The sequence below is a fragment of the Sphaeramia orbicularis genome, chromosome 12, assembly GCF_902148855.1.
Source record: "Sphaeramia orbicularis chromosome 12, fSphaOr1.1, whole genome shotgun sequence".
NCBI classification, from domain to species: domain Eukaryota; kingdom Metazoa; phylum Chordata; class Actinopteri; order Kurtiformes; family Apogonidae; genus Sphaeramia; species Sphaeramia orbicularis.
This window is the reverse complement of record NC_043968.1, coordinates 15,127,102-15,196,278: the sequence shown is the minus strand read 5'-3', so window position 1 is coordinate 15,196,278 and position 69,177 is coordinate 15,127,102. Positions and strand designations below refer to the sequence as shown.

General features: G+C 37.4%; 1 protein-coding gene across 5 annotated transcripts; it reads left to right on the top strand.

Moving 5' to 3' along the window:
• Positions 1-9,872: 9,872 nt before the first annotated feature.
• Positions 9,873-46,344, top strand: arhgef28a (Rho guanine nucleotide exchange factor (GEF) 28a). Of its 5 annotated transcripts, none has more exons than XM_030150545.1 (28): positions 9,873-9,883; positions 13,206-13,291; positions 13,386-13,651; positions 13,741-13,924; positions 14,814-14,925; positions 15,197-15,283; positions 17,472-17,514; positions 20,693-20,794; positions 21,407-21,530; positions 22,074-22,209; positions 23,011-23,066; positions 23,186-23,240; positions 23,370-23,496; positions 23,595-23,707; positions 24,587-24,727; positions 24,846-25,096; positions 25,186-25,311; positions 25,798-25,915; positions 26,042-26,296; positions 26,423-26,499; positions 26,669-26,847; positions 26,977-27,068; positions 27,825-28,010; positions 29,470-29,705; positions 30,447-30,494; positions 31,157-31,675; positions 37,856-38,138; positions 44,131-46,344. In XM_030150545.1, the coding sequence occupies exons 2-28, from the start codon at positions 13,250-13,252 to the stop codon at positions 44,304-44,306; spliced, it is 4,134 nt and encodes a 1,377-aa protein (XP_030006405.1). In that variant the 5' UTR covers positions 9,873-9,883; positions 13,206-13,249; the 3' UTR covers positions 44,307-46,344. The 5 variants fall into 5 exon arrangements, with proteins under 5 accessions (XP_030006405.1, XP_030006404.1, XP_030006406.1 ...); XM_030150544.1 differs by having other exon boundaries at positions 23,592-23,707; XM_030150546.1 differs by lacking the exon at positions 15,197-15,283 and having other exon boundaries at positions 23,592-23,707.
• Positions 46,345-69,177: the final 22,833 nt, after the last annotated feature.

The window sequence follows — 69,177 nt, the reverse complement described above, 5'->3', positions numbered from 1 at the left end:
TGGTATTTATTACACATATTGTGGATTTTCTTTTTTTTTTTTGCAACTGAAGCAGAGTATACACATAAGGATTTTCTAAATTTGAAGAGATTTTTTACCTGTTACAGCCCACACATGAAGAAAAAAATCAGACATTGAACAGTTTTGATCATACTGTGTGGTGTGCTCTGATAATCTCAACACAGCACACCCCACACATAACGATTCTGTTCCACCACCGATCTAGAATCTAGTCCTCCAAGACAGAAATCTTGCGTGATCAAACATGATCTAACAAAAACGAGGAAGAAACAGCAACAACCGGAAAAACACAAACAACATGTCGTTTCAGTTGTGGTATGGCTTGGTGGAGACGTTGAATAGACATTCTTGGGTTTCCCACAGCTCCACAAGATAGTCCTCCATTTCTGAGGTCCACCGAGCTTGTTTCAGGTTGGCCATGTTTGTTTTTATTTAGCCTGCTTCCTTCTTCTTCTGTCAGCTTGCTTCTTGATTGGATACATTCCTTTCCACGTCACAATTCATGGAGTCATGACTCAGAAGTCATCAGCTTTCCCCACTATGGGTGTGAAAAAATATCGGTCGTGCAATATATAGCGATATTTTATTTCACAATACTGTATCAATGTTAAAAAGTACTGTATCAATATTTTTAGGTGTTTTTTTCAAATGCAGATATGGGGGAGGTTCATTTTTGTTTTTTTTATTGTTTATATTGTCTTTATTAGTGTTTAACTCTGTTTTATTAAATAATGGTTATTTGAAGCATCCTAAAAGCACTTTTACTGTCAACTGTAATGTCTGTAAAATATAATTTAAGTTTTAACACAGGAACATTTTGTGATATAATATTAGATCCTGTTGTGATCAATAAAAGTGTGTTTAGAATTTGTGCATATTTCTCATGTAATTCAGTTCTTCCAGGAAATAATCATTTTTAAAAAAGAAACAAAAAAAAAAATCACCTTTTTAACAGTTTCATGATATATAGTGATATATCGCATCGTGATCGTAGTATTGTGATTTGTATCGTATCACCAGATACGTTGCCAATACACACCCCTATTCCCCACACACAAAGATTTTTGGTCGTAAATATTGAACAAGTTTATATTTACAATTGTCGGCCCCAATTATCGGGACAAATTCACTCTTACCACACCTCAGACCACAGGATAATCTTATAGGATATTCTTATAGGATATAAAATAATCTAGCGTTTGCCGTCGTTGGTCAAGAAGGGGGAAAATTGGGACAAAAACAGCTCGATTACCTTTATGTGTGTACCCTGGCAAGGAACCAAATATGGTAATTTCATTGACCTTGATTTTCTACATGACAATAAAATATTTTGAAATATTTAACAAAAGTAATAAAGTCTTGTTATGTCCACCAGTAACACACTAAGACTGAAATTTGGAATTTCAGAGTATTTCTATGAGTGACCTAGTTAAAGAGGGCCCAAACAAAAGACAGAGCCCCCTTTACCTTCTCTAAATCAGTAAAGAGTGTATATAATGGGTTTGTGTGTGTGCTGTTGCTAGAGCTGGAGCTGTGCCAAGGTAATGCTGTGTCTGTGTTGTGGCAAATCTAGTTCATCCCTGAAAGTTCATGTTTAGACATTTAGAGAATAAGTCAAAGTGGACAGGGATGGTTTGTGTGACCTTATACTTGCATTGTTTATACTCCTTTATATTCAGAAGTAGTGCACTAGATGCAGTAACTGTTTCACAGCAGGTGTCAACTGAGTGAAAATCCAGTTTTTCTAGGCAGTGATATTATTGATAGGCCTTGCACAACTCCGAGCCCTTCATTCCTGCATCTGCCTGGTGTTCTGCTGCCCTAAATTCCAGTCATACGTAGAAGATGACCTGTATATTTACACACAGTCAAAGTGACGTGTGGGGAAAAGTCAAACTGAAGATTGATGGCAAGGTCCTCTGAGGGTGTTTTAAAGTCGTGCTCTGTGTGTGGTGTTAAAATGGCTTTGCAATGTGACAATGAAGTGGAAAATATTATATGATCTGATATTAACCCATAAAGACCCAAACAGCCACCGATGACCAAAACCATTTACTGATCTAAACTGTGTAATACCTGTTGATCCACTAATCCTATCAATACATGTAAATAATTGGTGTAAAATACAGTTTGTCATCTTTTCATGGTCATCAGATATGACCCATTTGGACATTCAGAGCTCCGTAGTGAACGTGGAAACACCATCATCTTCTACAACATTGATTCACCTGTAAAAAACATGGAGTTGGACCAATGACAGTAGATGGAAACACTTGGTTTATGTTCAGTTAATGATATATTTTGCTAAAAAAGACACTTTTGCTTCAGTTTTCTCTGTTTTTGATAAAATAACCGTCAGCTTTAATCCGAGCTTTTATGAACATCCACGTGATCAGTAAACTAAATATAGGAAAATACCTGATGTTCACTGAAAAAACGCAAAATACAGATAATAATGTTGTAATAAATGGTGATAAATCACTTAAGAAAAGTTAAAAATAGAGAAAGAGAAAAAAATCAATCATTTGGGAACTGCCACAGAAGTAGCACTGGGTCTGTATGGGTTAATCTTACCTTGTACATATCCTATATTTCCTGTAATATACTTATTTGTTGTACATATCTCTCATCTTTAGTATAGAGTTAGCTTTTGTATAGTTCACCAGTTCTAGTAGTGCATTTGTAGTATATGCGTATTTAATATTTTATTGTGGAACTTTATGCACATGCCTACAATTTTCTTTAGTATTTTTTATTAAATACAGGAAAATACCAGATTTTCACTGAAAAAATGCAAAATACAGTCGGTAATGGTGTACTAAATGGTGATAAATCACTTAAGAAAAGTTAAATATAGAGGAAAAAAATACTTTGGAACTGTCGCACAAGTAGCACTGGGTCTTTACAGGTTAAAATGCAAATTCAACAGTTATCACAGTGTCATACTCTTCTCTCTGCAGTAACCTGCATCTTCATAAATCCTTTTTTTCTTTCTCTTTAGCTGCTGACCTCCAGCCCAGAGAAACTTTCCTTCACCTTACTGTGCGTCTGGGTTTGGTCCATCTCTCTCGTTTCCTGATTCACCAACCGAGAGGTCAAAGGGCACTGACTTTACCCAATGAGGATGGAGACACGCCCCTGCAGCTCGCTCAGAAGGATGGACACCACGCCATGTTTAGAGCGCTAACAACGTAAGGCTGTTGATTTCTGTTGTTGTTTTGTTCCATTGTTAGTTTCAGTATTTCATGTATAATGTGATTCACAGAACTTTTGTTTGTTAAAGGCCACATGTGGCTCAAAGCCATTTAATCATGTACATCATGTTCCATTTTCATGTGCCCAACCCACACCATAGCTCATTAATTAGCACCTGGAACTAAATCAAAAATTTAAAACATGAAACACTGTAAAAAGAAAACTACCCTGATTTTACCTGCTTAAGTTTGTGCAGTTTTTTATTTGCTCTCTTAAAAGCAAAGAGTTAAGTTCCATGCAGTTTATGGTACAAGCAGATATGTATGGAGTAGGTTACAACTTGAATGTACAAAAATGTTGAATAGAAGAGAATAGAATAGAATAGAATAGAATATAATAGAATAGAATAGAATAGAATAGAATAGAATAGAATAGATCTTCACTGTCCATGGAACAATGAAAATCAGTTTAGCTGCTCGTTTCTGTTTAGCAGCAAAACACGTGGACTGTGGTAAAATATCAAACAAAATACTAAAGAAAAAATATAGGCATTGGCAAAAAGCGCCAGAATAAATATTAAATACACTATGCTACAAAAGTACTACTAGAACTACTGAAATATACAAAGCTTTGTACAACAAATAAGGATATATACAGGAATAAAGGATAAGTGCAAGGTAAAATTAATCCATAAAGACCCAGTACTACTTTTGTGGCAGTTCCCAAATGATTGTTTTCTCTATCTCTATATTAACCTTTCTCAAGTGATTTATCACCATGTATTGTCATATTATCTTCTTTACTTTGCATTTTTTCAGTGAAAATCTGGTATTTTCCTGGATTTAATTTGCTGATAATGTAGAAGATTTTCATAAAAGCTTAGACTAAAGTTAAGGGTTATTATATCAAACAGGGAAAACTGAAGAAAATTGGACTTTTTCAGCAAAGATCTCAAAAACTTGATGTAAAAACATGCCTCTCCATCCATGTCGTTGATCCAACTCCATGGGTTTACTGGTGAATCAATGTTGTAGAAGATGACGGTGTTTCCACGTTATTACTGAGCCTCTGAACGTCCAAATGGGTCATATCTGATGACCATGAAAAGGATGACAAACTGTATTTTTCACCAATTATTTGCATGTATTGATAGGATTAGTGGATCAATAGGTATTAAACAGTTCAGATCAGTAGATGGTTGTGGTCACTGGAGGATGTTTGGGTCTTTATGGGTTAAGGAAGCTCTTTTTTTGCCCTCATTAGTTTCCTGTCCATAACCTCTTAGAACTTCATTGTTGTTCTGCTTACTTCAGCTTTGTTCTACTCTCCTCACCAGTCCTCCAGGTCTGCGGTCAGCCCTGTCCAGGTGTGTGGTGTGTGTGGTCCAACAGCTCCAGCATGCTGAGGTTCAGTCCCGGGACAAACTCTCTGACCCTCACAGTGAGACAGACTCCCGAAGGTTCCCACCAGGACGCCATCATGGCCTTCCGAGACAGACTGGAAGGACCACAGCAGCCCGGACTGGTGAGAACAGACCACAGGCAACCCCATTATTTACAACAAAATGAGAGTAAATCTTCTCATGCATTCTGTGTATGATTTAATGTGTTGCGGCTGTCAAGATAGTCCATTTGCACAGGGTTTTCTTGGGTTTGTTGTCAACAGTAAAACTTGACTCTCACGCCTTTTACTGTGCAATCAGACATTTCTGATAAGAGTTAAACACGTAAGAGGGATACTACCAGCAGGAGTTGCAAATATAATCTGAGGCCTTTAGAGAGTCAGAGTGCAGTGACTTTATCTTGTGTGGACACTGAACTCAAAACCAGGACCAGTTTTAAAGCCCACAGCTGTGCTACTACAGTCTTAGTTCCATGACTCTGTCTAATATAAGAATCCTCTGATTTTGTCATTTAGTTACATAATTAAATAAATGCAGTGCGTAATAGTAGATGTGTTTTTGTTCTAGATCAGTGTCCTTAACCTAACAGTGAAATAGACCATCCAGAAAAAGAACGACATCCTAGTGACAAAGGTAAGTTTGCATTAAATTAATGTATTACTGTATAAAACATCTAAACCAGGTGTGTCAAACATATAGTCTGTGGGCCAAAGTCAGCCCACCAAAGGGTCCAATCTGGCCCGTGAGATGATTTGTGAAATTACACTGAAGATATTACAATCAGTGGAGTCAAAATCATTTTAATTTGGGGGCCACATTGGAGCAATATGATCTAAAGTGGGTCAGACCAGTAACATAATCTATAAATTAATGTCAACTCCAAACATTTCTCTTTGTTTTTATGTAAAAAGGTAAAATTACATGTAAATTTTTACATTGACAAACTATTCTTTTCACAAAAAATTTGACTAACCTGCTCAAATATGAACATGAAATGTCCTTAAGTTAAATAAGTATTATTAAATAGTTTAGCAATTTTAACAATATTATGCCTGTTACTAAATGTGTTGTGTATTTGTAGACCATTGTGATCTGTAAGCTGTAATGCACATGTGTAAAAAAGAAGCCTTTTTTCTCAAGAAATGTCCGGATGTTCATTTATTTCACTTTTTTTTAAAGGGTAGTTTGTATATGTAAACATTTTCACAACATAATTTTACTTTTTTCACTCAAAAACACAGAGAAAAGCTGTAGTAGGTCATTATTTATAGGTTACTATGTTATTATTTTACTGCTCTGGCCCACTTGAGGTCACATTGTGCTGAATGGGCCCCTGAACTAAAATAAGTTTGACACCCTGATCCAAACAGTATCTATATGCAGTGCCCAGATGTTAGCTTCAACATTAGCCCATATACAGTAACAATACAGTGTGTAATATGTAGTGGTTTCTAGTGGTGGATGTGCAGATTACACACTGTGTCCACCCCTGACCTGTACCTACAGTGGCTGCTAAGACACTCAAGTTCCTCTTACAGCTGACATTTGTTTTGTCCATTCTGGGATATCAAGTCTGGTTGGTAAAGTGATAGTATTGTACCTTAACACTTGATGCCACTTGCTCTCAAGTGGAAAAAAGTAGAACTTGGAAGTCTGACTGAACTACTGTAGAACACATGGCATATTCTGTGAAAGGTGACCTGCTCCTTCTGTTGATATAAATAGGTCAATCTCAAGTAAAAAAACAAAACAAAAACTCCATGATGGTTCATATTTTCATCATGAGTTCTGATAATTCCTTTCTATTTCTGTCATTAGATCCTTCATAATTCCTCTAAATTTCATGCTCAGGACCTTTAAATTTTAGCACTAAAAAAAATTACCACTAGTAAGTAGTTTTGTTTCATCGTTCTGTTTACCCTTGATACAGCTGTATTCTGTATCCATCATGTACCACACCTAACCTGTCACATGCATGTGTCAACTGTGTAACAAGACCTGGAATAAGCTAAATGTCACATGCAGAGCCAGACACGTGGACTCACAAGAAGAAGACACTCTTCCAACTCTTCCACATACATTTGCCTCTCAATACCTGTGAAGACTCTTGAAACATAGTGCATTTAATTCCTTATCCCTTTATAGGGCACTCATAGAAACACTCTGAAATTCAAAATTTCAACCTTAGTGTGTTATTGGAGGACCTAACCCAACTTCATTACTACTGTGAAATTTTTCAAAATTTTTTATTGCTATGTAGAAAATCAAGGTTAAGGAAGTTACCATATTTGGTTCCTTGCCCTTAAGTGGCAAAAAAAAAAAATCCAGGTAGTATATTTTAAAAAAAACAAACAAACAAAAAAAAAAAAACATGCATGTAAGGTGAAAGGAATATCTCTTTCAGAACATTAGATCAACAAAGTGCTGATCCAGACCCCTGTCCACATCCACATTATCCTTTGAACATCATTCCTTACATTAGTACCATTACTTCATGGTACCTAACAAAGCAGGTACACTCACTGTTCATGCAGAGGTGGACCTTACAGACCCTGGAGACCACATTGGACCTGAGATTGTTGCCTCACTGTCCTCACCGTCTTGTAATGTATGTGGAAATGACCAAAAATAGTCACCTGCCAATAAAGGGTCAAACTTAATTTAGCCTAAAGCATAAAACCATGTTTCATGCCTGAAGAGTCCATTAAAAAGTCAATGAGGTCAAATCATCATCATCATCATCCTTTAAAGATATAGATGTGCATAAACGGTGGCTCATGTACATCTTTAGTAATAGAACATTTGTTATAGACAATTTGGATCATTTAGACGTTTATGAAGCAACATGTCAGACAGCTGCTGTTCGTAGTTTCTTGGATAATAATTATGTATAAACAATTGCTACTCTCTAGTGTCTATTTTACTTTAAGTTGAATATATCTGACTTTTATCATTGATGAGTAAAAGACAGTTGGTGGAAATTACCTTAGACCAGGGGTCACCAACCCTGGTCCTTGAGAGCTACTATCCTGCATGTTTTAGACATTTCCCTTTCCCAGCACGTGATGGGCATTATCAGGCTTCTGCAGAGCTTGATGATAGTCTTATCATTTGAATCAGGTGTGTTGGAAGAGGGATACATTTAAAACATGAAGGATAGTAGCTCTCAAGGATCAGGGTTGGTGACCCCTGCCTTAGACTTTGGAAATGGCCTGACCTTCAGGAGTAGAATGATTGACCAGTTAACCCATAAAGGCCCAGTGCTACTTTTGTGCCAGTTCCCAAATGAGTTTTACTCTATTTAACCTTTCTTTAGTGATTTATCACCATTTATTGTAATATATCTTCTGTATTTTGTGTTTTTCAGTGTAAATCATGTATTTTCCATATATTAAATTCACTGATCATAATAGATGTTCGTGAAACTCGGAGTAAGTACAAAGGTTATTATTTTACAAGAGGGAAAACTGAAGAAAAAGTGACTTTTTCAGCAAAGATCTCAAAAACTGAATATAAAAACATGCATCTCCATCTATTGTCATTGATCCAACTCCATGGGTTTTACTGGTGAATCAATGTTGTAGAAGATGACGGTGTTTCCACGTTTATTACAGAGCCTCTGAACATCCAAATGGGTCATATCTGATGACCATGAAAAGATGACAAACTGTATTTTACACTGATTATTGACATGTATAGATAGGGTTAGGGGATCAACAGGTATTAAACATTAGAGATGTTCTCAATGTACTCATGATTAAAAAAATAGATGCAGCTCAAGTAGTGCTGTCACATTAGCTTTTGCATGGACCACCACAGATTCACTTCAGTAAACACTTAACTGGTTGGACATCCATCACCTAATGACTAAGGCGACTGAAGACATACTTCCACCACACACCATAAAAGGCTTACTGCCTTTTACTTCTGTGTTTTCTTGTTCCACTCAAAGTTCAGAGAAAACCTAAGGGACAGATTGTTTTCCTTTTTCGTTCCTTGGTGGACATGTGCAAGCTGGCGTCCAACCACACACAGAGAAAGCTCCTTGCAGACTTTTCACCCTTTTACGTCTTTCTCCTCTGTCTCATGTACATGCAAACAGCCCACTGATATTTGTGTGTGAACCTGCAGCCACGGTTTATGGTAACCATAGAGATGTCAGGCTCGTATCGACTCGTATGGGGTAGCAGGAAGTGTACCTCCGTATTGACCTTAACCCTGTCCCAGTTAAAGCAGCCGTCCATTAATTCTCTAGAAATAACAACCTCACAGTGGGGAGTATGTGCTCTTCCTCTGGACCTGCTGCTTTGGACGAACGCAGCATCTCATTGGCCAGTTTTCCATTCTGGGATATAGAGTCATAAACTGAAGACCTGATGTTGCGCTGTCCAGACCACTCTTCTAGGGAGGGAGAGGGTGTTAATGTGTCATGCATCAACTTCTGGTTTATATTCTTATTTTGCACAGGCATTAACAAGGAGCTGCATGTGGAAGAGCAAGCGTTGGTGGACAATGTGAGTAAACTATACACACTTTGGAATAACTGTAACTATGATTTTCTGCAGACATTCAGATTTTCAGTTTTTAGGACATTATTGTTTCCTTATTGTTTTTATGTTTCAGATGTTCTTTTAATGTATATGTTTCCTGTTATTGAGAAAATGTCTATTTGTGTTTGTAATTTATGGCTTTATTTGACAGGGATGATGCTTATTAATACACAGAAAAATAAGAAATGTAAATATTCCAATCAGCCAACAGGAATAATTTGTATGTTTTTTCTTGATTAGATGTTTGTTAAAAGGCCTAAAAACAGAAACAATGCAGAAAAGAAAGAAAATGTCTTAAATTATTCAAACATTAAAAAATAAAATATTGTTTTTCTTTTAGAAAACCAGAAATGTAATGTGTGGTTTTGCCGGATTTTTGCCTCATATTAAAGCACAGGAAATGCCTGATGGTTTTATCAGTCACATTTATGGCAGTTTTGGGCAGTGTATTACTTTACAGCAGTGGTCTGATGATTCCGCAGTAGTTTATTATCCATTTTTTATAGTTTTTTTTAAATTTATTTTGCTGGTCCGTCCATGCCCCTCTCTGAGTGTCTGAATTGTATATAAGTCTACAATAGTTATATTTGCCTGAAAGCCATGATTTCATTATGCTTGTTTTTTTTCTGGATTGTTTAAAGGTTTCGAAGAACAGCTTGTTCTCCTCTTTGGATGATGAAGAAGACCAAGAAGAAGTACGCGTCCTCATTATCTGGTAACGCTTCCCTTTGGCTCAGTAAACACGACAGCAATTTATTCTAACCAAAAGACTTTTCCATTTTAATATAGTAGCAACGTTGCTCGAGCATCTGGCTTAAATGATGAATGGGTTTGCCATTAAAGGAAAAAAAAACACAAAAACATATTTGTGGCTGTGCTGAGCAGCAGGGTGTGGGGACATCATCTGCTAAACTTGCTGACTGGAATGCTTTCTCTTGTGACGATGGCACAATATGCAGAGCCAGTTTCTGATTCGCATCATAGGAAAGCAATACACCTACAGCTTCACAGACAGGGGTGCTCTTTGTCTGAGGCTCTGGTGCTGTTTTATTTTGTTAAATGCATAGATTTTCTCTGTGGAGTCTCTCTCAGGTGGTGCAGGTTGGGGTCTTTACCAGTTCTTTACCAGTTCCCTCTCTGACTCCCGGAATCTACCCTGTCACTGGGACAAAGGACAGGAATGGGGTCAGGCTTGTCCCACTTACATTCTGTCTGATTTGAGAGATGCCCCCCTCCTCTGGCCTGTCGCACTGCCGTCCCCTCCCCTGGGTCGGACAGTGGGGCTCTGTACTGAAGTGAGGAGGGGAGGGGGGTGTTAACAAGCTCAAATGTCGTACGTTTCCTAAAGCTGACATTTTAGATGAGCCACATACACTCACCTTAAATTCTCTTTAAACACGTGCTGGCACGCAGGATCGTATAAGATTAGCGAGCTCAAGTACTTGTAAAAATCTTGCGGAGGATGCTAAATGTTTCAGGTGTTGCCTTGGTTACTGTGAATGTTAATTTCCTGTGTGTTGTTGTGGAGGGATGAGGAATTTGTTGTAACTCTTAAGAGACCAGACTGTGGTGCCGCTGAATGGATCTCATAAACTCTCGGAGCATAAACTGAAGTGAGTGTTAGTGTATGATAACATGTCATCTTAAACTGGTGATTCATGACAGTTCAAGGGCGTTCAACCTAATTTTTCCTACTTAAGCTGATAGTTGATTTATTTAGTGTTGCTCAAGACCTACTGTTGAACTGAATAGTTTTGCTGTGATGGGCGTTTGCTCTGAGGTCTGTGTGGTACAAAGTTGTCACAAAGAGTTACTGTTTTTTCCAGATCTGTAGAAAGGTTTTTTTTTTTGGTTCTGTTGCCAAAATGCTACGGCGGTTATTGTTGGAAGCATCTGCTTGGAGCGATTAGTCTACCAGCTGAGACTGTACTGCATTAATCTGTTAATGTCCTCTAAATAAAGCACAGACTTTGTATGTGCATGTGTGTATGTGGGAAGCTGCATTTAACCTGGCGGCCTGTTTTGACAAAAGAGAATAAGATAAGTTGAGAGGAGCCAGACGGAGACATAAAGAAAACAAGTAAATCACAATGAAAGAGCTTTGGAAGTCTGTCTGGCAAGACTCAGCTCCATGCTGATGTCTTCACTGTGTGAGAGCAGCAGAGAGGAAATGCCTCTGCAATGCCCAGGATTTCCCTTACATTAGTGCAGGCATGGCTGGACCAGACATCAAAGTCTGAGTGGAAAGTGCACCCAGTGCTATGAAAATGGCATCTCATCAAGGAGGGTAATTTTCCACATTGTTATACCATCCCCCGTTCTACTGTAGACATCACACTGGTGCAAGGATTTAAACCTCTGCTTCATTACATTTCATCCCAGACCTTTGTGCACATGTAGCTGTTGCAGATTACTATTTTAGATGCACAACTTAAGATCTGCTAACAATATAAGGAACAATTCATGTAACGGTCATTTGAACTGTCAGTTAAACTCTTATGTTACTTGTTTGGTCTGTAAAATGTAAGAAATTGTCAGAACTGACTATCAAGACATCTTTGATATCTTGTTTAGTCCAAAACCCAAATATGTACAGTTTACTGACCCAGAGCAGCAAAGAAACCAGAAAAATATTCACATTTAAGAAGCCTCAAATAATGTCAAATATATATATAATCCATCAAAAATAGTGGATTTTTCGGCATTTTCCCTCTGCTTACATACATGATAACATGTATATGCGTAACATAATATGGGTTTGCTTTGCATAGGCTTGCCTTTATGGCATTTAGTTTAGAAAATTTTTTTTTAAAAAAAGTACTAAATCAAGTACATATCAACATAAATGAAGAAAATAATCAATCAGATGAACCAAAATTAAATCAACGAGTAAAACCAATCAAAAACTGAAAATTATCGATAAAATTAACAAAATAATCATCAAAATTCACAAAGGATACTGAAATTAAGAAAATACTTCACAGAATTCATGAAAATTATTTAAAAAAAAAATAAACAAAATAGCAGCAAAATGAACAGAAATTATGAAAAAATTAACAAAATACCAACACAATTGACTAGCATCATAGAAAGAATAAAGTAATCATCAACCTCCAACGTTTTGGTAGACCACAGTGTCTAAAAGTCAACTATCTTATGGGAAAATCCACATATTTCTGAGCTGAATTTATGAGCTGATGTTTAAGACCCCAATAACCCTTTGATCTGGAATCGGAAAATATTGACTCATTTTATAATTAATTATCAGCACAAGTGGTTTTGACAACTAATCAACTGTTGCTGCCATTATGCAGCCATATAATGGAGTGGGCTCAGCTTTTACATATGACAGCATGATGTTTCTGCTTCTAAGATTAAAAAAATAAATACTTTTATCATTAAATATCAATACATAATGTGTAGGAAGAGGCAGTAAAGCAGCTTCAGACTATAAATCATATTCATTAAATACAGTTGTCTTTTTTGTGGCCATTACAGAATATTTGCACATAAACTTTTTCAAGTAAGATATAGTAAATAAAACAAAGTCTGACTAAGTAAATCACTTTCCCCCAAAGAACAGAACGCCTGCTGGTAAGGATGATTTGTGGAGGGCTCTATGAAAACAAACCTTTAAAGGTCAAAAGGGAGTAGGTATGCAGCGTCTCATCACATTTTCCTTTCTTCTCTCTAAGCTTTGACATTTACGCAATGAGAAATCATTGAATTATGGAAAACGCTCTGATGTTAACAGAACCAAGCAGCACAGAAGGCTTATCACAACTACATAAATATGACTTAACACTCTGATATAATGTCATGTTTGGCAACCTATGCTTTGTCTTTCCTGCGTATACTTGTTTGGGAAAGTGATAATAGCTGTTTTAGGTTAGATGGTAAATTAGTTTTGAGGCTCTCTGTACTTGATGAACATCTGGACAGTGTTGGGAGGAGTCATGCTAATGATAAATAGCTTGTCACCGTATCTCCTCCTAGTAAATCATTAATGATGCCTTGTGACTGGGTGTTTGTTGCAGTAAATGGACATTTGGTGCAGTCCAGTCCAGACCCTCCTCTCTCCATGAGCAGCAGCAGTGATCCGCCGGTCACACAGCAGACACAGGTTCCACATTTTCTTCTTCCTGTGAAGCCATTTAATCATTTGCTTTCTGCTGCTTGGTACATTAACCGCACATTTCCTTCTGTTTCTGCCCCAGGTGGCTGACGCTGACATTAAGTACAGCATCGCCGGAGTGACGAGGACCAGCACCGGGACAGACGGAGGGTCATGGAACTCGGCGGACTCAGATTACCTCCTGCTGGCTACAGATACCCCTCCCCCTCCCTGTCCAGAAGACCTCCACCCCCCCCACTCGCCCTGTCTCACACCTGCCAACCCGTCTCTTTCTGGTCTGAACCATCCCACCTCCTCTGAGCTGACCCATCAGATAGACAGTCCCCCCTCGGACACCTGTGACCTCAGGTGTTTAGTACCACAAAATGATTTATCCAATCAGAAAGCAGCATTCCTGATGTCAGTGTGTGTAACCTGTTTTTCATGTATTTGGTTAGTCCCAGTCTTGTGGCCTTGGAAGTGGACAGTGAAGACGACGGCACCGAGTCAAAGTCTCCGCTGTCCCCGCTCTCATCAGATATTGAAAGAAGTGAAGACAAACGGGACACTTTTAATCCCTCCTTTAGCCTTACCTGCACTCGTAGCCAGTCCGCCTCCTCTGCATGTGAACCCACATCAAAAGTAAAACACCTTTTCAGCTTTTCCTCATTGAAATGTCCATAAAGACATATATCTGATAATTATTATTATTATTATTATTATTGTTGTTGTTATTGTTATTATATTATTAAAATTATTGTATATAATTGTGACTATTACTATGACCACCTTATTATACTTATGCTTATGCTGTGATTATTAAACTATACATATGTGCATACATACATATATAATATACATACCATAATTGGCTTATTATTAGTATTATTATTATTATTATTAATATTAATTAAAAAAAATTATTATGTATCATTATGACTATTATTTGTTAACACCGTATTAGAACTTTTCTGCAGTGATTATTAAACTATAGATACATATGTACATACATATGTATGTATAATATACATACAACATAATTAGCTATTTATTAGTATTATATTATTATTATTATTATTATTATATTCTTCCTCTTATTATTGTTATTATTATTATTATTATTATTATATATCATTATGACTCTTACTGTTACCACCTTATAACTTTTATGCTGTTATTATTAAACTATACATAAACAACACAACAACGTAATAATAATAATAATAATAATAATAATAATAATAATAATAATAATAATGATAATAATTCTTATTATTATTACCACCACCTTGCTACTTGTTGTTTTGACTAGTACTTTAAAATGTGCAATTGCCTGTTTTTTTCAGTGCTGTTCTCTTTTTAGAGTTATCGTTTTTGCTGTTTTCTTATAGTATTTCTTGTGTGTATATCTGATGTTTTTGCTGCTGTTGGAACCTCAATTTCCTGAGGGTTTTGCCCAAAGGATCAATAAAGTTCTACCAATTCTGATCTAATCTAATCTGAAATCTCTATTCTCTTTTGTCTGGTTTAGGAACTGGGTAATGATGGCATCCGACTGCGCTCCTATTCTTACTCTTCGCCCAAAATCAGTCTACGTCCAGCTCGTTTTACCCGAGACAACCACACTTCAGACATCAGCCCTGGTCAGTAACTCCCTTAGCTCTGTCACATTCAGACTAACGCATAACTAATATTAACTAACCTGTTTGTTCTGTGTGTCACTAATCAGAGTCAGTAGAGCCCTGCTGCTAGTCTTAAGTACAGTCAACGGCCGAGAAATTTTCCCTAGATTACACAGGATTCACGTTTCTCTTCTTCACATACTCCATTACTCCATGCACCACTGCTGGAGTTGACTGTACATAGTGTGTTAGGTGATGTGTGAGCAGCCCCTCTGTCCACTGTACCCTGTAGATGCCGTGTTCCACACCGTCAGCTACAGCCGATCTCTCCTTCAGGCCCTCTCTTTGTCTAAATCTCTGTCTCTGCTCCACCCTGGTAGTAAGTACTGGACACCTGCAGCCGTCACACTGCGCTAACGCCCAGCATAGCTTGCCACGCCGCCGTCAGCCTCAAGTGCTTATGTGTGTGTCAGTCAAGGTTATTACAGCTGTAAAAACCTGCATCAGTGCAAAAAGATAGTATGCTATTCGTAGCCTGGACCTGGATTGAGTTATATGTAGTAGTGATATTACAAATTCTCAACAGCAGTGGGAAGTCACATACCAGAACACACTTAGTCTAACCAAACCACCAACAAATCAACACTATTCATACACAGACTAAATAATGATAATAGAATGAATAATAATAAAGTATAAAGCTCGTTATTCCCTCACATCTGTAATATGGTATCATCAAAAACCCATCATGCTCCATAATAGTTTACATTATAGCTCTGTTAGCTTAGCTGTGTTCTTAGACAGAAATCAGCCGCAGTAAAACAACAAATCACCTCCATTTCTGTAAAGTTTGTGTTGTCAGTTGCTGCACTAAAGATCTGTTCGATAATAACAACGCATAATAACTTTATACCTTCATAAGCCTGCACTGCAATTTCATCATCAAACTCCTTTTTTAAATGTAGAGCTGTGTTTTATTAGAGCTTTTATCACTTTGTAATTTTCTTTGATTCTAAAAGTTGTTTCTTAATGGTTCTCATCCCATTGCCTCACTTTCTGATATTTGGTCAAAGGCATTGTGGTGTTAATTTTATTCACCATGAGAGACTGGCAGCGTGACTCACTACTCCCTCTAGTGGTCACATCAATGCTGGTCAGTCTGTGTAAATGGATTCAGCTCTTTATGATGGATAGACAGACAGACAGACAGCATGGCAAACAGTAAAGATAGAGTACAAGAATGAAAATAGAATACAAAAGCAAACACACTATACATAATAAATTAGAAGAATAAAAAGAACTATAGAAAATCTTGTATTGAATTGAATTGAACTGAAAATCTTTAATGTCCTTGAAGGGCAATTTGATTTGCAACAAAAGTGTACATATCTCACAGATCACCAAAACATTCAATCTAACATTTCACAATAAATACAATAAATTCAGTAAATAGATAAGTAAGTCATCATAGTTAAGGGTGCATTGTTCCCAACAAGCTCGTCAAGAGGCTATTTAAAAAACTTAACGGCAGATGGGACGAATGATTTGAGATATCGGTTTGATTTGGCTCTGCAGGGGAAAGTATACCTTCTCTTAGGTATACTGGAGAAAAAGTAAAAGTAAGGCGCGAAAATAAAGTGTAATGTGTAAAGTAACTTTTTAAGTAATTTATTTTCAGTAATACAATACATTGGTAGACCTTCACAGCTCATAAGTCTAAACCAGGGGTGTCCAAACCTGGTCCTCGAGGGTCAGTATCCTGCATGTTTTAGATATTTCCCTCTTCCAGCTACACCTGGTTCAATTAATGATCAGCTCATCATCAAGCTCTGCAGAAGCCTGATAACAATGTCCTGGATTCCAGGTGTGATGGAAGAGGGAAATATTTAAAACATGCAGGATACCAGCCCTTTAGGACCGGGTTTGGACATCCCTAGTCTAAACCCTCTAGTGATAACTGTAGATTTTTTTTCTATTATTATTATTACTTGAAAGTACAGATATTACGTATAGCCCCTTCAAAAAAGAGAAATGAACATGAAATGAAAATTCTGCACTAACTGCTTTTCTTACCCCCTGATTTAAAATGAACTCTGAAGCTGTGAAATCTATTAACTGAAGTGAAACTTGGAATTGCAAACTGAAACTAAATCAGAACCATGAAACTGTAATAACCTTGTCATGTGTGTATGTGTGTGTGTGTGTGTGTGTGTGTGTGTGTGCATCTGCGTATGGCTTGCCTATTCGTGACAGTGTTGTAATCTACATGGCAATGGGAGAGCTACATGTAATGAAATTTGCAGTGATGCAAATTTGATTGATTGCTTTGCAGCCTGGTGAGACATAGGAGGAGTCTCAGCGGGTCAGCACATAGTGTCTGTCTGTGCAAATGTGGCAAACAGCTTCTGAAGCATGAAACCTGTCGGAGTTGTTCATTATGTTCAGCAGCTTTAGATAAAGTCTGAAGAATAAAGCAGCCTTATGTGATGTTACATGATTTTCAGGTCATTTTTACTGATGCTTTTGCTTCAGCATTTTCAACTTCTTCTATTTAATTTTATTCACAGAGCAGAGAGCCTCCAGTATTTCAGAACATTCACATGAAAAAAGGTATTATATGCTTTATTTTTACTCATTTGCTCTTTGCTTTCAGTCCTATTTCTACATGACTCATTTCTATTAACATTGGCCCTTCTGGGGTTTCACTCTTATTAAGGTGACAGTACTTTTCATCAAATATGTAATCCTCTGCTTTAAGAGGAACATATGTGTGTAGCCATGACGACCACTAGGTTGCCGGGTGACCGCGGGCCCTCTGTGAAGTTTGCTCATGTCTTTTATGAAGCCCTTTTGTCCATGTGAAGCAGAGCGGGTTTTACGTCTGTTAAGGGTGTTTTGATGTAGTCTTTTTTCACCACTGATAACAGAGGTGGTGCTGATACAGTATTTGCGTGACCCCGAGATACTTCCGGCCTTGTTTTTGTAACACACAAGGCCTGTGCTCTATGTTTTTATTGGTTACCATGTCATCGGGCTTGGTGTAGCTGGTTTCTTTTTAGTTATAGGTAGAGTTGTATTAATGCACCCATTTAACCCATAGAGACCCAAACAGCCATCAGTGACACAAACCATCTACAGATATAAACTGTTCAATACCTGTTGATCCACTAATCCTATCAATACATGGAAATAATTGGTGTGAAATACGTTATGTCACCTTTTCATGGTCATCAGATATGACCTATTTGGACATTCAGAGGCTCCGAAGTGAACGTGGAAACACCGTCATCTTCTACAACATTGATTCACCAGTAAAACCCATGGAGTTGGATCACTGACAGTGGATGGAGACACTTGGTTCTTTTCATTCAGTTAGCAATATCTTTGTTGAAAAAGTCACTTTTTCTTCATTTTTCTCTGTTTTGATATAGTTAACTTCGAATTTACTCTGAATTTACATAAACTTCTATATGATCTGTGAAATAAATATAGGAAAATTCATGATTTACACCAAAAAAAATGCAAAATACAGTAGATAATATTAACAAAAAATTGATAAATCAGTTAGAAAAAAGGTAGAAAAAGAGAAAAATTCATTTGGGAACTGCCACTAAAGTAGCATTGGGTCTTTATGGGTTAAAGCGCATATGCATGATTTGCAGCATAAAACTTTAAAGCTGAAAAGGTGTAAAATGTTTGTAGGTAATGAAAATATTGCCACAGAGTTTAGGGAGTTTTTAACATGAATGCTGTAAGATAGTGATTTTCAAAAATTGCATTACTCATAAAAACTTGTCATGAACTACTGAAACATTTACGTTTTACTGGATTTTCCTGCCGTATGGAGTTAAGTGAAGCTAAAAAAAAAAAAAACGGTATTGTTATTTGTGAGTTGAAGATGGAAAAAGTATTCAGATTGTTAACTTCATTAAAAGTCGACTACAAATACTCACTATAAACTCACTATAAATATTACAGCAATTATAAATCAAAGCCTGTAGTTTGTTAGTTCAGTGAGAGTACTCTAGTATGTTCAGAGTTTATGTAGTAAAAGGCCCATTCATTATTGCAGTTTAATATCATAATATTTATAATATTGTCATTATTATATTATTGCTGTTATTGTTTTAACCCATAAAGACCCAATGCTGCTTTTGTGTCAATTCCCAAATTAATTTTTCGGTGTCATGTAATATTTGCTCTGTTTAGCATTTTAATTGAAAATCAGGTACTTTCCTGATTTTAATGTACTGATTATGTAAGCTCAGATTAAAGTTCAAAGTTATTATATCCAAAACAGAGGAAACTGAAGAAATTTTTTTTTTTTTTTTTTTCCAGAAAACTATGTTATTACCTGAACATAAACCAAGTGTCTCCATCCACTGTCATTGATCAAACTCCATGGGTTTTACTGGTGAATCAGTGTTGTAGAAGATGACAGTGCTTCCTTGTTCACTACGGAGCCTCTGAACGTCCAAATGGGTCATATCTGATGACCATGAAAAGATGACAAACTGTATTTTACACTGATTATTGACATGTATTGATAGCGTTAGTGGATCAACAGGTTTTGAGCATTTTATATCAGTGAATGATTTTGGTCACCAGTGGATGTTTGGGTCTTTATTGGTTAATATTGTAGTTTGTCACTGTGGAGTCAATTTTAAGTTGTTTATATGGTTAGTAGTATACAGTAGTACTACATCAAACTATATATTTTATATATAAGAAGTTACAATTATTGATAAGTGTCATATAAATTAGTAAAAGTATTGTGATGGAGTAGAAGTATAGAGTCAAATGGAAATACTTCACACATCGTAGCATTTTTATGCATTTACTCTAGATTCTAGGTTCTTTGATCCATTTATGGTCCTGACTCTTTAGGAAAGGCAATATTAGATATAAGTAAAATGACCAACTCATTTTTATCTATGGGTGCTTCAATGAAACTGGAACCTAAAAACAGGACATAGGGGCTAAAAAGTCAAACCAGATGTAGACTAATCTTATGAAGCAAAAATCTGCATGTAACACTGTAAATAGGACATGGAAATTACGGCTACTATTTTTTCAAATATCTCTTTCTTCTCTCTGGTACATTTTGGAAATCAAACTAATTATGCAAGGCACAGTGTTTTACAAAAATGACTGCTGTTCCAAAATTACTTGCGATTTATTTGTGTTTAAATGGGCAGGTTCCACGTGTAATGCAAGTGGACACGATTGGTTACACACAAAACCTGGAATGAGACTGAGATTCATGGAAAAACCCTCACGTCTGGACTACAAAAACCACTAAGATCATCAAATTTAACACAGTGTCTTCATAAGAGTCTATGTAAGACCATTTCAAGACATGTGTTCCAGATCAAATGCACTGACACCTAGGTAGCTTTTCCTGTCCTGGTTTTAGTCCTATTTTTGACCCCAATATTTTATTAAAAATTCATACATTTTGGGATGGCTCAGAGCAAGAGTGTAATTTTTTTGCATTTATCTGAGGTCATCATTAGCTACATCCTGAGGGGAAATATGGCTAAATTTCTCTTTTTTTATTGAGTCTAAAAAGCTGGCAAAGTGCCAGATACCAAAATAAACCCAGTGTCATAGAAGCACCCATATAGATCCTTTGATTGTCTTGCCTCAGTAGCTCCCCCTGGTGGAACAAGGTAGCTCTACTCAGACACTATCATTTAGCAGTTGACTCTTTTTTTTTTTTTTCTGTCTTTGTGAACAACCAGGCTTCCTTCCGTATATTTGTTTTCATTTGCGGTGTTTTCTGCAGGGAGATTAGGTTCCGTAAGCGTGCCCAGTCCGCTGATGATGAGGGCAGCATGGAACTGGCTGAGTCCCTCCAACATCTCACCCTGTCTGAGTTCCTCAAAGAGTATGTGGAGGTCGAAAAACAATGCAGTAAAACAAACTGATCCCAAAACCCTACAGCATGTCTGTCACCTAACAGCAATAAAACTTTAACCTCTCCTCTCCCCTCAAGAGCAGAACAATAACGAACATGTTTTCCTTTTCAAAATGTTTTCGCATGTTTCCACAGCTTGGTAGTTTTACTAATTTTAACCCACTTCTCAGCAGAGTGAAAATAAGATCCTCATTTCTTTTGCTGTATTTTGATGACTAACAGGATTTTCTGTCAACATGTTTAACCTTAGCTGTATGTTAACTGCATAGTATTGGTTTAAACACATTGTAGGTTTTGTGTCCATGTCAGTGTCAGTTTGAACTAACTCTACTCTGATCATTAACTATGTAGAAGCCTGGATTTAAACCTATGCAAATATCTAGGTTTTCGTCTGGATTCATAACTGTCTCTTGCTTGTTTTGTTGACTTAACAAGAAAAAAAAAAAAAAAACGGGAAGCTGTGACTTTAACAACTGATATGGATCCCCAAACCAACCTTCAGTCACTATGTCTTATAAGTTACAGTTCACTGTCTATAATATAACAATAAATATCCTCTCGTTATCATTTGTTTTTCTGCAGAATTGAAGAGGAGGAGCTGGATAAATACAATATCCCAACCAAGGTGGAGTCAGAGAAATATAAAGTCTACCGTACTTTCAGTTTTCTCAAGAGCAGAATGTCCAGCACACGGAATAAAGCCAAGGTAAGCCTGAAATACAAACAGAGGAACTGCAAATGAAAAAAGAACCTCCTATCAGATTAAGTATCACTTTTGTTGAGTTTTATACACAAGTCTAAACTCCTGTATGGACAGCATGTGACTCAGTATTCGTCCATTCTGGGACAAAACCAGGAAATGTTTCTTGGAATAACTCAAGGTCAGAGTGACGGACCAAACATGATGTCCAGCCTCTTTCCTTGTAATGATTAATCCCCTGTTGTTGAGTCAGCATAGCGAATGGACGCCCTCGACGAGCTGCATATGTTGTTGTTTCTCCACTCCATTTCCTACCCAAAGATTTGCTTTCTTTTTTTTTTTTTACAGTGAGAAAAAGGCAGAGATTTTAGAGCATATGTGCCCCTACATGGAGGAGGGTATACTCTGCAAATAGAAACTAGACAAAGATCAATCCATGCTTCATGACGATATGAACAGCGTGGCGTAGTCTGAGTTGTGAAGTGTAGTTTTGTCTTTGTCTGCATGGGCTTTTTGTTTACACCTATGTCTCTGACATGGTTTCACAAGGGCAAAGGGAAAGACAGAGAGGCTAAGGACCGGCAACTGAATGGACATCGGTTTGCCACTGGATCCTGTTTGGGCCCTAATATGTGTGTGGTGTGTGACAAACCAGCAACAGGAAAGGACTTCCTGCACTGCTCTGGTAAGTTACTTTAATGATTGCACCTTTCAAACAATATTTTTATTCACATTTTCATATTGGTATTAAAAAACCTACAATCAAAATAATACAGTGAAAACTAGAAAAGCACTCGGACAGCACAGATCCCCACCAAGGCAGATCAGTAACCCCCCCCCCCCCCCGATCACCACCAAAATTTAATCATTTGTTCCTTGTATCATTATTTCCTAAAATTTCATCAAATCCGTCCATAACTTTTTCTTCGTCATAGAATATCTGTTGAACTATGCCATCCATAACTGTTTGAGTTATCTTGCTAACAGACAAACAAACAAACAAAAAATCCTCCCCCACCCCCTCACCCCCTCGATCACCACCAAAATGTAATAATTTGTTCCTTGTGCCAGTATCAACATTTCTTGAAAATTTCATCCAAATCCGTCCATAACTTTTGAGTTATCTTGCTAACAGACAAACAAACAGACAAAAAACAGACAATCCCAGATGAAAACATAACCTCTGCCGTTCCTTGGCGGAGGTAATAAATGAGTAGAAAAAAGCAACAATAAAAAAAGACAAAGCTTCTTTTGCATCACTACCGTGTTACATTCATTACCAGTTGCTCAATAAACAGGCGCATACCCATTGTGGTTTGTGTTTCAAGCTAGAGAATGAAAACGAGCAAGATAATCTACAAATGGCTGCCAAATATTATAGAGTTTATTAAGTTTGTCCATCATGCCATAATGCATTTTTTGGGATAAAATTCCTTATTTCAATGAAGCTACTATTTTTGCTAAAAATTTATGTTTTTCATCTCAGGTTGCACTGCCATCGTCCATAAAGGCTGTAAGGAATCTGTCCCCCCATGTTTAAAAGTGAGTCCTGTCTTCTTCTATGCAACTAAAAACTCTACTCCTCCTTCTCTCCATTGCAGCTTGTCCTTATGTCAGCTGTTTATATTCTTTAACCAGCTTCTGTCATTTGTATTACTTAGAAGCTTCAGGATAAGTACGCTGTTACCAAGAACAGGACAGCATCCCTCCCACAGAGTGAGTTTACACCCCGAGGTCAACCATCAATCATTTCACTCTCGTAACCACATTCTGCTTGAAATTTCCTCTTGATAATGTTTAAATTTTGGTCACTATGCTGATTGATTTAGTTTTTTCCCTCTGCAGATTTCACAGTGAGAGAGAGCCCAACTCCATCTGTGATCCCCCCCTCCACCTCTCTACCTGTCATGACCCCCAAAGAGAAGAAAGACCCTGGTCTACTGGCATGTCCCCTTTCTGCAAGCAGTGACAGGTCACAGAAGTCTTATAAACCTTATTGTCAGTTATATGATACCATGGGATCATGTTGATACTTAACACTGGGATGTTTTCTGCTTGATGTTACAGCAGGCTCAGTGAGAGTTCAGAGACTGAATCTGATACCTGTAAGGTGACCAGCCAATCAGAAGAGCTCCTGCCAATTCCTATGTCCTCTGCCTCCACGGACTCATCCTTTGGAGAAGGTTTGGGATTAATACTGAAAAAGAACTCAATAGTGTTGCCTTGCAGATGGTCTTTTTAGTATTTGACCAATATTATGAAGGGTTTTACCCCTCATTTTTAAGCACAGACTGTCACTACATTAAGGAAATGCTAAGCATGTTTTTACCAGTTTTGGGGGTAACACATTACAAAAGTAATGCATTACAGTAACAGATTACCTTTTGTTGTATCACAGTAGTGTAAGGCATTACTAATCAATTTTCAGTAATATTTTACTCAATACATGTTCAAGTGCTTGAGTTACAACACACTTTTCACCCATAATTTAATTGCTCAAATGAAAAAAACAAACAAACAAACAAACAAAAACAAAAAACCCAAAACAGCGAGACCTTAAGGAATAATAAATGCGGCAGGAAAGTTCTATTTCCTGTTGGTGTTCAGCCAATGGGTGCAAACGGCAGAAGACAGTCCATTGTCCACATGGACGTATGTTCGTTACTAACCCTAACCCTGCTTTACAGAAGCTAGTTAGCATGATCCCTCTGATCACCCATGACAAGTTAAGCTAACGTTTCTATGACTAGTTAGAATTCTTTATCAGTTGCAGATTTATCTGCTGGTGTTCTCGGCGTGGCACCCCCTGTTTGAACATGTAAAATGTTGAAAAAAATGCAAGCTTTCCTTTGTAATTCAAAAGTAATACAGGAGTCATGTAACACATGACAGTTCTGAGACAGTAGTATTGTAATGTAAAAAATTACTTTTAAATAATAGTAACAAGTAATCCGTAATGTATTACAGTTTGACAGTAACTTGCAAAACACTGGTTATCATGGACATTTATGAATGAAACTGAATCCCAAGTGATGGAGCGTCCTCCCTCTGTTTGCTCACAGATTGCGTGGATGCATCTATTTTCAGCGACATGTCGGCAGATGCTGTGGATTATGAGGCTGAGTCGTGGAGTCTGACAGTAGAGCATAAGTTTTGCAAGAAACAGGACAAACGAGCTGTCAAAAGGCAGGATGTAATCTATGGTAAGGACAGGGAAGTTATGAAAGAATGACTTTGGAAAATTACATTTATCTGTATATATTATAGTCTTGAGCCTTTTTTTGTGACTCACTTTGTCTTTCTGTCAAACTCTTAACACAGAGCTGATGCAGACTGAGTTACACCACCTGCAGACTCTACACATTATGGCGGAGGTTTTCCGCCGAGGTATGAAGGAGGAGGTGCAGCTGGATGCAGAAGCGGTGGAGCGGGTCTTCCCCTGTCTGGACCAGCTGCTTCTCTTCCATCATGGCTTCTTCAGTGCCATGAGGGAGCGGAGACTGAGCTCTGGGCAGCCCCAGGGACACAGGAACTACCTCATACAGCGGATCGGAGACGTCTTGCTCCAACAGGTGAGCGAAGTCCTGTGAGACGTACAGACTTTGAAACTGACGGGACGTTAAAAAAAAATAAAAATGTATTTAACGTGCTGTTTCTGCAGTTTTCAGAGGAGAATGGAAAGAAAATGAAGCGGGTCTATGGAGAATTCTGCAGTCATCACAATGAAGCAGTCAGTTTCTTCAAAGAACTTCAGCAACACAACAAAAGATTTCAGAACTTTATTAAGGTACCAAACCTCTGTTCTGTGTGTTTTTTCCAAATTCAGTTCAACCTGTTGTGAAATAAAAGCTCTTCTAGATTAGATAGAACTTTATTGATCCTTTGGGCAGAGCCCTCAGGAAATTGAGGCTTCAGAAGCAGCACAACACTGAATATACACACAAGAAATACCACAAGAAAAAAGCAATAAAAAAGCTATACAATAACTATAAAAACACTAGTGAAAAATTACAGTTGCACATTGGAAAATACTGGTAGAAACAAGTGACAAAGTAGCAGTAGTAGTAATAATAATGGTTAAAAAAAAAAAAAAATAATAATAATGATAATAATAAGCAGCGGTAAGAACTAAATTACCAACAGCAAGAAAACAAAGATTGCACACTGGAATAAACATTAAACAAACATTGCGTCACAGAGTTGTATAGAATTCTAGCAGAATTCTAGAGAAGTTCTCAGAAAATGTACCTTTTTTTTTTTTTTTTTTTTCAAGCAACAAGGAAATAATTACTTAGTTCGCCGGCGGGAAATCCCAGAGTGCATCTTGCTGGTAACCCAAAGGATAACCAAGTATCCGGTGCTGCTGGAGAGGATTCTACAGTATACTCAAAGTTAGTGTTCTGCCGCCCCCTGCTGGATGCCGTCACGTTGTAAAAACCAAGTGCCTACAAGTTTCATTTCTAAGTCATGGGAACATATTCATAGTCTTATCACACTTTCCATTTCTCCTCATTCAGGTGAAACAGAAGAGCACACCGACCTATCGAAAGCACTTGCTCAAATTCGAGAGGTGATAGCAGCAGTAGACCTTCGGGTCAGCGAGTATGAGCGCCACCAGAGGCTGCAGGAAGTGTTCAACCGCATAGAGAATCGCAGTTCAGCCAAGCTGAAGAACGGACACACCTTCCGCAAGCAGGACATGATGAGGCCGGGACAAACACTCAAACACCAAGGCGTACTCCTGTGGAAAACCGCCACGGGGCGACTTAAAGGTGACACTGATGCTGCACAGCTCTTTTTGCGATGAACGTATTGTTTCTGTGTGTTTTTCCATCTGTTTACATGATGCAGGCAGATGATGTTGAATGTTGTCTTGTTTATTTTCCTCATTTGCGCAGATGTTCTGGCACTCCTTCTTACAGACACCCTCATCCTCCTACAAGAAAAAGATCAGAAGTATACATTTGCCACTGTGGTAGGCACATATTTTTCCTGCCATCCATATCCCATAACACCCCACTGCAACAATAATGAGCTGTGTCTCTATTCTAATGTTGCATCCCATTACTTGTTGTGATAATTCAAGTATTTTATGTTGGGCTGTCGCTGCATTATTTATTTCCACCACTTTGATTGTGCCTCAGGACCAAAAGCCTCCAGTTATCGCATTGCAGAAGTTAATTGTGCGAGAAGTAGCAAATGAAGAGAGAGGGATGTTTTTGATCAGCGCATCTGCCGCCGGGCCAGAAATGTATGAGGTTCACACGTCTTCCAAAGATGAACGCAACACCTGGATGAGGCTCATTAGAGAGGCTGTGGAGAGGTGTGTGCACGACGGAGTGTGTTTGTGTAAACTGAGTCACTGGGGGGATACAGGGAGATTAATACCTCTGATCTTGATTTATATGAATTTGTTTAATGGTATGAATTTGTTTGATTGATTTCTTCTCAGCTGTCCAGAGGAAGAAGAAGACTACACAAGTGAATCAGAAGAGGAGAAACGAGCAGCTGAGGCTCGCATCCAAAAGATTCAGAAATTACAAGGTATGTAAAATTCACAGGCAGTGGTCACATTTTTCTCTAGATGTTAAACTTTCTTTCTTATCCTTGACCGCTCTGACAATATAAGCTCGGCTTCTTCCTGCTCCTTTTTGGATGCTAGGAATAGTTAACTCTTTAAAACCTGATGTGCCATCGCTGACACACCCTGCAAAAATGCAGTTTGGATAGCTGTAACTCTTTCACTGTACAACTGGAAAAATTCCAATGGTTTCTGAAACCTGAGACGTTGTGCTTTATAGGTTTTATTGGGTCATTTTGGTAATTTTACTCATGCCTGTACTAGAAGCTGGAGAAAAAGCTTTTTAAGCAGTATTATAACATGCAGAAAATTGTAAATGATTGCTAGACTTGGTCTGGGAAAAAAAAAGTGCTCTGGAAAAATGGGCAGACTCCCTCACAGCATATTTTCTAAACTTTTAGTTAGTCAAAATAAGAAAAAAAGTCCAAGCGGACCATTTTAAGCTTAGGGTTTAATGGGTTAAAGAGTTACAATAAAATAATTATACATTTGTGATATTTATTTTCTTTTTCGGTTGATTTATTTCCATATATTGGAGTGTCCTTTTAAATCTGGAATTTCTTTTGCCTACTTATGTTTGAAATAAAATCTATTTATCTATCTATGTGCGTAATGGGGCAATGAAATGGACAGAGTTTTAGTATGTGAAACACTGTTATGAAATGCAGAGCTTATTTTTGATAGTGTTTTTTTCAAACAAACAAACTTTGTAATTTCAGAGAGTCTGATGAGCCAGGACCAGCAGATTTGCTCCAGCCTGGAGGAGAAGCTGCAGCTCTATGCAGAGCTGTCTACCATAAGTGGGAGAACAGACGCTTCACTAGTTGAACCGCGGCTGTTGGTCCATCCACAGTCAGAGGAGCTGCCTCAGGCCGCTGCGCTGCTGGCTGCAGCTCTGCAAGAGGGTAAGTCTATGTGCTGCAGACTTTAAAAGCAAACACAGGCTTCTGTTTTTATAATTCACAACCAAACACTGAAGAATAACCAGATACAGTATAATAATAGTAGTGATAATAATAATGGTTTTATTCATATGACACCTGTGCTCTGAATGAATAAATATAACACCTTTAAGAAGAGCAGGTGCTTTAATAGACAAAACAGGAAGGGTAACACGGCCAACATTACCTCAAACAATAACTAAGTCAAAGTTTAGATAAAATGAATAAATGATGACACAAGAAGAGACATGACAGAAAGCAGAATGTAAAATAACCCTATCAGTAATAAACTAGAACAGAGGAGGACAATACAATATATAATCTTAAAAAATTCTGAAACTAGTAATTTAAAATCACATGTATGCAGACTTTATGTTAGGGCTGAGTGAATAAACAACATCAAAACAGGATCATTATAAAAAAAGAGAAAAAGACACTGTAAATATTTGTGTGGCTTTGTTTTGATGTTCAGGTCTTGACAGATGGGAATGAGGATGCATTCAATGCACTTCGTAAACTCACACTGAACATAAATGTTGCTTTCAAGTGCACTTCCTCATTTTAGAAATCTATTCTCCATGGCCCAAACTGGAAATGTGATATTTTTTCTTATTCTACTGTATTAAAATACAATGTACTGCATCTATCATTACACTGAGGGGATGAAAATGTTAATATCTTAATATATTTTGATATCTTTTATCTGGGTACTCTTCAAAATGGCAACTTTATCAAATTCTCCATTGTGATGATTATTAAAAGCCTTTTAGCTTTGTGGGGTTGTAATGGGCATATGTCTACATTCTAATGAGAAATATGCAGGAGTTATGTGGACAGCACTGAAACACACAAAGAAAGAGAAATAAACAGTTTCTGCATGTAAAGTTAATATTTCATATGACCTCTGTCTGGGTTCAGTAAATCTTCAGCTCTTTTAGGTCAACTGTTTGGATGTTTTCTTATATAATCTTGTGGTATATTACACACCTTCAGAGTATTCCAAAGTCTGCCTTTTATCCTTTTCTCTGTCCAGCTAATTCCACATAGTTTATATGCGGCTTATAGCATATAGACATTGTTTTTCCTGAAATGCATAACCACACATATGGATTTCTCAGTCATTGTAATGTTATAAGTGCAACTGCAAAAAACAGCAAATATGTAAATGGTATGAAAAATCAAAATGCCTTTCAAAAACAAAAAAAATCTGTGTTTTAATGCCGTGCACATATTGCCTGCATGTTTCTTTACTCATTACAACCCTGTAAAAAAAAACAAAGCTAAAGGCTGCCTAAGAGTTTTGCATAATACTCTCTATTAATATGGGAAAAAAAAACATGGTTTTGATCCTATTATTTGCCAGATATGACAATGATGAACCCTATTTTATTGAGTCTTTACACTTGCTATTTTGGATTTCCAGCTGAAAACCTGAAAGCTGCACTTTCATCAAAGGCCAGTTCGACATTCAGCAACAGCTCCGACTCCGACACGGATTCTGTGTTTCCCATGAGCCCACTTTCACCTTCAGAGGCCCCTTCAGATCCAAAGGCCTCACTCCGAGACCCAGAACCCCGTGAACGGAGTTGGACAGAGGCCCTCGCAGATCAATCTTTAACGCGCGTACAAAAAACCGACACAAATGACATTGACTTGAAGGTACTGTGCACTCATACTATATTTACTAAAGAATTCATTCAGTTTGCTGTAACTCTTGTTTGACCTCTTGAAATAGTAAATACATGAAAGATTTTTGAGTTAAATATTAATGCAGCAATATGATGTAATGTGCTTCCCATTACTGTAGTTGTCAGTGGAGGTATGGTGGGATTGCAGAGGTATTACCCGGTCATTACAGCCTCTTACAGCTTGCATCTGAACATCGCTTCTTTCCATTTCTTTACAGATGTGTGATCGGCAACAGCTGTTTTAATAATTCATTGCAGTCTATTAGAAGCACATTTCAGTCTTAATGTGATGAATCATTAATAAGCACATAATAAAGGAAGAAGTCCATTTAGTCCCCAAAGGTATTGCGCCATAAAAAATTGGATATGGAGACTTATTGCAATTACCCTGGTGCGTTTGTGCTGACATTCGCAGCTTGTTGTTGTGACCTGTGAGGTAAATGAGTTTGAGAGGAGAGAATTGAGCTGCGGTGTGATATTTTAACTCTCCACGTTCAACAATGTGTGAGACCATATTGTGGGACCTCAAGGGGGCGCAAATGTTACATGAATGTTTTTTTTTATGAGGAAATAGTTTGAACTCTGTGACTTTAGTATGAATTATTATTTAGTAGAGAAACATGGTGCATTTACATGTGATGTTAAAAAAGCTATTCATTTGTGACATAGAGTTTATTAATGAGTATATAATTTGTGATTTGTTCATTAACAGGTTGCTCAAAGTGTCCAAAGCCTGACGCAGTTACTCTACAGTCTGCAGGTGAATACATATCTCAGTACACTGTCAGACACCAGTTACTTTTTTCTGCTCCCAGCCCTCATCTATATCATCCCCCAGTCAGTGAGAACATGTACATCCTATTCTCAGATCTCTCAGGATGAAGGCTTACTATGTGCCTTTACACCAAAGCTTGAAGAAACACAGAACCAACAATGTGCTCATGTGTTTGAAGCCAAATGTAGCGAGCTGCAGGAGTGGGGATCCTACTGATCTTTTTCTGCTGAGGGACATAGAAGGGACTTTTGTTTTACAACGCTCACAGTGTGGTTTGGTATAAAATGTAAATTTGTGTAGAGAGAAAGTATGTGTGTATTTGCATTAGGGCCTGCGCTCTGGCAACCCTGTCTTGGCTGTTTAGATTTGAGGTTGTGATCTCAATGTCATTTTCCTATTCAAAGTTTTCTGTCCCCTTTTTCATATTAACCTTGAAAACCACAGTTTTACCAGTGGGTTCAACTGCCAGTGTGTTCGATTTTTTTGTGTAACGCATACAACAAGATAGGGCAGAGTGAGATCCTAATTTCCGTCATTTTTGCCATTCAAATTACCTTCTCTTACTGATGGTTGTGAGGATGAAAATGGTGGTTGAACCTTTGCATTTGCTGGATTGACATCTCTATGGGCTTGTGTCTCCGTGCCAGGCTGCAGTGACCCTCCAGGACAGCTGCTATGAGGTCCAGAGGCTCCTCCTCCAAGAGACAGAGCGCCCTTCTCCACGCGCCCACCGGCTACACTTTCCAAGCCTTCGCGGTAACACCTTACAAGAGCAGGAAAAACAACGTAACTTTGAAAAACGTAAAGAGGAAGTGGCCGCGGCTCAGCGACTCCAGGATAGATTACGCCAGGAGAAGGAGCGATGGGAGAAGGAGTGCCAGGCCAGGGAGATCCAACATGAGGAGCAGGAGAGCAGACTGGAGATGAGGGAGAGGCAGTGCCACCTGGAGGCGGAGAGGTTAAGGCGGGAGAGGGAGGAGCTGGAGGAACAGCTGCAGGAGTACCAGCAGAACCTGGAGAGGCTCAGAGAAGGTCAGAGGAGTGTGGAGAGGGAGCGTGAGCAGCTGGAGACCCAGCAAAAGGTGCTCCGATGCTGGAAGCACAGCCGGCAGAGGAGCCTGCCCACGGTGATACCGCACATGGTCATCCCTTTGGATGGGCAGCAGGTGGGGATTGCACAGCATTTTTTTTTTTCTTGTCAGTTTGTCTTTTTCATTATAATTCACATGATCTGAGAGGAAACAAGACAAACATTCAAAAATTTCTTTTGGCCTTTTTTATTATACGTCTTATCCTTATTTATTTTTATTTATTTCGAACATGCAAAGAAACAAAATAAAACAAAATGCAGCAAATTAAGACAAAAACAAAATAACATTTAAATGAACAGAATCTAACTTCAAGTACATACAAGTCTAAATTTTGCATGGTTGAAAAGGAGTAGGAAGAAGTATAAACTTAACCCTTATTTGACCACATTTGATTGAACACTGTGCAGTTCAATTAGATACAAAAAATGATACTCAGCATGTCAATAGATAATGGGATTTAATTGAAACAAAAAGGAAGTAATAAATTAACTTAAAAATTGTTATTTAAACTCCACATACATGTCTTTCTTGTACTGTGCCTGACTATGAGAATGCACTCGGCCCTTTCAAAGTCAAAAAAGTCTCTGACAAAAGATCAAATAAGGCTATTCTTGGATCTCACTTCAAATCACTTGTTTCCTGTTCCATCATCAGTCACACTTGGCTAACGCACCTAAGCCTTGTGGCAGCCTAAAGTTTTGTTACTCACACAAGACCTGGCTGTGAGACTGAATTTTTATTTATTTATTTTTTTGTACCAATGCCAAATAATCAATTTAATCTCAAATTCAACCCAATGCACACTTTTTCAGTTGGGACACTCACATCTTGACCTTTTATGCAGATGTATCAAAACAAATCTGTAAGTCTGACTAGTTTCCAGGCCTGTGACTGAAGAATTTAGCCAATCACACATCTCTCCATGAAAGGAGAGGTAAAAAAAAACTGTGATCAGCGGTTATAATGTCAAAAGTGAACACAGCAGCTCCCGTACCCGTGACATTTTGCATTTTTCTGGTATGAAGCAGTGTCATGTCATTTATCTTTATATTCAGACTGTACCAGGGATTCAAAAAAAGTGACAGCTGCAGGAGGGAAGTGCTGCAGAGATAGACTTCTGCTGCTTTCTGAGGCTTCTGTCTTCTTCAGTCTTCTAATTTTTGACACTACTCATGATTTCTAATCTTAGACTTTGGCTGTGTTCAGACAGCAGGTCTTAATACACAATTCAGATTTTTTTTGGGTGAAATCTGATTTTTTTGTGTGCTTGTTCATATTATACATTAAATGTGACTTCTATCAGTTTTGAGTATGAACTGAATGCGACCCTGAAGTGACCCGCATGTGCAGAAGAGGTCCTGATGTAATATGTGACCATGCAGGCACACATTGTGTTTATGGAAGTAACACAGAATTGTAACATTTGTCAAATTTCAATGACGTAAAGGTCGGATAAATGCAACCTGCCCATTCAAACTGAAGTTGCATTGCAAAATATTAGATATTTATCGGATTTAGGACCACATATGAAAGTGGCTGGGTCAGATTTGAAAAAAAAAAAAAAAAACGGTTTTGTGCTGTTCAAATTGTCTTTAACAGATCGGATACAGGTCACATATGGGCAAAAAAATCGGATTTGGGCCACATTTGCCTGAAGCCTGAACGTAGCCTTAGACTTAGACAGATTTTATTTGTCATTCCAGATTTTATATCAAAAATGAAATTTCAATGCAGTTGGCTCAGCAGGCAGCAGCAATAAATACAAATAGGCACTATATATACAGGATAATATATACAAGATAAGATAAATATGCATATAAAAAACTAGGGCTGTCAAAATTAATGCATTAACGTGGATTAATCCGTCACAATGATTAATCTGATTAAAAATTTAAAGGCAATTAACCCATATGCAGTGCAGAATGTCTCTGAATGTCTCTGGCAATGCATTTCAGGCAGTTTGTCCAAGTAAAGTTACCATCGTGCATGTTCAAATGGGCAGTTGATCCGTTAGTGACAGGCAGCAAAACCAACCCATAAAGATGGAAGATGCTAAACAGCACATTGGCCCCCTGGATGGAAATATGAGGACAAAAAAAAACCCAAGACGGAACAGTCAACCGATGTAAAGTGTTATGCACACTCTGCAGGAAGGAGTTTTCTTTTCACCAAAGCACTTCCAGCTTAAAATATCACATTAACACGAAGCATACGTTAGTTGGGGATTCTGCTAGCACTTCAGCTAACACGTCACCCAGCTTGCGACAAACACGTTAAGTGTGTGTACATTCCCTTCTTTCTTGAGTCTGTTTGCTCATGCAAAATGAAACGTGATTAATATAATTTTAAAATAATTGATATTTAATTGTAATTAATTGAAATTACTCCCCAGCAACCCCGTGATTAGTCTGATTAAAAATTTTAATCATTTGACAGCACCAATAAAAACTATAGAATACAGAAGATAGAATCAATATGCATATAAAAAAGAACTATGTGTGAGTATAAAAAAAACTATGGTTCTCTGATTAAAAAAAAAAAAAAAAAAAAATTGAGGCATTACTAGTGGTTTTAGTGCAAATCCTGCCATGTCAAGCCGTAGATATGTAGTATTTATGAACTACACTTTAGCTAAAGCTTGAGCTCCGTTAGTTCACACATTTACACATAGCAGCACAATCCCCTTTTGATATACGACCTGCGATAATGAGAGCAATTTCAGCATCATTTGTCTTAGTGCTCCAGCAGTTCCACTCACCAATAAACATCTTAATGATTGATGATAATTAAACCACTGCAAATAAAAGCACTGACAAAATAATTAAAACCAGGGGCACGTGGCCCCAGAAACCAATCAATCGTGTCGGAAAAGAGTTAAAGCATCGACACTTTGTTTGAAAAGCGCCGCATGAAATGTCCCCTGCAGCTGGAAGGCACGGAGGATAAAGAGTGCACTGTTCTTCATGGCCTTTAAGTCTCAATTTACCGCACACAGAAAAGCAGCACGGGTGAAACTAATATATAGCGTCTATATCTGTGTGAGCCTCTGCTGGGTACAGCTTTGTGTTGCTCAGTTCAGCAGGTGTGACTGTTCCAAAGATGTACAGGCAGCGCTCAAACAGGGCAGACAAATGAGCTGACTCGTGTTACAATATTCACTCTCTCCCTCATTATTTTAAACACCACCTTGGGCTCCTGCCAGCTAGACGTGATGAAGCTCTCCTTGCTTTTTGCAGACTTATTTGTTTCTATTCATCTATTTTAGGTGTTGTTGTGTCCGTATTGAAAGCAACGGTTTGACAAAGGTGTGCAGAAACAGTGGAGGTCCTAATGTTCCCCTGCTAATGTTTTAGCCAGAGGCAGGAGTTCACAGGGTCAGAAACAGATCGAATGACGCATACACACACAAACACACACTCTCAGGTCTGTTCTAATTAGTTGTGCTGCCTAAGCTCCGGAGAGGAAAGGCCATGTTGATGCGAGAGATGGGACGGAAAGGACAGGAGGACGGCCTGAAGCATGAACCAAACTCCACGGGTGACACTTTTCTGATCCATCATGTCATCTGAATAGCAAAAAACAGCCATATTTCATCACGGTCATGTCATTGTATTAGCAGGATATTTCATTATGTAAGAGGAAATAAGTAGAAGCCATATCAACTAGAAAAATCACAAAATATTCAAAGTGATCCAGGAAAACTTCCAGTATATTTCATATTTTAGATCCTTAATAATAATAATAATAATATAATAATGGATTGGATTTATATAGCACTTTTCTAGACACCCAAAGCGCTTTACATTATTGACCCATTATTCATTCACTCTCACATTCACACTCTGGTGGTGGCAAACTACATTTGTAGCCACAGCTGCCCTGGGACAGACTGACTAACCCATAAAGACCCAGTGGTACTTTTGTAGCAGTTCCCAAATATTTTTTTTCTCTCTATTTAACGTTTCTTAAGCAATTTCTCACTATGTTTTATATTATCCTTTGTAATTTTTTTTTTTTTTTTTACTGTAAATCATGTATTTCCCTATGTTTTATTTCCTATACTTAATTTAGATGTACATTAAAACTCAGTGTAAATTCAAAGATTATTACATCAAAACAGAGAAAACTGGAGAAAAAGTGACTTTTTCAGCCAAGATATTAATAACTGAATGTAAAAACAAGTGTGTCCATCCACTGTCATTTATGAAACTCTATGGGTTTTACTGGTGAATCAATGTTGTAGAAGATGACGGTGTTTCCATGTTCACTATGGAGTCTCTGAACGTTCAAATGGGTCATATCTGATGACCATGAAAAGCTTAAAAACTGTATTTTACTCCTGTTATTTACATGTATTGATAGGATAAGTGGATCAACAGGTATTAAATAGTTTAGATCAGTAGATGATTTTGATCGCCAGTGGATGTTTGGGTCTTTATGGGTTAAAGCTGCCAGAACCTAATATTAGGGTAAAATATGAAACTATATTATTCACTATAAATATTCACACCGCTGTGGAAAAGATGACCCATTCAGACTTCAGTGTCAAGTCATGGAGTAGAGCAGTAGAGTCATGTCTGATTGAATTTTTAGCAGAAATCAGTATTTACAGTTTTCAGTCACAAACTAACGCCCCCTACCTGTCTGAAATGTGGTACATTGTCCACAGATCTGTGTATACTTCATGTTTCCTCTCAGACCACTTGAATTTAACACTGGTCTACAAGTAAAATGCTTGTAGAATAAAAATAGTGAAATTTTACCACCTGTGAGTCACTGATAAAGAAAAATCAAGTCAAAATTGCTGGTTGGCTGAAGTTTCCAAGATACAGTCTTGGATCAAAATGTGAAATTCGAGAATTAATAAGAGAATTGATTTTACTCAAAAGGAATATTTGTGTTAGAGCTACCAGATCTACTTCAAAACACTGTCTGCACATGACAGTACATTCACTTTACAGGTTCTATCTAGTGGAACATTTATAAATCCATTGTATAAATGTGCATAAACCAATATAAATGTGGAATAATAATAATAGTAATAATAATAATAATAATAATAATAATAATAATAATAATAATAATAATGGATTACATTTCTATAGCGCTTGTCAAGGCACCTAAGGCGCTTTATATTACTGATCCATTATTCATTCATTCTCACTTTCACACTCTGGTGGTGGTAAACCACAATAACACTATTATATACCTTGAAAACATCAGAAAACCAGCACTTTTGTCATTTGTTTTCCAATTAATCTTATCAAAATATTTAACATTTAGCGCATTTAATCTCTGAAGCAGATAATTTCTAAAAAAAAAAAACAAACTTCAGACCAGTGTAATGGGGGAATTTTGGGATCAGCATTGCTAAAAAACTACAAAACACTGCAGCTTTAAATGTGGGGTGCTGTTCATTGTTATCTCTGATTGTAAATGGAATAAGTTTGGATTTCCCTGAGTAGCTTAAGCTACGATAGAATCTATTATATCTGTAATATGTCTTTTCTGGCATTTTATTGAAGAACGGGTCAATTGAAGAGTTGAAGAATTGATTAAATTGTCAAAGTATTTACCAGATTATAATGAAATAATAGCTATCTGCAGTTAGACGTCAGTAATAGGAAATTGTATTAGAGTCCAGAGTATGTCTGAGGTACTGCTTGTTATTTATTTAGTTATTTCTTTATTGTCATTTTTTTGTCACTTAAACACATTTTACAGTTTATTTTCTATTGTATTTCATGCCTATTGTCTTGTGCTGCTGTACATTTGAATTTCCCCCTTGGAGGATCAATAAAGTATATCTTATCTTATATTATATTATCTTAATACAAAGTAATGAATACAGTAGATCCATAAAATTAAAAACTATTGCGTAGGTTAACATTTTTTTAAAACTTATATATACTTATTGTAAAATTTAGTGATGTGAAAAGTCCAGAATCATTAGAAGAGGGCTGGAAAATGTTAATAATGTAACGTTTGCTTTCACTTCAAGAGAAATTCATCTAAGAGTCAATAGACGCAGTAATTGGTTTTGCCCATTAATTTATTAGATAAAGACCCTGTTCTTAGTTGAAGGGGCTGTTAGATGGTTTTACATATGTGGAAACTACCATATTATCATTGTCATCTTCTTCATTATCATTGTCCAGACCTGATTTAAGACTATGAGCTTCCTCTGTGTTGTGTTTGACCAGCCTCTGTCAGCTCTCTTTCCTGTATGTCACTGATAGTTGTTTACTTTCTCAGGACCAGTCACTGACTCAGTCCAGAGACCCCGCTGATAACGGCTCCGTGTTCGTCAACGAGGCAGCGTTTGCCGGCACCAGCAACAACAAGCGGCACATCCACCACAGAGGAAATGACCCCACTGCCCACAATTGCCTGAACACCCTGCTGGCCAGATCCAACAGCAGACAGCACCCTGTGGCGAAGACTCCCCACCCACACTCAGGCTCCCAGGGGTGGGTGATGGGGACAGGGTACCTCTACACGCCCACAGGAAGACTCGGACTGCAGCACAAACCCAGTGGTGAGGAAGACTATTATGTTGCAAAAATTGAAACAAACTGTCTTGTATTAAGCAAAAAAAAAATCTGCCACTGTGGTTTCATTGTGGGATTTCTTAAACTAGATAATATTCTAACCACTAAAAATGAAAACATAAAAGAAAATCCCGAAATGTGCTTATTGCAAGCAACAAAAACACGGTTATTTAACTTAATTTTCTTAAATTAAAAGTTGTGCAAGTGATCTCAGTCTTTAAAAAAACAAAACAAAAAGGAAAATAATCTTGTTCCTCTGCTGGGAAAGTACACAGACCTTATTTTAATGGATCACTGGTTTTATCCAGATTGACATTAGTTGGAAAATCTTATCAAGGCAAAGTAAGACATTGTTTGCTCGGAATGAGGTTGCGTTTCTAATGAAGAACATGCCTGACAAGATTTTTCTATGCTCATTTCCAGGAAACAAAGATTATCTCTCTTGAAATTCTTTGTTTTTGCAGTGCAAAAGGTTTGATCATTTGCAATGAAAGATATTTGAACCAAAAACACAAAATAAATGGCAGGTAACATCTCATGGGTATACATAAACACATATTTCCCTTTTGTCATTCAGTTTTGTATATAGTAAACATGAGATTTCCTCTAAAGCAAAGCTGATTTTATTAGATTCTTAAACACACGGCTGCATTCATTTCTATATTAATGAGGAAAACATATTTTATTTTAAGAGCTAATATACTTGCTTTCAGGTGCCATCTGCGAAGGGAACTTTTTTGGCATAGAAATGTCTACTAATGAATGCATGAAATGACTTAATTACTGACCTAATTTTCATTCGTGTTATGTTTAATATCCTGTATCTGAGTGCTAATGGGTCGATACTGCCGAGCCTAAGTGCCTCTTGTATTAGACAATACTAACTAATGTTATCATACTGTCTGTGGTGCTCAACACAAATGAGAAATCTGCTACCTGTGAGAATGTAAACAAACTGCCTGCTCTCATTGGCCTGTGAGTTTGTGTGTGTGTGAGAACGCATACTGTGCACACACATTGGTCTGTATCACTGGTGAGGCCTTGTCTGTCCTTCCTTTCTGTTAATCAGTGCTTCCTGACAAAAAAAGAAGGAAAAAAAAACAACCACTAGCCCCCACCTCAGCCATCCACCTCCACCTGCACCAGCAGCGATTCAAGGCCGCCTCCTGCCAAAGGAAGAAAAATCAATGGTTTCTCTATCTGTTGACTGGCATGGCAGACAACAGCATGTGAATCACAGTTCACAGGCAATGGCTGGCTGATAGGGACATCGATCTCAAAAAATCTTTACAAAACTCATTATAGCATTACTTGTCATCGCATCAGGCGACGGGCCGAGCGCAGGGGTGTGTGGAATGATAGATGCGGACACATATTAATCTGTGTTTCGCATGAGAGGTGTCAGCGCCGTTCTGACGTTTGCCTTATTCCTAATCGGTTCACTCGCCGCTCGTTCAAGTATTTACAGCAGGGCGAAGGAAAATTACAGGTTACACGCAACTTATCCCTCAGCCCCTTGTAAAAGTGGGGTCAGCGTTAACTGCGGCCGACACAGAGTTTCTGTTTACAGACGATAGCAGGGCAGCACAATCTCGTTGTCATTGATCAGCTTATTAACCTTTCCTCATTATTGAACGCGCGCAACCCCCAGTGAAATCCGAGTCACTTGTTAACAAGCCAGGGGTGTAGAGGCGGCAGTCTACAATGCAGAGCGCATTCCAGCTGACATATTCTACCCACAATGCATTTCCAGCGGATCCCATGAGGGCCCGCGATAACACACTCTTAAGTACTGAATAGAGCTCCCAGTGCTGACATAATTCTCCAGTATATTTAAACCTATGTATTGAGTCATTTTCATCTTTCATCCGTTAAAAGCTCCTTTGTGACCTCCAAGAATCACGTGCTGCCTGGTATGCGGACAAACCTGGTATCTGCTCTTTTTGTACGTGAAAAGGAATCCCATTGAAAAGCAAATTCTCCATTGTGTCGTCAGTCGCTCGGATCAAAAATACCACCTCAAGTCTCATCCTCACCTTAAGCATGTGAATATTTTTTTTCTCATGCACGCACCCACATACACACCCTCTTTTATTAACTAGATCTGCACTTTTATTCCTCCACAGTGTAATCTCGGGGAACCAGTTGGATAGAATTTTTTGAAATGAAGTTTCATCTGATGCGTAGTATCAGGTTTTTGTTGCATGCCTTTTTCATACAAAGGGTAGGCGCAGTGAGCGTAGGCTGAGGAATAAAAGAGATGAAACGGGTGCACTTTACTACATACGTGCAGTGCATTATCTCATGCCTTGTATAATCTGCTGCAGTGTAACACAAAGCACATTCTCTGGAAACCAAACCTGCTTGGTTGGCTTTTTTGACAAAGCTCTGGGTTGCATAGTTGGAGTTAATGATACTGCAGATGATTTAGCTTCATACTGATCATATCGCACATTTCATTCATATGCGCAGGCCTTAAAGGGGTCATATTTTGCCAAACCCACTTTTATTAGTCTTTGGTACATTTATTGGTGTATTTGGGGACCCTTATAATTCAAAAAAATTGAATTTGAACCCTCCAGGTGCTGCAAAGCTATCTTTATATTCATTTTGGCAAAAATCTAGTAGATTTCTACAACTCGTTTTAATGCTGCATTCCAGGCCACCCGTAACTCGTGTTTTTCCAACATTCTAAGAGTAAAAATGCACTGAAATGGCAGTCAAACCAATGACCTCCCACCTGTGAACTCGTACTAGATTGATGTACACCCAGTTCCGAGCTCTGACACCATGTAGCCCGTGAAACAATAATGGCAGCCCCCATGGATGCAGTGTTTATACAAATTTTTTATTAAAACAAGGTATTCCTCTGACATTACTTATCTTTAAATGTTCTGCTGCTCTAGTGTTCGCTAGTTTTCAGTCCATTAAATGCAAGAATAAATTAATACCAAATACATATCCAAATATACAAATAACAAAACATAAAAGGTAGAACAGCTTCTCTTGCCTTATGCGCCATTTCTACTCCTCTGTTTCCCTCAGATAAGCAAGGAACAAGCACCTTTGGCAATAGAAATGATTTTAAATGAGCATAACGTACAGTCCACCATGCTGGTTTGTTTACATTTAGCTACCACAATTCCTCGCGCTCAGGCACTTTGGCGTGACTTGCCTGGAACGTTACAAAGTCGTGAGTTGTGGTTTGAAGTCATGACTTACGGGCTCAAAAACCAGCCTGGAAGTCAGTACAATTCCTTCTTAATTTGTTACATCTATAACTAGTTACGTGACGACATTTGCACATATAAGGTCAAGACTTCCGACGAACATTTCTCTGACTACGCCATAATTGTTTGTCAGCAGCAACAGTTTTAGTCCATACTGAAAATATGTCCAAACTTCGAGCCAATTACCTAAAATGTTCGGTTGTTGGTTGAACGGGACAGAGCAGCACAGCCAACAACCTGGAGGGGGTGGAGCATGAAGTGGCTCATATGCATTTAAAGGGCCAGCGCTCAAAACAACCTTTCCGGTATCATTACTCAGAAATAGGGTTGAAGATGGACCTGTGGAGTTATATTAATGAAGAATTCAAACCCAAGCAGAGCATTTACAGTTGATGCAGACCACAGGGAAATGTTTTAAAATGCTTAATTCCATTTTTAAAAAAAGCAAAATATCACTCCTTAAAAGAAAGTTTTTATTCTTGATGTTTAGGTCATAAAATAATACATTTACGATGCTATAATTGTTAATGGACAAACCTCTAAGAGATTGAATTCTTATCATCTGGTTGCACAATGATGTCTCATCCATCAGAGGCCAGGCCTGTATGGTGGCTCACTGAGCGACTCCAATAGACTCTTATATAATTAATCAAACAGAGACACTTTCCTATAGGGACACGATGAGGCAATTTATAGTTCATGCCATCTGTTACCATGACAGCGCACCTGCCCTAATGCTAGACAGCACCCACCATGCAGACAAAAAAGCACATGCACAGACACATGCTAGATACCACCCACAGTCATGATCATTTCAGATTTTATTCAGTTCACTTACTCTGTTCAAAAGGAAGTAACCCTATTTATGAGAACAATGGACCCAGACTTTGTAGAGATATACAGTAACATCCTGCTCCGAGGCGTGTTTGTCAACTTATCAGTACGGTTGCCTGGTTGAATGCATGTCTCACTAAGATAACTGGTTGGTGCACCTCCATATCTCTTTTCACCAACTATTAAATGTGAGGAGACAGCTGTCATTGGAAAAAATGATGAGGTGACATGAAGGCGGAAATGTCAGATACAGTAGCTCCAAAGTGTCAGTTGTTGATATTCTAAGGCCTGTGTGTCATTGTGTGTACAGTATGAAATGTTTTTTTTTTCCCTGCATGAATGTGAATCCTGTTTTATAGATAAGATTAATGCGACACAATGACTTTGGTAGTATTAATAATTTGTTTCCCCGTCTTTTACCTGGTATGATTCCATGAATTTAGACATTTGACTGCTAGATGTGTTTGCTCTATAAAGCCTATAACTATTTGCTCTTGGTAATTTTCAATTAGAACAGATGTTTATTATTTTTTCTCCAATAGTGCTACAGTTTAACCCATAAAGACCCAGTGCTTCTTTTGTTGGAGTTCCCAAATTCTTTTTTCATTCTATTTATCCTTTCTTCAGCAATTTCTCACTATGTATTATAATATTATTCTCTGTATTTTGCATGTTTCACTGTAAATCATGTATTTTCCTATATTTAATTTAATGTAGATGTTCGTGAAACCTCAGCATAAATTCAAAGATTATCATATCAAAACAAAGAAAACTGATGAAAAACTGACATTTCAGCAAAATATATCAATAACAAAATAACAATACACTGTCCAACTCCAACTCCATGGGTTTTACTGGTAAATCGGTGTTGTAGAAGATGTTTCCATGTTCACTATGGAGCATCTGAACGGTCAAATGGGTCATATCGGATGACCATGAAAAATGACAAACTTTATTTTACACCAATTATTTACATGTATTGATAGGATTAGTGGATCAACAGGTATTAAACAGTTTATATCAGTAGATTGTTTTGGTTAGGGTTAAAAAAAAACTAGGGGAAAAACTGCATTTTAATAATAATAACTAGAAAAGCACTCAAAAGCGCAGACCTCCACCAAGGCAGATCTGCCCCCCCTCGATCACCACCAAAGTTTAAGCATTTTTTCCTTGTGCAATTATCAACATTTCCTGAAAATTTCATCAAAATCCTTCCATAACTTTTGGAGTTATCTTGCTAACAGACAAACCCCGGTGAAAACATAACCTCCTTGGTGGAGGTAATAATAATACATCGGTTTTATATAGCACTTTTCTAGGTACTCGAAGACAATTTTACAACAATTATTTACATGTATTGACAGGATTAGAGGATCAGAAGTTATTAAACATTTTATATTGGTAGATGATTCTGATTGCCAGTGGTTGTTTGGGTCTTTATGGGTTAAGCGCATATTTTCTTTCCAAACCTTTTGCATTGAATATTTTTGCAAAAATGAATCTTCTTCTGTGCTCAGTTGGTCCCTGGCCAGAATTACATGCAGTACATTTTAATATTCTTCATTAATCCAACAGTAAAATTTTAGAATTAATATACTTTTTGCAAATGGGAGCAGCGACCTGACATGTAGCGGCTGTGGCTACTGTGATTACCCAGCAGTGATTATGTGTGTGAGCAAAACATGAAACAAATGCAACATGTTGAAACCTGGTGATTATTTATTAGCAGTCACTAAATGATTGTTTCCTTTGAAGGCTGAATATTCCGTCCTAATCCACTCACATTCCCTCTCTCTCTCTTTTTTTTTTGTATGATTTTCTAATTACAGTTACCGGCTGAGACTGTTTACATTATTACTGCAAATAGTTGCGTTTCATCCGGTCGTCACATTGTGTTTTTGTCGTGCCCACGCAGATCACAACAGTGAGGACTACATTGGGGAGACGTGGTCATCAACAGCCACAGCAGCAGACCCTTATCCTGCGCTGCCACATCCCGGTGACCCTCAGCTGGGCCTCAGCGCTCTGGTTTCCTTAGAGACAGATAGCAGCGGGGAAGAGGGCAGAGAAGAAACCATTGTATACCTCTGAATGTGGGTAACATGTCTGACTGTACAATACCAACCCAGCACTTCAAGAAATGTCAAGTCCAGTTTTATTTTTACAGCTTCAGAATCGCAAATGTGCCTCAAGGGGCTACATGTCAAAATGTCACGATAAGCACTGGGCCCAGTGGGCTACAGAGTGCATTTCTTTGTATAAACCTATTTCTTTTTTTTTTTTTTTTTTTTTTTTTTTTAAGTTGAAAATTTGTTTTTGTGGTCTTTTTTTTGTCAAATGGACAGTTACTGGAAACAGATAAACAAACCGAGGTTGCTCCAGACGCAATTTAACAGTGTACCATGTGTCATGCACCTTAGCTGGAGGCACCGCGGGGTGTTCACGGACTCATATTTTCTGTGAACCTATTTTTTTGTGTGTGTGTGTGTATTTGTGTGTGCTGTTTATTGACTTCCAGGTCCCTGCAGCATCACCTTTTGCTCATTCTCTTACTGTCTCTCCCTCACTGCCTTCCACTCTCAGGTCCAACATATCTCATCCCATGGGCACTATATTTATTACATTTATCAACATTTGGAGAGAAGGGGTAAAAACCTGAGGCTGCATCTCTCCAAAAGGGGTGATTGTCTTACCATAGTGTACACTGCCACTCTTTCATTTATCAGACTGGCTCTGTTTATTTACAATCCACACATAATGGAAAGCATAGAACATGAGAATTGAAGGATGAGGCGCGACAGCATCAGCTTCATCTGTGTTTTTTTCCAGACTCGCTGCCTGTGGGTGTCATTTATTAGTTTTTATCATAACTTTTTTTTTTCCTCATTTGAAGACAAAAACAGAAGGATGGGTTTTAAAAAGATGTTGAAGCTGCGCTACGGTGTCAGGTTTATCCGAGGAAAATAAATACAGCTGTAAATAGTGTGAAAAAGGATTGTTTGAGCAGAACTGATTCAGTACAACCTGAAATAATTTTGGCTGCAGGAAAGTAAACACAAACATACAACTATTTTAGGCACTTCAGAAATTTTTTAAACGTCTTTATTTTTACATTTTCATTTTAATCTGTTATTTTTTTTGTCTTAAAATCCCTCCGTTTCTTCATACAGGTAAATATTACCTTTACAAGCACATACAACAATATCAAGTGGCCTTTTTGATACTGTTGTGCTTAATGCAAAATGATTACACTTGAATAATCATGGAGTGTGTTTGCATATTTTCTCTCATGGGCATTTTTATGTGTAAACAGGCTTCAATGCTTTGTGTCTGAAGTTGCTCTGTTTTTTGTGTTTTTTTTTGTAACAAACATGATAAAAGTTAATTTAGTCTTATTACTTTTGTAGGTTCCTCATGGGACAACAAGGCAGTGGCAGTATTTTGATGTCAATGTGGGATTTTAGAACCATGAATACATGTTTGTGCTTTAATTTATTTATTACAGTGCAAAAGAGTTTTAATGTTTTACAGTGCTTTGTGAAGGGTTTTATTGAACATAGACATGCGCCTGTATAAACAGACACATAGGTGTGTTCTCATTGTGGGCTTGTGCACATTCAGACGTGTATTAAGAGATTACGTTTATTGAACTTGAACCAGACCTTTTGGTTTATTGCGGTTAAAATAGATGGGACTACTTGAGGGCGTTGATACAATAAAGCAGTAAAGTGGTCGAAACACAATCACGTCGCTTCAGTTTCATGTCACCGGTCTGAATTGTGAAGTAGTATGTAAACAGATGTGCAGGAGCGTGGCTGTTCGGTTACCAGCAGTGACAGGTGCTGGACAAGGTGCATGTGAACGTCAGCTATTTCCTGTTTGTGCACCTGTAAAATGCAGACACATAATCCACATCAGTGTCGGATAAATCTTATTTTGACGCCTCCATCCACCTAAACGGACAATGTCACCCTTTCAGTGTCTGAGAATGTATTACAAGACTTTTATGGGTCATAAGATTCCTCACAAAAAGTTTCTGTCACATTAAAGCTTATAAAACGGCCTCGACTTGACTTTTAAAGCTTACCCTGACAGCGCTGTCATATTTCATAAACTTAAATGCTATTGATGCATCTTTGTCTTGTCTTTTTCCAAACAGAAGAGACGATTTCTGGGAACCACATGACTCAACCTGCAAAATGCACCTTATTATTTCTTCTATTGATTTGCTTGAAAAACCTGCATAAATAAGACCTGCTTCAACCGTTGCCTTGTCAACCACAGTTTTAGCACTCGTCATTAAATGTCACACGCAGGCACTCCGCTCTCTAATTATTGCTCTTATTATGGCACATGACATTTATTTTAGGATTGTAGTTCTGATAGGTGAATAACAGCCTCTATGATACTATTTTAAAATGTCACTTGGATCATTTGCGTCTTCTGAATAGATTTCTCCTTTCCTGAAATGCTCTCATTTTTACCCTCCACAAGTCACATAAATGTGATTTTTTATTTGCACATTAATTGCCATAATTATTGAGACCATTTATTACATTATAAATAACATGTACATGCATATAAGCTTCAGTGCAATGGTTCCCAACCTTTTTTGGCTCATGACCCCATTTTAACATCACAAATTTCTGGTGACCCCAGAAATTCAAAACGAAGACATTTTTCTCTTGGAGATGTCTTAGCAGGACCTGGAGGGTGAAGAAATCTTTCCATTCTCTGTTTGATCTGGTTTTCTGACTGCTACTGTGCAACAGGTTAAAGGTGGGTAACACATGTGGTCACATGATCAGGTCAATCAAGATATGCCCTCTCAGATCCTGCATTTTATTTGAACTTGATTTTTTTTAGGAAAAGTATGTGGTGTTTTAATTATAATGAAATATATATTGAATCATTAAAAATATTTTTATTAGTTTTTTTTTTTTTTTTAATCAGTTACTAGAAATTTCAGGCGACCCCACGTGGGGTCCTGACCCCAAGGTTGAAAAACACTGCTTTAGTGAGTCTCACATTCATAGGAACAGGATTACCTCTGATGAATTACTCTGGAATGACATGAATTTCATACACTTGGGTGTCATTTTTGGGAAAAAAGAAATTAACATTAAAAGTAAATGCTGCGTTTCCTGTGGTGCAGATAATTATATTGCCTTGTTTGAGCAACTTTCTTGCCTTTGCTCGTTCATTTGCATCGTCTGAATAGATTGCTCCTTTCTTGAAATTTTCTCATCAACTTGTAGAATAATTTTTACCCTCCACAAGTCACAAAAATATTGGGATTTCTTTATTTGCACATCAATTGCTGTGATTATTGAGACCATTTATTACATTATGAATAATATATACATGAATTTGGGCTTCGGTGAGTCTCTCATTCATAGGAACAGGCTTACCTCTGATGAATTACTCTGGGATGACCTGAATTTCATACACTCGGGTGTCATTTTTGGGCAAAAAATAATTTTCACATTAAAAGTAAATGCTGTGTTTCCTGTGGTGCAGATAATTATGTTGCCTTGTTTGAGCAACTTTCTAGCTTTTGTTCATTCATTTGCATCTTCTGAACAGATTGCTCCTTTCTTGAAATTTTCTTGTCAAATTGCAGAATAATCTTAACGCTCCACAAGTCACATGAATATTGGGATTCCTTTATTTGCACATTAATTGCTGTGATTATTGAGACCATTTATTACATTATAAATAATATATACATATGAGCTATAGTGAGTCTCACATTCATAATAATGGGCTTCAATGAATTACTCTGGGATGACCTGAATTTAATACACTATTACAGGAAATGGTCCCCTTGGGGGTCATTTTTGGGCAAAAAGAATGCAACATTAAAAGTAAATGCTACGTTTCCATTGGTGCTTATAATAATGTTGCCTTGGTTGAGCAACTTTCTTGCTTTTGTGCGTTAATTTAGCATTTGGAAAGTGCTTTACGATCATCAGCCAGGACCTGGATTCCTCTGCAGGATGGCCTCAGATCACAGCCTATTGAAATAAACCTGTAACTGTGAAAAGGCTTCAGAGTCTGGTTTCAACCGGCTCTACATGTAAAGTTTCATGAGATAACTTTTATTATGATTTGGCGCTATGTGGATAAAATTTGATTTGATTTGACTTAATAACACTGAAATGAAGTTGCACATGTTTTAGTGTATTGGCATGAAGACAATGTGTTCTCGGTCATTTTTTAGGAGTCAAGGATACCCTATAGAGGTGTATGTAGATGTCTGGCATCTCCAGCTTCATTACCACACTTATTTAGAGTCGTTTTCTCAAACCAGCACCAGAAACCACCCACAGCTGAGACCTGCATGACTTTCCTTGTATATGACACTGCCGGGAGCTCATTTTTTGAAGGTTAAAGCAATTAAAAAACGATTTGAGGAGCGCAGCAGAACGGTCCGGGCTGACCATCCATTAAAACCAAGCAGCAGAGAAGGACTGCGGAGGTGGACGGGGGAGCAATCATAGGTGGGTGAGTGGGCTGCAGCTGGTGAAAAGTTTTGTGGTGTTTGTTAGAGAGAATTTGGAGGAAGAATGTGTTGTTGGACTGCGTTACAGAGCTGTGATTATGCAATATGTTTCTATCTCAATTAACCCATAAAGACCCAGTGCTACTTTTGTGGCAGTTCCCAAATGAATTTTTCTCTAGATTTAACCTTTCTTAAGCAATTTATCACCATTATTATATTATCCTCTGTCTGTGTTATTTCTAGTTGAAAATCAAGGTTTTCCCTATATTTAATTCACTGATAATGTAAATTAGTGTTTCTCAACAGGTGCGGTACAGCCTCCCAGAGGGTGTTGGGATAATGTTGGGGGACGTTTGGAAGGAGAAAGCTGAGAGGGGGGCGCTGAGGCACAAATGGGGGTGTTTGTCAGTGTTATTCGTCACAATGTATAAGTGTCCATATCAGAAGAAACTTTGCTTGTGCTGTGCCTTTCCTACTACCAGCATGTTTTCTCAATGGCAAATGTATGTGTCCTGCACCCTCCAACCCACCCACCCCGGTCTTCAGCATAGAGGTCCGTCGTATTACTTACTTACTGCACCACTCCTGAACCCCCACCACCACTACCAATGTTTTTTTTTTTTGGGGGGGGGGGGGGGCAGGAGACTCATAATGATGTATGGGGGCATTTGTTCAAAAAAAAGTTGAGAAGCTCAGAGTAAAGTTGAGGGTTATTATATCAAAAACTGAGAAAACATGACTTTTTCTGTAAAATATTCCATTAACTGAACATAAACCCAGTGTCTCCAACCTCTGTCATTGTTCCAACTCCATGGGTTTTACTGGTGAACCAATGTTGTAGAAGATGACGGTGTTTCCATGTTCACTACGGAGCCTCTGAACGTCCAAATGGGTCATATCTGATGACCATGAAAAGATGACAAACTGTATTTTACCCCAATTATTTACATGTATTGATAGGATTCGTGCAGTGGTTTCCAACCTTTTTTGGCTCATGACCCCATTTTAACGTCACACATTTCTGGCGACCCCAGACATTCAATATGGAGAGTTGTTTTTTTTTTTTCTAAAATTAATTTGTTTTTGATCATGTAATAGTTTGCTATACTATGTTTCAAATTGACTTTAATTTTAGAGGACATTTAGTCTATATAATGTATATTATTATGGACGGAGGCAGTAAAGCCAGGTGTAGATTACTGCACAAAGTGAGAATTTGATTTTCCTTGGTCAGGATATGTACAGTCAGTCCAGCTTGGATTTACAAGGCTGACAATTAATACTGAACAAACAAGAACTCAAACTATGAATTATGAAAGAGCTGCAGCATCTGAAACTGACCACAATGAACATTTGACAGATAAACAGAACCACAGTGCTTCAGTTTCAGCTTCAGAGTTTGTCATGTTTTTTATGTATTGTGATTGTCTCTGTCAACTCACTATATATTTTTTATTAGCAAGTTTTTATTTTCATTTTTATCAATTACTAGAAATTCCAGGTGACCCCATTTGAAGTCCAGGTGACCCCACGTGGGGTCCTGACCCCAAGGTTTAAAAACACTGGATTAGTGGATCAACAGGTATTAAACAGTTTAGATCAGTAGATGCTTTTGGTCACCAGTGGCTGTTTGGGTCTTTATGGGTTAAAGTATGTTGGACCTGTGTCTATTTTGCAAATCTTCAAATCTATCCTATTAACTAAAAGGTTAAAATGAGCCTTTGGTTTAACTCCACCACAATTATGGAATAAAATTTACAGTCTGCTTCAGTTTTAACCTCCTTTAACTCAGTGTTTTCATGTTTACCACTACTGTATTCAATTTGTGGGTAGGTATTTATTATTTGTTTTATTTTGGCCTTTTTTCGATAATGAGGGTAGAGACTGAACCACAAACTGACTGTTGTGGTTCTTGTTGACTTTTTAGTCACCGGGGGTCCAACATTGGTTTATTTTTGCACTGGAGCTGCGCTGTAATGTCTCCTATTCTTTTTTTATATTATTTTCTTTCAATTTAATGTGCCTTAAATTGCTGTATTTTGACTTATTATTTTGTCCTTTTACAATACAGGTTGATTTCTTTATCATATTTAACTACCTTTTCTCATCTTTCTTACCCAGGTCTCTCAAGCTGAAGAGAAGATGGAGAGAGGAGAGCTCCCGACAAACCTCTGATCCTCTTAGTGGCCCTTCAAGGATCCATTATACTTATCACCTTTGCTTTTAAATGGAGATTACACTCTCCTCCATCAGCTCTTTTTGAGTGTAGTAGAACATTTCAGCTAATCAGTTTTGATACACTGCGTCCACTTCAGCGCACCGTGGCTTTTACTGTGATTTTATGGGCCATATAGCTGCATATAATCCAAATGCTCCTGTGTTTTTTATGTGCCGCTGCTGATATTGGAGTTTAGTTCCAGTTTGAGGGAGACCTGACGGTGCTGAACAGCTGCTTGTTTGCATGGGACAAAAAGAGAAGTTACAAAGGTGTGTGAAAGGTTTACTATAACACAAGCTTTTTGTATTCATGTCAGGAAGGTGTGTCTCTGTGTATGCCTGTGGATTTTGTGCTTGACAGGTGTGATTGTACATACAGACAGGTATAGTTTTAATGACAGTCGGCCATCTGGGTGTTTCAGGGTCTAGCAGACGTATTGACAGAGATGTGTGAGTCTGTTAACAGCCCCTGATAACGTTACAAAGCCTTTTCATTTCGTGGAAACCTTACCAAGTTACTCATTGTTCTTTACAGTGAAACAAGTTTTTTTCCCCTCAACTTGTTTTTTTTTTTTTTTTTTTTTTTTTTAAGACCATATACACCACACGTTTCAACTGAAATGATGTTAAATACTTAAAGCCTCTTTAGTGCTTCCCTCTCGGTCTCTGTCTCTGCTTCACTCTGTGTGGATTCAATAATCGGAGCTTGTTCCATCCTCATTACACAGTCAAGAAACCCTTGTATGTGGCCCCTGTCTTTCTCTCCCTCGTTGTTTTTTAATGACCCCTGTGGAAACTAACTAATAACACCAAAGGAAAAACCGATAAAGGGGGAAAAATATTATCGCTGAGTCATCTGCCAGGGTGAAACACACTGTGCTACAGCATTTCCCAAGGGGAAAGTGTAATGATTTCTGTAGGCGTACAGAATAAACCTGCCCAGCCCAAATATAAATAACAACCATTAAAGCTTATCCCAGTGAGGAATGGTTTTATGAGAAACCTGAACAATATACAACATATACGGTAGCCTATACAGGTTATTAGATTTCTCTTGGGGTGAAATATCACGACAGGCTCAAAATATATACCAACTGTTCATGGCCTCAAAAGGAGAAAGTCTGAGATGATAGTACCATCTTGTTGTATACTTTTGACTTATACATCTCTGTAGGTTTTATTTTTTTCTCTCTATTTCTATTAGTATGTGCAGAGGAATAGCAATCATTTTGAAAGTGGATTTTTCAGTTCATGGCATGTGTATAAGCCTGTGCAAAGAAAGCAGTGTTATTTTTGAGGAAATATTTCTTGACACCCTCTGTGATCTTTGCTTTCGACCCTGTCTTAATTGGTCTCACTCATCATGTCCTTTTAGAGTTCTGCTTACCTCCTGCAGCTGTGTCAAGGCTAAGTGCTTTACTGTTTACCCCAAAATAAATGTTAATTACAGCACATGCACATTGAAGAGTCTTAATGTCACAGACACGAGTCCAAGCCTTGGCCAGAGAAAGGCAACGCTGGTTAGACGAGCGTTATTAAGGCAAGGCAAGGCAGGTTTATTTATACAGCACATTTCATGTACAAGACAATTCAAAGTGCTTTACATAAAACATTAAAAGCATTACAGCATGGAAGCAATAAAAAGTATAGGCATGAGAAAAACAAACAAACAAACAAAAAATCAGATAAACAGAAAAGCAGATAAAACAGATAAAAACCTTTAGCTCTAAAGGAACCAAGGTTATTATCATTAATGAAAACTAACGAAATGACGAAAACTAGAATTGAAAAAACATTTTCGTGAACTGAAATAAATAAAAACTATAATTAAATGAAAAAAAAACGATAACTAGCTGAAAGTGTATTGCGTACTTATAAAACTAACTAAAACGTATAAAAATTATGGATAAAATTCCCTTTGTTTTCATTTTTGTCAGTGTTGGATTGATATGAAATAGATTTATTTCACTCCAGCAATTTTAGCTGTGGGCACTGTACGACACTTTATGGTGCGTCACATGGTTTAGAGTCGTCTTCTGGTCCCCACTGTACCTGGAAACATGGAGACTAAAGCAGCAGAGTCCTGTATGGCATTTATGTGAATACAATGGCAAAGAAGAGAAAAGATATGAAAAAACTAAAACTAATACTAAAACTAAACTAAAACTAAGCATTTGGGGAAAAAAATGAAAACTAATAAAAAGTAGCAAACCTGCTCTAAAAACTAATTAGAACTAACTGAATTAGAGGAAAAACAAGTCAAAACTAAATAAAACTAAACTATAAGGAAAAATCCAAAACTATTATAACCTTGAAAGGAACAGTGCAGATCTGAACTGATGAATACAAACTCTATTCAAATGCAGCTGAGAACAGGTGGGTCTTTAACCTGGATTTAAATAAACTGAGGGTTTCAGCTGATCTGAGGTTTTCTGGGAGTTTGTTCCAGACATGTGGAGCATAGAAGCTGAACGCAGCTTCTCCGTGTCTGGTTCTGACTTCGGGAACTGACAAAAGACCGGATCCAGATGACCTGAGGGGTCTGGTGGGTTCATACTGAGTCAGGAGGTCACTGATGTATTTTGGTCCTAAACCATTCAGAGTTTTATAGACTAGCAACAGAACTTTAAAGTCTATCCTCTGTCGGACAGGCAGCCAGTGTAAGGACCACAGAGTTGGACTAATGTGGTCCACTTTTCTGGTCTTAGTGAGGACTCTAGCAGCAGAGTTCTGAATGAGCTGCAGTTGTCTAATGGATTTTTTAGGTTGACCTGTAAAGTAGGGTTGCACAATTTTGGCAAAAAATAAAATCCCGATTTTTCCCACTAAAAACTTGATTTTCGATTTTGATTTTTGGGTTAAACTACAAAAGACAACAGAAGTCAGCATGTCGTTTTCGTGAGCAGCCCACAATGCAAGCCACTGCTCCAAACTGAAATCTGTGATGGTATCACGTGATGAACCTACAGAAGTTTTTTTTTTTTCTTCATTAAATTTTTATTGAATGAAGTAGAGTATACAAACAATGTATACAACAAGAAAATAACATAACAAGTTTGCCAGGGGGAATACACTACAATGCAATGTCCAAGTCAGAGCAAATACTGGTGGCTTTTATAGCCTTTTTGTTTCCATATTTATCTAACAGCTTTAAATAAAGTTCAACATCTTTCAAAAAATAAATAGTATTTGATTTTGTGTTACAGAACTTACATCTGTAAATGAAAAATTTAGCAAGTAAGAGAACTAAATAAATAATTTTTAAAAATGTACGGTAGCCCGCAAGAGGCATGAGAAAGATGAAATCGATTTCACGATTTCCCTTTTTTAAAAATTGTCCTAATTAAAAAATCTGATTTCGATTTAAAATCGATTAATCGTGCAGCCCTACTGTAAAGACACTGTTACAATAATCAAGCCGACTGAAGATGAATGCATGGACTAGTTTTTCCAGGTCCTCCTGAGACATCAGATCTCTTATCCTTGAAATGTTTTTAAGGTGATAGTAGGCTGATTTTGTGACTGCCTTAATATGTTATTGTATGTACAGTCGTGGGAAAAAATGATTAGACCATCAAAAGTCCTCAAAAACAATAGTTATGCAATCAAGTATTAACTCCTGTGTGTATTATGTGACTAAAACAGACAGAGAAGAAAACATGGAATGCCTAAAAGCACTGTTTTTGTCAGTACAATGCCATAGATATTGATGTAAGAGCTGAAGTGATTTTAGTTATCATCAAGAAAACCATGGAAAATGGATAGATATCAGCTCTGAAATTAAACTCTTCTGAGCTGTTTTTGTTGTTATTATTATATTTGTCCAAACAAATGTACCTTTACTTGTACCAGGCATTAAAATGAACAAGGAATTGAAGAAAACAAGGGTGGTCTAATAATTTTTTCCACGACTGTATAGGGAAGTGCTTTCAATATCAAAATCACTGCAAAGGTAACAAACATAATATATTATTTATCAAGCAGTAAGTGATAATATAACAGTGAAAGGTAAGTGTGATTGATTTTAATTTGACCTCAAATGAACTTTTTCTTGACAGGCTCATGTCTGTTTTTCTCACAAAGTTAGGATTTGTTTTTTGGAAAACCACATTTTACATGTCTGACGTGACTGATTTAAACAGGAAAATTCATCCTTTCCATGTGGCGTTACACACATTATTTGCATTATTCTGAGATCACGCTTACTCCACTGGTGATATCATATTGCATTATAATCCCGTGTGACCCTGTTTGTTAGAAACACAACACAGCTCTAAGGGAACACATTCTGTATGACATATTCATCATAAGCTTAAATGTTAATGGTAATAATTAGCAGAAATACTGACAAAGCACTCATCTGCCACATCTAAAGCACATCTGAATGTACTTAGTCAAACTGTGGTTGGAGGCTTCACTTCAGATCATGTTGAGAGAAGATGATATGACATTTGGTTTGACTAATATGAAACACAGATTCACCCCGACTTTCTGTGAAACACTGTCACAAACAAACTGTTCACTTTAGTGCCCAGGGGTAAGAAAAACATAATGTTCCTACTAATGGTTTTATTATGACAAAAAGGCATTAAATATGGTGATTCATGGTTTAACAAACAAGTGGCACCACCACAGAGGGACAAAAGATCAATGCGAAAAAGTAAAATACATGTTAACACTTGATTTCTGCTTGTTTTGATTGTTTTCTTCTTACATTTGGTTGCTATTTTGATATAACTGAATGAATGATGAATGAATGAATGAAGGAATTTTTATTATGTCCTGCAGAAGAATATGCCCAGCCCTTACATGGGCTTATAAGACACCAAAAATATAAACCAAAGACCAAATACAGACAAAAGGCACAATAGATATGAATAAGACAATGCACTGACCTATTTAAACAAACACATCTGCTGTTTTTTTTTTTCCAGGTTTTACAAACAAATAATGCTATATTTGAACCTAACAACCACTTCATCTTGTCATCATCAGCGCTCCAGAACATATCGGGATTTCAGAAAAACATCTCATTAAACAAAGAGGCTCTCAGTTCATCATATAGAGGACAATACAGAAGAAAATCTGATTCATTTTCCACTTCCCCCAAATCACACAGGATAATAAATACTAGTAACATTCAAATGCACTCTATTTTTTATTCTTTAAACCTTTATTTACATTTTTTAAAAATTATTCTATTATTAATTATTTCACTGTTTCCTTCAACAGGTCAGCACTTGCAGAATGGAACAACTTTATTAAATCTACATCAATGCATTTTAACATGTGGCCTGCATCTAGGTTGTCATGAAATACATATCCTGCAAGAGGTTTCAGACCTTATTTTAACCCATAAAGACCCAAACAAACACTGGTGACCAAAACCATCTACTGATTTAAAATTTTTCATACCTGTTAATCCATCAATCCTATCGATGCGTATGAATAATTGGAGTAAAATACAGTTTGTTCAGTTTTCATGGTCATCAGATATGACCCATTTGGACGTTCAGAGGCTCCGCAGTGAACGTAGAAACACCGTCATCTTCTACAACATTGATTCACCAGTAAAACCAATGGAGTTGGATCAATGACAGTGGATGGACGCATTCTTTTTAATTATTTTGTTATTGATATATTTTGCTGAAAGTCATTTTTTCTTAAATTTTCTCTGTTTTTGATATAACAAGCCTCAGCTTTAATCTGAGCTTTTATGAACATCTACATGATCAGTGAATTAAATATCGGAAAATACATGATTCTCACTGAAAAAAAAAACAATACAGAGGACAATATTATGATAGTGATGAATTGTTTAAGAAAAATTGAAAAGCGAGAAAATATCATTTGGGAACTGCCACTAGGTCTTTATGGTTTAAAGTTAGGGGGTGATAAGAAACTATGGCTGACTGTTCACTGACCTATAGGTTTTTTGAATTTTTTGAGTTTCTTTGGTGTTGTACCTCATTAACAGTAAGATTCTGAATCAGTCTTAGTCATATGAATGATTCAGTTAAAACCTCTTTAGCCCGATCAGTCCGCCCGCGGGCCGAAAAAATTATAGTAATATTCATCTACTATAAAAATATAATAAATCAGGACAATGGATGTTTTTTTCAACTTTTGCTCAAAGTTTAGACCCTAATGTTAATAAAAGCACATCAAAAGTGTATTTTAGTGCAAACTTTAATGTTCAAACATGTTTTTTAATCTTTGTGGGGTGAAATATACGCTATTAAAAATCTCCGACACGAACAATTAATTTATGCATATCATCGTCAATCCAGCCGGAAAAAAACAGGCGAGGATAAAAAATTCTAATTTCTCTTTTAGTTTGTTACAGTTTACTCAGGCATAGTAATAGATACAACATTTTAGACAATGGGAATAGATTCTATGAGATCTCTGAATGTCCATAGACACCAAGAACATAAATATGAACCTTATTATTGTGAAGTAATTCTTCATTTACTTTGGGTATGTCTTTTTAGGCGTTTTTCCCCTGAAAATATGGTCAGGGTTAAACAGGTTAACAAGAGGTAAGAGGCTTTAGTCGACAAAATGCAATTATCTTATTTCACGACATGGTTCTCCCGGTGTCTCTGTGGGTTTTCTCCCATATTATTTATTTGTGGTGAAAATGGCTGTTTACATGTCTTTTCAGTTTGTTCGTGGTCGCTTCGTGTTAAAATAGTATCTGCCAAATGATTTTATATTCCCTAATAAGCGAATACCCAAGTTATTTCTATTTTTCCCCCTGAAATATTGAAGGACTAAGTGAATAATAGCTGTCACATAGATACCCAATAAACACATAAAGAATCTGTCAACCTGTTGGAGGTGTTTCTGGCATGGACGCTGCATCTTTTTCATGACACGCTGTTGGTGTTGATGTGTGTTCACCACTCGCTGTCCTGTCAGCACAGCTCCATTCTCTCTGTCATCAGTGTCATCTGTTGTTCCTGTGATGTTGTTGGCCCCACAGCATTGTGGTAGCACATGTTTGTGCGTGAGGTTGTATGCACAGGAGAAAAGAGTGTTTGATCGTGTGTGGTTTGTGTGTGTGAAAAGCATCGGTATCATTAGAGGATCAGCCGGGTGCAGCTCACAGCCCTTTTAACAAGTCACAATGGGTGGGAGAGAATGTTTTTCTAATAGTGGCTTGACACGTTGCGGCCATTTTTAAAGGCCACTTTTAATTGCTTTCTTAGTGGTTTTGCACTGGGGCGAGGTGAGCGCTCTTCCAGGCGTACTGACACATGCCGAAGACCTGCGCCTGTCAGCACACGATGAGGATGTGACATGCATCTGATGGGGTTCGTGAGAGTGCTGGGATGAGCTGTTCACTGTGATCCTGCACCGTGACAGTGTGGTAATCCTCAACAATAGGATCACTCATTAATTTAACCTACCCACCTGCCTCTCAGGGAGACCCTCATTTTCCCCCTTTGTCCTTTTTAAATTATAGACAACTGTCAGGTGTGTTGTGACAGTGTAAGTACTGGGTAATGGATAGGTTTGGTGTTTAGTGGGGGGTAAGGGGGGGGGGGGGGGGGGGCGTTAAGTTAACATATGGTCTCTGAAGGAGGTAAACAAGACGTCAGGATATCCCATCGTACTCTAAATGGATATGAAGAGTCCTACATGGTTTATTACTCACTAAAATAGGTACTAAAATAGGTTTATTTATTTATTTAACCCTTTCACGCATGAATTATGAGAACCTGAGTGTTTTTAGTCCTCTTTAGGCATGAAAAAAACAATGTAATTGAACATTTTCTCATGAACCTATTTTTCATGGAGTTGCAAAAATGTCCACTCAGCTGGACACCATGTGTTTAACCCTTTCATGGATGAATTATGAGAACCTTAATCAAGATTTTTTTCCTGAGTGTTTTTATTCCTCTTTAGGCGTGGAAAAAAAAAAAAAAAAAACGTGATTGAATTTTTCTTTAAATCAACCTGTTTTTCATGGAGTTACAAAAATGTCCACTCAGCTGCACCATGAATTTTATTCTTGAAGCAAAGAAACATGTATTTAAAACCCAATATCATAAAGTGATATGAGAACAGTGAAATGAAACCATGTTTAATGCAGCTAATCTGATGTTCTCTCACATTTTAACATATTCTAATACTAGTTATTACTCACTTCATAAAGCTAATATGCAAAAAATAAATATTAACAATTGATTTCCACTCAAGAACCAATCAAGAACAGCAAAGTTACAATAATAGTATGAATTGCAGTTTATGAGATGATGCATGAGTGTCCACTGTGTTGGTTGATATGGAACTAAAACAACAAAACCCATGAATATACAAGAGTAAAACTGTAGAGTAACTGTCCACTGTAGTGACCACTATGCATGAAAGGGTTAATATTTGAGGCAAAGAAAAATGGATTTACTGATATAATGTGTGCAAACTAAACTATGAAAAAAAAAAAAAAAACATTTCTAATGCTGCTAATCTGATGTTTTCTCACATTTTATCATACTCTAGTACTAATCATTACTCACTTCATGGAGATAATATGCAAAAAAAAAAACCAAAACCTTTTGTTTAAAAAAAAAAAAAACTGTTAATTACAGTCTATTAACAATAACAAGCAAATGATTTACACTCAAACAGGTTACTGCAGATCAGGTTTATCAAGAACAGCAAAGTTGCAGTAATGGTGTGAATTGCAGTGCATGGGATGATGCATAAGTGTCCACTGTGTTGGCTGATATGGGACTAAAACAACAAAATCCATGAATACATAAGAGAACATCTTTGAATAGCTGTCCATTGTAGTGACCACTATGCATAAAAGGGTTAATATTATTATTACTTCTTTTTTTGTTTGTTTGTTTGTTTTGTTTTTTTCTGTTTTTAATTTTATCTTGCAGTATTTTTATTATCGTTAATACTGTTTTGTTTGACTGTTGAGTGTTCTTAAGAAGGAAATATAGGGATATATCACATTGTTGTTATGCTTGTAAATGGATACTGTATGTCTGTTTGGAATAGGAGGACCCCAGGAAGAGTAGCTGATGTTCGGCATCAGCTAATAAATAAATAAATAAATAAATGTGAAAAATGAGGGGATTTTTTTTTTACGGCAGTAAAATAGTGAGACGGGTGTGACATCCTCAAAAATCCTTCAGTAATATTAGAAGACTCATACGGGGACAGTTTTAGCCGTAAATCTGAAACCTCATTTAGTTAGTAAGAAAAAGCATTTAATCAGAAGCAAATAGTTAAATGTATTTGAAAGCCAAACTAAAAAACCGGTGTATACACGTCTCTTTTGCAGTCTGATTTAAATGCTGCTGGTGATAATAACCCTGTCCAACTGTCTGGGAGTTTTCTTGCGTGTCTTTGAATGCATCCCTTTCTATTAACTGAACCGTGAGCTCTTTAATGTCAATCCTGCAGCCTGCTTCCCTTTGATAATGTCCTTCTTGTCTTCAGGGGTGGCAGTCCTTAACAGATAGCCCGCTGGCCCTCCTGGGTGAAACGCTCAGTCATTAAAATAGGTGAAAACAAGGTCAGTCCGCACCTCCATCCGCCTGTGCACAAAGAGGAACCGACAATTATAGCTCTCAGGGGTCATTTGCTGTTAGTCACAGGCAGGGCAGTCTGGCCTCTGCCTTGTGATCAGTGAAGAAGGCTGGAGTTAGCGATGCTCTGTACATCAGCTATTTAGGCCGAGGCAGAATATAAAGGTTAGCCGCCCCTGGCTGAAGTGGGTCATCAGGCATCCTATGACCAGTCAGTTATAGGAAGAAACTCACTGCAACTCAACACTGATGCAATGACGCAGAAGAACACGTCCCTAGGAGGTTATTTTTCATCATGTACAGCCATATCTCACATGTGATACTGTACTTTGCATGTGTTTAGAAGTTGACATCATCTGTGATCGTATGCAAAAATGCGTGTTTGTTTATGTCTGCGCAGCATATGCAATAGTGACACAGCAGATCATGTATCAGCCGTGTGTTCTACATCTGATCTACTCAACTTGGAGCATTAGAAACATCCTGTCACAAATTAATGGTGATGAAAAATTAATAGCTTGGCTGTACAAGCAGAGCAATTGGCACTCTTAATTATATTCTCCACAACATTACACTGACACGTCGAGTTAGATCACTAACGCTGAGGGGATAAGTTGCATAATTTTTGTTTTGCAAATAAAGCAGAATGATGTATGTGTGGCAGAACCAAATTACATCCTATCAAACTTCTCTCCCTGTGTCTTAACCCTCAAAGACCCAAACATCCACTGTCGACCAAAGCCTTCTACTGATGTACCTGTTTAATAAGTGTTGACCCACTAATCCTATCAATACATGTAAGTAATTGGTGGAAAATACAGTTTGTCATCTTTTCACGGGCATCAGATATGACCCATTTGGACGTTCAGAGGCTCTGTAGTTACCATGGAAACACCGTCATCTTCTACAGCATTGATTCACCAGTAAAACCCATGGAGTTGGATCAATAACAATGGATGGAAATGCTTGTTTTATGTTTAGTTAATGGTATACTTGATGGAAAAAGTCACTTTTTCTGCAGTTTTCTCTGTTTCTGATATAATAACCCTCAACTTTAATCTGTGCATTTATGGACCATCTGGTAAGTGAATTAAATACAGGAAAATACTTGATTTGTACTTAACCCATAAAGACCCAGTGCTACTTTTGTGCCAGTTCCCAATTGAAAATTTCTTTTTACTTTACCCTTTCTTAAGTGATTTATCACCATTTATTATAATATTATTCTTTGTATTTGTGCTTTTTTTTGTGATAATCATGTATTTTCCTGTATTGAATTGACTGATCATGTAGAGGTTCATAAAAGCTCAGAATAAAGTTGTGTTTTATTATATCAAACTGGAGACAAAATGACTTTTTCAACAAAATCTATCATTAACTGAGCATAAACCAAGTGTCTCCATCCACTGTCATTGATCCAACTCCATGGATTTTACTGATGAATCAATGTTGTAGAAGATGACAGTGTTTCCACGGTAACTACAGAGCCTCTGAACGTCCAAATGGGTCATATCTGATGACCATGAAAAGATGACAACCTGTATTTTACACCGATTATTAACATGTATTGATAGAATTAATGGATCAACAGGTATTAAACAGTTTAGGTCAGTAGATGGTTTGTGTCACTGGTGACTTTTTGGATCTTTATGGGTTAAACATGCTTAATACTGAGCATAATATTAGAATAAATAGTGATAAATCCCTTAAGAAAAGTTAAAAATAGAGAAATAATTCGTTTGGAAACTGCCACAAAAGTAGCGCTGGGTCTTTATAGGTTAAAATGAGATGAGGTTGTTCATCTACAGATGTTTTTTTTAGACAGTTTCTTTCACTACTTTGTAACAGAAGTTGTACATCTCATAGGGTTTCTAAGCACAGCTGCTGAAGAATACTTTTCACCACACAGAATTCTGGGAGATATAGTGTCAAACCACATCACATTTTGCCACCATTTATTGCATAACACTGTTGTATCAAACCTGTGAAATATGAGTTTTGAGTCCATTTGCTGTATGATGATATCGATATTCTTCTCTTCCCAGAATAATTTAATTAGAAAATTCTGTTCCTCACCTGATATGCGAAAGGTTAAAATGTAATATCTTGTGACCCAGTACTTGGTTGCTACTCTAACTCAGACCTGCACATGTGTCTATGAGTGCAATCGATTCCCATTAAATTATTTTGGACATTTTCTCTGAGGATTAATGATAGTTGGCACTTCATTTAGCAGTGCAGGGAAATAAAATTGCCTGTTATTAATGAAAATCAGTGGTCTGGAAAGGTGGAATATGGAGTCCAACTTTAAAGTTCATTCAGATTTAATAATCTGATTCTGAGGCAATCACAATTTAACCCAATGTGACATTTGTCCCAGTTCCCAAATAAAATTTTCTCTATATTCAACTGTCCTTTAGTGATTTATCACCATTTATTGTAATTAGATTTTCTGTATTTTGTGTGTTTTTCAGTGAAAATAAGGTATTTTCCAACATTTAATTTACTGATCATCAAATCAAAAAATCAAATCAAAGTTTATTTATATAGCACTTTACAACAACATAAAGAAGCCCAAAGTGCTTTACATGTAAAAGGATGATTAAATTATAAGATAGAAACAGGTTAATCAAGTACTATAAATAGATGTAGATGTTCATAAAAGCTCAGAGTAAAGTTGAGGATTCTTGTAAGACAAAATACAGAAAACTGGAGAAAAAGTGACTTTTTCAGCAAAATCTATCATTAATTGAACATAAACCAAGTGTGTCCATCCACTGTCATTGATCCAACTCCATGGGTTTCACTGGTGAATCAATGTTGTAGAAGATGACAGTGTTTCCATGGTAACTACGGAGCCCCTGAACATCCAAATGGGTCATATCTGATGACCGTGAAAAGATGAATACTTGTGCTTTACACCAATTATTTACATGTATTATTCAAAGGATTCAAAAGGATTCAAAGGAGTTTTATTTGTCATTCCATCACAAAGAAGAGAACGAAACTGGTCTCTGAGGACCCGTATTTGCCTTATCAATAAAATAAATAACTAATAATTAAATGACGGGCAACACGGTGGTGCAGTGGTTAGCACACGTGCCTCACAGCAAGAAGGTCCTGGGTTCGATTCCAACACCAGTCGATGGGGGGTGGGTACTCCGGCTTCCTCCCACCATCCAAAGACATGCACCAATAGGTTAATTGGTTAATCTAAATTGTCCATAGGTGTGAATGTGGGAGTGATGGTTTGTCTCTACGAGGGCTGTTCAATAAGTTCATGGCCTCACCCAGAACAACACAGACTGATAATTTATATTTAGTTTTTCAACATAATCTCCATTTACAGCAATGCACTTGGTCCATCGATGTTCAAGCATCACTATCCCATCATGAAAGAATGTAGCATCCTGTATTATAACAACCAGTATCTCTGGGTGAGGCCATGAACTTACTGAACAGCCCTCGTATATGTTCAGCCCTGCGATGAACTGGCGACTTGTCCAGGGTGTACCCCGCCTTCGCCCCTATGTAGCTGGGATAGGCTCCAAGCGACCCCCGTGACCCTAGTGAGGATAAAGCGGGTTCAGAAAATGAGTGAATGAATGAATAAATAAATGAATCCATTAAAATCGACTAAAACTAAGGCTAGTTTAAAATAAGCAAAATATTAGTCGATCAACAGGAATTAAACAGTTTAAATCAGTAGATGATTTTGATAGATGGTGGATGTTTGGGTCTATATGGGTTAATATCGACTCTCAGGCAACGTTTAGTAAAAACTCCGAGTGTTTCAGGTGTATTATATCTGGCACAGATTCTTTCTCATGTCTAGTTCAGCTGCAGTTCATCTTTGATAATCTCTCAGGCAGTAAATTTGGGTAAAGCCTAGCTGTGGTTCACAGACTGGTGGTTGGTCGTGTGAAATGATACTCATTCGTCCAATATCGACGCTCCACATTTTCACTCTTTGATGTGTTTGATGTGATTTCTCCTCCAGAGGAAACTGCTGCTTTTCCTTTTGCGCTCTGACAGAAGGAGGGAGAAGCGCTCTGAGCTCGTCTGTACACACACATATTGACAAACACACACATACACACTTATATCCATAACGCCAACAGTTAGGGCACGAGTTAAAAGGATTTGGTGTCATTAAAAGATTTGAGGAGGATATAGAGGGAGAGGGATCAGACTTTATTTGATAGCCCCGAGGCTGAGGAGAGGAGTACTTCAGTCACAGAACAATTGCTTTTAAAATCACAGCCTCTTTCTGTATTAGCTTTCCCCTCCCCTCAGTTGAACTACTGAGGCTGGCTGTTGTTTGTTGTTCACACTGCACTATGATTGATGTTGGCATGCTGTGCTGGGAGGCAGTAATCAAATGTTATTTCTCTGAAATTAAAAACACATTTCAAAGCTTTATGGCACTGAAACCGAGCTTTTAAATGCATATGCTCAGTCAGCTGACAGCAGTTGTTTACACTCAACAACAATGAGTGACTTCTTCAATCGTTTTGCATTATTACTCCGGATATGAGTATTGAACTTTACAGATTTCAGTTTATGAACCATGTATTGATAGCCTCTGATGACCTAAAAGTGACGTGGAAATCATTAAACGTTAAATGAAAAATTAGATCTTACTTTCTGAGTGTCTCATTCCTATGTTTGTGCATTAAATATGAAAGTGCAGGCAGCAGACAGTTGGTGGTCTGAAATGTTTTTTCCAACAAATGTCAAACTACTCCCTTAAAAGTTCAGTGTGTGATATTTACTTGCATCATACACATGGACTATCTATGGGGACTGCAAAAAGTCTGAAATCTACTTGTATGTTTTATTCATTTTGAAGGTTTTAGTTAAGGGGATATTAACTCACAGCCAAACATGATGATAATGCATGTTTACTGCTATAAAACAGAAAAAGTAGTAAGACACAATGCATTTAGAGTAACTGTAAATATGACAGGTCAAAATAACAAGTGGCACCAGGTACAATAAACCCCGCCTCTCATACATATTTCACCCATTTATAAGTAAATGGGACGATTTAAAAAAAATCAATAAAAATTTTTAACTTTGACCTACTGTTCCCAAACTGTAATGAGATTCATTCTAGGTCACTGGCAATCTATAAAGTCAATTTGGTAAGAATTCAACCAATAGTTTTGCCCATTATTTGTAAATGAGGAGGGGTGTGTGTGTGTGTGGAAAAAAAAAAAAAATCATAAAAAATTGAAACTTTGAACTACTTTTCCGAAAATATAATGACATATATTCTGGCTCACTGGCAATCTGTAAAACCAAATTTGGTATGAATTCACCTGATTGTTTTGCTGCTACACACATTTGACATTTCGCCCATTATAAGTAAATGGGGGAAAAAAGAGTAAGAAATCCATAAAAAATTGTATCTTTGACCTACATTTCCCAAAATGTAATGAGATCTATTCTGGGTCACTGGCAATCTATAAAGCCAATTTGGTATGAATTCAAATAATAGTTTTACTGCTAGAGTGTTTAGGGGCGACCATGGCTCAGTTGGTAGTCCAATAACCAAAGGGTTGGCGGTTCGAATCCCGCTCTGTCCTAGTCAGTCCGTTGTGTCCTTGGGCAAGACACTTCACCCTCCTTGCCTCCAGTGTCACCCACACTGGTGTATGAATGTTTGGTGGTGGTCAGAGGGGCCGTAGGTGCAAAATGGCAGCCACGCTTCTGTCAGTCTGCCCCAGGGCAACTGTGGCTACAGATGTAGTTTACCACCACCAGAGGGAGGATGTGAGAGCGAATGAATAATGGGTCAATAATGTAAAGTGCTTTGGGTGTCTAGAAAGGCGCTATATAAATCCAATCCATTATTATTATTATTATTATTATTATTATTATTATTAACAAACAACCGAACCAAAAACAATACCCCTTGCCTCCCCTTCGGGAGGGTGGGGGTATTGTTAATAACATGCTTCCTCTGCAAATAGACTTTACTTTCTGCAATTCCCTTTTTCATCTGATTACACTCCAATGAAAAGATAATCCATATATATATATATGTATATATATATATATATATATATATATATATATATATATATATATTTTTTTTTTTTTTTTTTTTTTTTTTTTTTTTTTTTGTTGGACCTTCCACAGTGATTGAACTAAATAAAATTGAATTGAAGCCATTTAATTCAATTTTATTTAATTCACTCAACTTCATTTTATCAGATATGACCAATTGAAGAACTCTTTTTACACTGATTCAATGTTTTGCTTTTCTTATGCATACATTACAATAACAATTAAAACATTTATTTCCTTCCATATTTGCATTTATATTTGGCCAAGATGTTGCACTTATGGTGGGATAGTTGGACCACTGTGTAAACTCTTCTCCATATCATCCCATAGATTCTCAGTGAGGTTCAGGTCAGGACTCTGTCGCAGCCAATCCATGAGTCAGCTTTACTAAACCAACAAACTTAACCCCATAATGCCAAATGTATCATATTTGATACATGAGTTTTGAAGCCTTCTACCTGATAAGTGGGATATTTTTTTCTTGAAAAACCTGATGTATACAATTAGATACATGCAATACACGGATAATCCACCAGGGGGGAGGAGTTTGTTCACCAGAGGCCTTTTCAGTGACACTACAAGATTGTCAGGAGGCAGAACTTCACCAAGTTTGAAAAGGAATTACTAATTTGTTTGACATGTTTGTGTTATATTATGTTTTTGTTTGTTCAAAAATAATAATATTTGAGCATTGAGACCTGATGTGTCAAATATGATACAAAATTGAAACTCATACATGGAAATGGATATTTTAAAAAATTTTGGGGGGGGTTGTTCAGAAGGACCAAAATAATAAACCAAATAAATGCTCCAGTTTCAAAGAACTGGAATTTTCTGTCAGTGATTTAATGGTTCAGGCTTTACAGGGTTAAACTCTGATTACAACTTGTTTTTATTATTATTATTATTATTATTATTATTGGTCATGCTGTGAATATTTAGGACACAACTATATAATGAACGTTTACGCAACCAAAATGAATAAAACACTTGCCGTACTTGTTGTATTGTAATGTTTAAATATTGTTGCATACTTTAATTTATACTCCGTCAATTTTTGCGGTGATGAAAACTGTGCAGTCAAGTAAAATAAATGTTTTTGATATAGTCCAGTAATACAAAACCAAAGTTCACCTCGGTGAGTTTACAGTCCAGTATAGAATGAAGCATGTTACACCTCAGAGTGAATGTTTTCACTTAAAAGATTAATGAGTTTGGGTAGGTACGAGTGTTAAAACCCACAAGCACACAATGTTCATTCCTTGTTTCAGTCCACAAGGCCAATTCTGTGCACGCCTACAGCAACTTGATTGAAAACTTTGTCTTAATCGAAACAAAATGCTGTGTTACAAGGCTGTGAAACAGACACAGGCAAATACTGGCCAGCAACAGAGGGAGGAGAGAGCGAGTAAGAGAGGTGAATGAAGACAGGATTTACAATGCCTGGCTTTGTTCTTCAACAAGTGAGATGCCAAAACAAACAGCCAACCTGAGTGTTTGGCGTTAAAGGCAGTTGAACGACAAGCAGGATGTAAGCGATACTCAAATGACCCAGGATCTGTGAGAATCCTTCAGTGGGTGTCTCTGTGGGAAATCAGCCAGTGGTTGTTAGCAGCATCACTAAAACCCAAAGAGAGAGAGAGAGAGAGAGAAAAAGACGGTTCTCTTGACCTGCTACAAGGAGGAACTTGTGTCCGAAAATGGGAATCTGCAAGCCTTGTGTGAAATTACATTTAACCTATAAGGACCCAGTGTTTCTTTTATGTCAGTTCCCAAATTAATTTTTCTCTATATTTAACCTTCCTTAAGAGATTTATCATCATTTATTGTAATATTATCTTCTGTATTTCATGTTTTTTTTTGGTGAAAATCCAATGTTTTCCTATATTTAATTTACTGATCATGTAGATGTTCATAAAAGCTCAAAGTAAAGTTGAGGTTTATCGTATCAAAAACAGAGAAAACTGAAGAAAATGTGACTTTTTCAACCAAATCTATCAATAACTGAACATAAACCAAGTGTGTCCATCCACTGTCATTGATCCAACTCCATGGGTTTTACTGGTGAATCAATGTTGTAGAAGATGATGGTGTTTCCACGTTCACTACGGAGCCTCTGAACATCCAAATGGGTCATATCTGATGACCATGAAAAGATGACAAACTGCATTTTACACCAATTATTTACATGGATTGATAGGATTAGTTGATCAACAGGTATTAAACAGTTTAGATCAATAGATGGTTTTGGTTGACAGTGGATGTTTGGGTCTTTATAGGTTGTCAGTTTGTAAGATATTTGCACATCACGAAGTCTAAAATCTCCCCAATTTCTGGACGAGAAGATGACAGAGAACTCCAACTTTTCAATCATGACTGATTTCATTGGATAAAATGAAGCGAAATAGGGATAAATAAACCAAAGTCATCCTACAACCCATTAAAAAGGCAATGCTTTTAACAAATAAAGACCCAAACATCCACCGATTACCAAAATCATTTATTGGTATAAGATGTTATAGAACTGTTGATTCGCTAATCCTATCAATATATGTAAATAATTGGTTTAAAATACAGTTTGTCATCTTTTCATGGTCATCAGATTCGACCCATT

Bases quoted from the DNA above. Each gene is read 5' to 3' on its own strand.
- arhgef28a (XM_030150544.1), top strand. From the start codon at position 13,250: ATGAGCAGCAGCAGTGATCCGCCGGTCACACAGCAGACACAG. The intron at 13,925-14,813 runs GTAAAACACCTT...TGTCTGGTTTAG, and splicing joins CATGTGAACCCACATCAAAA to GAACTGGGTAATGATGGCAT. The intron at 25,097-25,185 runs GTGAGCGAAGTC...CTGTTTCTGCAG, and splicing joins GAGACGTCTTGCTCCAACAG to TTTTCAGAGGAGAATGGAAA.